General features: G+C 31.6%; 4 protein-coding genes across 5 annotated transcripts; all 4 read left to right on the top strand.

Annotated features, from left to right (window-relative positions):
* Positions 1 to 9062: 9062 nt before the first annotated feature.
* Positions 9063 to 13430, top strand: LOC134684708 (acetylcholine receptor subunit epsilon-like). Its single transcript, XM_063544012.1, has 6 exons — positions 9063 to 9126; positions 9293 to 9438; positions 9928 to 9972; positions 10571 to 10680; positions 11758 to 12278; positions 13033 to 13430. Exons 1-6 carry the CDS (start codon positions 9063 to 9065, stop codon positions 13428 to 13430), a joined length of 1284 nt encoding a protein of 427 aa, XP_063400082.1.
* An 8968-nt stretch (positions 13431 to 22398) lies between these two features.
* LOC134683966 (uncharacterized) lies at positions 22399 to 27601 on the top strand. Of its 2 annotated transcripts, none has more exons than XM_063543272.1 (3): positions 22399 to 22529; positions 26768 to 26931; positions 27307 to 27601. In XM_063543272.1, exons 2-3 carry the CDS (start codon positions 26780 to 26782, stop codon positions 27464 to 27466), a joined length of 312 nt encoding a protein of 103 aa, XP_063399342.1. In that variant the 5' UTR covers positions 22399 to 22529; positions 26768 to 26779; the 3' UTR covers positions 27467 to 27601. The 2 variants fall into 2 exon arrangements, with proteins under 2 accessions (XP_063399342.1, XP_063399341.1); XM_063543271.1 differs by having other exon boundaries at positions 22427 to 22629.
* A 13918-nt stretch (positions 27602 to 41519) lies between these two features.
* On the top strand, positions 41520 to 46258 carry LOC134683965 (uncharacterized). The gene is made up of 5 exons (XM_063543270.1): positions 41520 to 41564; positions 43259 to 43411; positions 44666 to 44825; positions 45430 to 45478; positions 46160 to 46258. Coding segments are annotated over exons 2-5 (348 nt in total). The 5' UTR covers positions 41520 to 41564; positions 43259 to 43273; the 3' UTR covers positions 46161 to 46258.
* A 5280-nt stretch (positions 46259 to 51538) lies between these two features.
* Positions 51539 to 52957, top strand: LOC134684707 (uncharacterized). The gene has a single exon (XM_063544011.1). The coding sequence runs from the start codon at positions 51539 to 51541 to the stop codon at positions 52955 to 52957; it is 1419 nt and encodes a 472-aa protein (XP_063400081.1).
* The last annotated feature ends 19132 nt before the right edge of the window (positions 52958 to 72089 follow it).

Below are 72089 nucleotides of genomic sequence, written 5' to 3'. Positions count from 1 at the left end.
AATCTATATTACTTTTTTCCTTACCTTTAATAGGACGTATCGAAATAGACTAGTCACTAGGTTTATACTTTCATAAGCAACCATTTTAAAGCATAATCTGCGTACTCTTTTGGAGCACCTTAAATCACACTTCTGTTTTTGTTTGAATCATACCAATATGCTTACCCTTCTGGAGTACCTAATACCTGTGTTTTGATGGGTCCCTTAGAGTAGAGTTTTTTGTGTTTTGTTTGGTGATTTTTCGTTTGTTTGATTGCCATTGCACAATCAGTTTTCTTTTCGAGTTCAAATATCACTAACTCTTCGATCTAATCAAATCGTTAAGTATGGTGAGGTTGTAAGACATTCACTTTGTTAAATTCGAAGGATTTACTTTTTCATAGATCTGCTATCAAAACAATTTGAATATATAAAGTACGACAAGGACAACTTAAATTTTTCTAAAACTATTCATGTTTTTATAAGAACACATTGTAACATGGCAAAACTCCGATTATACCATGACAATATTACACTTTTACAGTCATGACATCGTTTTGAATTTGCTACAAAGGAACAGTTTGCTTTCTATTTGTTTCTGTAGTGTTTTGTATAACTTAATATTGTATTTTAAAATTATTTCGCATTCAATTCGGCCAATCTATATCTAAAATATGTTTATTATTCTCGAGACGTCCTTCCATAAGTAGAACGTGGATGCAAATATCAGTCAAAATAGTTTGTTAGACTTTTAAAATTTAAGAAGCATAGTTTGCACAGAGGGAAAAAAATTGCAAATAAAGCAACAAAGCTCCATATATATCCTAAGACACATGTGCAACATATAATATATTTCATGAAAAATGAAAAATAGCTATGATCATTAAAATATTTTACTATTGAATTGAACTAATGACTACATGTTGTATAATATGCAATGTATTTTAACAAAAGATGATAACTGTTTTGTTTATTTTATTTCAGGGTCCTGAATAAATGCCTTTGAAACCAAACAACAAGAACATATTCTTTTAGCAATACAATTTCATTAAGTTATAAACATGCTAGTAATATTACTGATAGAAAAAAAAGCATATCACATAAATAAGGGGAACATCATCCTTTTTAATCAATTTTATAAACGGTTATAAAAATTTAATTGATTTAAAGTCACTCATTTCCCGGAAATGAGAATTATGTATCAAAGCCTTCAACTAGAACGTGTATTCTAATCGACGCGTAAATAAATTCAATGTAAATACAAATGTATTGTAAATATATAATCATCAATAATAAGCATTGTGTATTTAGTTCATCTGCACGAAACTTTGAACAATCAAACATTTCTAAATAACAATCGACTCCACATGACGATCCACGTGAACATATTTGATGTTATAAAACAACAAAACACGCCATGGATTGTTTATACATTTCTAGTCATCAAAGATATCAGACGGGGCAGCATCAACTTGTTCGCTTATTTTTTGTATTTTTTGTGTATACAAGTTTAATATTATAGGATTTTGTTTATAAGCTGTAAGTGTTATGATTCCGACAATATAATATACACTTAATTAAAGGATGAATTTAATCATGTTAAATAAATTGCTAATGTATGTTCATATGAATATGTTTTTTTTTCTCTCAAAAACTTCCGACTAGATGTATTGGATGATTTCGCGAACTAAGTTTTCGAAGGATTTCATTGATACGCGCAATGTAGAATACAACATGCAAATATTGATTTCGAATATCTGGCGAGTGACGGATTACAGTTTATTATTATTATTTTTCATATTTTTTTATATTCTTTTTAACATGTGCAACGGATGAATGATTAAAAGATTTGACTAAAACGCTTTTTAATTTAATTCGGCCAATGCATGTTACATTAAAACGACCTATATCTCAAATATGTACAGTACTCTCAAATTCAAAACTCCAAAAGTTTTTAGAAATGTTGATATAAATATAAGTTACTATAGTTTGATAAAACTTTTGAAATTTTAAGAAAAAAGTAAAGTCACAAAAACAGTGAGCTCCGGGGAAAATTCAAAACGGAAAGTCCCAAATCAAATTGCAAATCAAATGATAAAAACATCAAACGAATGGACAACAACTGTCATGTTCCTGACTTGGTATTTTTAAATGTAAAAAAATGTGGATTGAACCTGCTTGTGTAGCGCTAAACTTCTCACTTGTACGACAAGTATAGTTTGAACAGATAAAAACTATTGCTTTTTGATTTTATAGCTTTTATCACATAAGATCTATAAGTTTTTTTATGAAACTAACATGTCCAACTTATGACTTTTTTACATGAATTATAAAAAAAAAATTGTTTCAAATATATTGCTATGTTTATGTTAGCTATATGACATAGCTGGTTGGATTTCTCAAGAAAGCAAACCCGAACATATCACTGTTAATCATATTTAATCATTCCATACATTTTGCAAGAAGTATAATTGATTCAAAGACAATCATTTCCCAGAAATGATGGCTATTCATCACAGCCTTCAGGTAAAATGTGTATTTTAATCAGAATAAATAAATCTAATGTATATTCAAAAGCATTGTGAACATATGATTATTAATATTTAGCAATTTGCATATAAAATAGATCAATCCAAAATATTTTAGATAATAGCATACTTCACATGGTAATACACGTGAATATATTAAATGTAACAAAACAAAACATACACAAACAATAGTGAGCAAATATAGAAGATGGAGCAGCATCAACTGTTTTGTTTATTGATCATTTGTCTATACAAAACACTTACAAAATGCAATTAATAAATATACTTTTAGTCTATAATTCAAAGTTATAATATACAATGTGGGTTTTTTAGCCTTTTTGTTTATATACCTCTATATACATGTACTTCCGACATGTCCGACAAGCCATATTGTGATTTTGTTTTGAGTCTTCAATTTAGCATGTTTTCAATCATCATACAGATCAAAACAAGAAATCGAAAAGTTGACAGAAAAAAATGTGCAAAATGGTTCATTGCCAAGTGAACTTTCCGTAAAAATTAAAATTTTTAATTAAATAGGAAGATGTGGTATGGGTGCAAATGATACAACTCTCCATGCAAGTAACAATTCATAAAAGTAAACCATTAGAGGTTAAGGTACGGCCTTCAACACGGAGCCTAGGCTCATAATGAACAACAAGCTATCAAGAACCCCAAAAATTACTATTGTAAACCCATTTAAACGGGAAAACCATAAGTCTAATCTATATAAAAATGAAAAACGAGAAACACCTATGTACTACATTAACAGACGACAACCACTATACATCAGATTCCTGACTTAGAAAAGGATTGAAGTGCAATCATTTGAAGCAGGATTATACGTTTAAATGGTACCAAACCTTCTCCCCTTTCTAAAACAGTAGTATAACATCACAACATAGAAAGACTGTTCCGATTGGCAGTTATCTATTTCTTCTTTATTACACTAAAGAAATATTCCAAATAATCGCCGATTGCTTTTTTTACTTTTATTGAAAGAAATGGGGAAAAAACCAAAGAATTACAAACGCGGGTTAAAAAAAACAGGTCATACCGACACTCATTGTCAATCTTTAAATACTAGAAAGATACACTGCAGCAATATTTTTTAACTACTTTTTTCCAATTTTTTTCTTTTTTATTATGCACAACGGATGATAAATTGAAAAAGATTTATGAATACTCTATCTCATTCAATTTTGTCAATTTATGTTAACATACGTAAGATTTTTATCTTGAATATTTTCATAATTCTCGAGAATCCCATTTGAAAATTTTACAAGCATAATTTGAACAGACGAAACAATTCCAATTAAAAACGATTAAAGCATAAAAGCTCTATATATTTCTAGACACCAACATGACCAACTTGTGCAACATGCAGTATGTTTCATGAAATAAAAAAATATCTGTGACCATTCAGATATAGTACTATTGAATTGAGCTGATAACTTCCTGTTTTATCTCTGATTTATTTGATCAAAAAATTATTTCCGTTTTGATTATCATTTTTCAGGGTCCTACATGATCACCTTTCTTGCTTTTTATAACAGAATTAAAAAAATGTCTATCAACTATAAAACTTGTTTAAATAGTTATCAAAGGTACCAGCATTATAATTTAGTACGCCAGACGCGCGTTTTGTCTACATAAGACTCATCAGTGACGCTCATATCCAAATAGTTATAAACCAGACAAATACAAAGTTGAAGAGCATTGAGGATCCAAAATTCCAAAAACTTGTGCCAAATACGGCTAAGGTAATCCATGCCTCGGATAAGAAAATACTTAGTTTTTCGAAAAAATCAAAGTTTTGTAAACAGGAAATTTATAAAAATTATCACATAATTGATTATTATGTCAACACCGAAGTGCTGACTACTTGGCTGGTGAAACCCTCGGGGACGAAACGTCCACCAGCAGAGGCATAGACCCAGTGGTGTAAATAGTTATCAAAGATACCAGGATTATAACTTAGTTCGCCAGACGCGCGTTTCGTCTACATAAGACTCATCAGTGACGCTCATATCGAAATATGATATAACATAGCTTGTGATATTACTGATATAATAAAATATAAAGCACAAACATATCACTTAAATAAAGTCACATTCATCCTTTTTAATCAACTCCATTAATGGTGCTAGTGATTGCATTGATTAAGAGTCATTCATTTCCCGTAAATGATGGTTATTTATCAAAGCCTTCAACTAGAATGAGTATTTCAATCAGTGTTAATAAATCTAAGTGAATTGTAAATATATTATCAATGCTTATTCAGTTCATTTGCATATAACATCTAACAATCAAACATTTTAAAAATAACAACCGATACCACATGGTAATCCACGTGAACATATTATATGTTATGAAAGTTGGCAAATATATCAGACAAGACAGCATTTACTTCACTTGCTAATTCGCCCTTTGTTCAAACAAGTGGAATTTTGAAGGATTTTTTTTAAATGTGTTATCATTCGGACAATATAACGTGAACTCGATAAGCAGATGGTGTATAGTGTAATTTTATTTATAATACATCTTGTTTATGTTTTACCTTATCTAAGTTACTTAAAAAAATCACCAAAAAACCTTGTTTTTCTCTTACATAAGGTCAAAAATTATAACGTGTATAATCAATGCTCACTTACAGGACATATCCAAGATTTGATCTTTCTTCTTATGAATCTTTTTTTTTATATACGATATAGTATTACTCGATATTAAAGCTGATTTGGATGAGGAAAACCCAAATGTATGCCAATAATCTATAAGTAACTACTAAATAATGTCTACGTGTTGTTTGGTGTATACAATGTATACAAGTATGATATTTATAAGTGCAATGAGTCAAATGTTACTTTATTGTAAGCTGAAAAAAGGAAACGGTCAGTGCAATTGGTAGGTAAAGTATGAAGTACAGCTATTTGTAAGATCCAGGCAGGGGTGATTCATGTATGTCTTAGAACTGTTTTATTCTGTAATATAATAGGCAGCTAAGATTTTAAAAAGAATTGCAAGCTCATGTTTCTAATTTTGTTGAACAGTTGCTATGGAAACATGCAGTCATTTATTTTTGAAGAATATATGATGAAATCAGAAATGAAAATTTTAAAATGTCTAATTTTTGGTTCCAACAATTTTATGATAATGACAATTTCAAGAAGAAAAAAAATTTAACATACAATTTAGCATTATTAGAAGTTTATATTTTGATGTTGAGGTTGTGATTTTTCTTTATATAAGGCTAAATGGTATTTGTAAAGGTGCTAAAAGCTGTATTTTGAAATTTTCTGAAAAAAGCTTTAATATCATATTTTAACTCAAGAAAAATTGACATTGGACAGACAAGTTCAATATAAACTATGATTGCATCTTAAAGTTCATATATTGAATATTAAAAAAGGGAAAACAAATCTTTTTTTTTTTTTTTGTTACCATGGCAACACAAATTGGTAAAATTCATAAAAATGACAAATCACATTAATTGTTCATTATCACGATTTTTGCTAATTTTTTTTTATATTACATGTAATGTGATTTAACAGACAATAAAACTTATAATTTATCTGAAAAAGATAAAAAAAAAGATATATACTAGCTTTATTTTAAGTGGCTGAAAACCCATACCAACCACTAAAAAGCCATAACAACAGGTCTGAAATTGCTGAATTTATTCAGAAACAGCATCAAATAAATAGTTTTCTAGGTATTGGATACATATAAAATATGGAGTTTGAATTATATACTCAGCAGTAGGATAGTTAACACTAGATATCTCTTTGGTAACCATGGGAACAAATAAGTTCATATTTGATACAACCATTATGTGCACGTTTCCTAAAAAATTTATATTCCTGGATTTTTCTCAATATCTCAAAATTCAAATTGCATGTTGGTCTAGAATCGTAAAAGTAAATGGTACGTCTAAACACTACTTAGTACTCCTTAATACACATTTAAAAATTAGCATCAATTGGTCAAATGATTGTTTCAAATTGAGTTTTCTTGCGCTGCGTTCCCGGAAGTCAGATTAGAGAATTTTGAAAACCAAGGCAAACAATTAGTACGATGTTTTTGCACCTTCATCTCGAGTTTCATTCTGAGCAAGGATATATTGCAATTATCATTATTGTTATTATATGGTTGTTTTTTTATTTTGTTATAAAAGACGTGAGTTGGTCTGTATCTTATTAATCCATTTCTTTCAAAGAACAAACACACAGAAAAATTCAAATCTCCATCCGTTCTCATTTTTCGCGATATACAGTAAGATGCCAACATAGTAAGGCGACAGTAGTTTACTGATATTACAAAAAGAAATGAAAATCGATTTAGGAAAAATATTGAAGAGGCACTAAAGTTATTAGAGGAACTTTCAAACACATAGATCGAACATTAACTGACAACCCAACGACACATGACACAAAAGAGGACGAAATATTCTAAAGGAACAGTCAAACTCATAAATCGAAAATAATCTGACAACGCCATGGCTTAAAATGAAAAATACAAACAGACAAACAATAGCACACATGACAAAACATAGAAAACTAACGAATAAACATCACGAACCCCACCAAAAAACTAAGCTGGTCTAAGGTGCTTCGGAGGGGTAAGCAGATCCTGCTCCAAATGTGGCACCCGTCATGTTGCTTATGTGATAACAAATCCGGTATAAAATCTAATTCGGTTTGTCACATTCATAACAGGAAAGGGTATTGTAGTAACGACGTAAGGAACATATTCGATATCATTTGTGAAACGGCTAATTCATAACGGTTAACCAACTCGTGATGGCGTCCATAAAATTTACGAAGGGATGATTTCAACTTCACCATTTGGAACTCTTGTTTTAATAGCGTCCTAATGAGCAGCAATCCTCTATCAAAAAAATCTTGATAGGAAATGCAAGCACGGGGATATCGTATCAATTGGGATATATATACTCCGTATGTAGCTGCTGCTGGAATGTTGCTACTTATAGATGGAAAGATCACAATTAGACAGCTGAAATCATTTTATTTGTTGTAAAGTTGTGTTTTCAACTGACCTGCATTGTCAATTTCTAGATGTAAGTCAAGATATGAGACCGACTTAACTGTATCTGTAGTATCCTTTATTTCTAGATCGATGGGATAATTTATATATCATGTGTGTGCTTGGACTTTAGCATGCTTAACTATAGCATTATAGAATAGCTTAATCTACGTGGCTTGGCTTGCCTGCTATAATAACAGTAGCAAATATTAGTGGCCTTGCCTTGCTATGTTGTGCTGATTACAAAACCGTTTATACGAAAACTTTTTAGCTTTTAAAGATTTTAGTCTGAAATTTTTAGTCTATATTAACATTTAAAACAGTTCATAGTTTTGTGATAGAAGTTTTAAAATAACATTCTATGTGGAATACTTTTAAAATGGATTATATTGTGCCGTGTTTTATAAGCCTCACATTTTATATTAATATTTGTGCCCGTGAAATATAAGCCAACTATTTTAAATCCGTTTTGATGTGCTCCTCATTAGCAGGAGGAAGATACAAAAAAGGAGAAGAAGAAGATAGATGCGTTCCACAAATCACCAACTATTTAGTGACAGAACATCATTTATGTAGCGGAAAGTAGAGTTAATAGATATCGCTAAATTCTTATCTTTCTGCCTAAGAAGTTCCTATATGAAGTCAGCCTCATAATAATAAAAAAACAAGTCGGCAAGTAGAGGGCAAAATTTTTTCCCATTGGAATGCCGACAGTTGAAAAACACGTCCTCCGAACGTAACAAATATGTTGTCAATCAAGAAATCAAACATCTTGATAATATCAGTTTCTGAGATTTGTTTAATTGAATCAGAGTGATTCATTACAAAGTAGGATTTATCCCTCCCTAAGACAAAATACTTGTATCACACTAGACACAACATAGAAATCAAAAAACAAAGCAACACGGACCCCAACAAAAAATGGAGTTGATAGCATTTGACTTGTGCATTGCCATGATATAATCTTATTCAACATTTTTAATCAAACTTTGTCAAACATTTTCAAAGTTATTGTAATATAATTGTGTCTATCAGAATCAATTAACACAATCTATCAACGTTCATTTGCATTTCTTTCTTCGCGGTTTTTTCCCAGCAATATCGCGTATCAAATGTCGATGTATACAGAGATGCTTTGTGGTTAAGGTTATTCTAAACCCAAAAGCTATTAGCACATTATAGTTCGGGAGTGCTATGTAATGACTGCTTAGATTGAACCTTAAAGTTAGGTCTATTGAAACTAAACTGATAATGTTCAATATAATAATTTGATTATTATCAAAATACAGGATAAACAAAGCTAATGTAAAGACAAATACATTGTAAATGTGCTATCATCGATGCTATTTCATGACGTATTTAATCGATCTTTATTTAATGGCGTTATACAACATTTTAAAAATAATAATAAACTCCGCATGGTAATCCACGTGACTGCGTGATGGTTACAAAACGACAAGAGTATTAAATCATCAGTTTCTTCATTTCTTATTATTTGAAATAACTGATAGAATGGCATTTATTTCTATTATATTTTACTTTGTGTTCTTATCATTCATTGATAATATTGCATTATGTAAGTATAGTTTACTTTACTTGGTCTGTATCTTTTATAATATTTTAACATGAATGTCACCTTCAAACGAATTTTAAACAATTCTCCCTGTTTGATCGCAACAGTTTCTGTACGTCTTAAAGGCATTTTGAACAAATTTAAAGCTTAAGTTACTGTTATTTTGCAGCTTCCGAAAACGTAAATCACGAATTGCTTCTGCGGAGTATTCTGTTTAATGAGTCAACATATAGTTCTCAAGTAATTCCACGACGAAACCTTACAGAAACTGTTCAGATAAACTTGAAGTGGACCTTTGTAAGACTAGAAGGACTGGTATGTTTAAAAAAAGTAGTTAATAAAATTCAAACAAATTATTTAGATAAAAAGAAACGGTGTGCTCTTAAATATCAAATACTATGCAAATATATTTTATTTGAATAACTATTGAAATTACTACTTTCTTCAACATTACATTATTCGTGCTAATAAATGTCAGCCTCATGATCATAACGGTATGCAGTTTTCGTATAAATAATAAGTATAATAATAATTGACTTGAAATGTTAATGTTAATAATAGGTATAATAATGAAAGGCACGAATTGTTACTAGGGTTTACAATAAGTATACATTTAGTTATGAATTTCACAAAATATTAAAAGATAAAAATGTGAGGGTGTTTCATATTTCGTAACTTGTAGAACATATATATATGCAATATAATATTTTTGTTCTTTAATTCAATTCTAATCTTTATCTATCCTGCTACTGTACATGCTTTGAAACACAGTTTTTTCTAAATTTGGTTTCTTTTATTTCTCAGTCAGAAAAAGACGCAAAACTTACACAGTCCATACTAGCTGATTTGGTAAGATTTTATCAAATATAACTCAAGGATGACAATCATATATACATTTCTGGTCACCATATTTTCTGTGATGGTGAAAAACAGCAATCATTAATAAAATTTCAAGACAAAATGCGACTGTCTCAATTATTTTTTTAAAACTTAGACGCATTCTTGGTAATCATATAGTATGTGTAAAACTGTATCGATTAACACTTCTGATATGATATACAATAAATTAATAAAAAAGACTTTCAAAAGTAAATAGTAAGCATCCATCGATAGATAAGTAGACAGCATTTAAAAACAATGTTAAGTATACGATTGCGTTTTTCCAGTGATGTCCAATGAGGTAATAATGGACAAAGAAGTTACCAAGAGAAATCTCATAAGACTAAATGGATCATGGCTGCAAACGACAACGAACAAACAAAGACAACAAAAATACAACATATTAAAACTATACAGAATGATATTTGCTAACTTACTCAAAATCCAGGGATAAAAAGTAAACAATACAAAATTATCGAAAGTAAGTATGACATAGACTACTGGAAGCTTTATTATTGGTTGAAACATTCAGTTTACTTACTATTGAATAACATGTTTTTACTTTCAGACATGGAAAGACGAGTATTTAGTCTGGGATCCATCTGAATACGGAGGAAAATCGTATATCACTGCCTCAGGACAAGAGGTGTGGACACCTGATTTCAGAATATTTAATAAGTAAGATTTGTGTTTGTTCTAACAATAAACATATATCATATACATGTATTCAAAAATATGTGCGTAAATACTTACATGTCTTATTGAATAAAGGCAACAGAAATTTAACACTGTCCAATAGCCTTAATTCGACTGAGATTAATCAGATGCGGTGTAACAAACTAAAACTGAGGGAAACATTTAACAAAAGAGGAATATACACTGGAACAACAAAAACACAAAACTACAACTAAGGCAAACGCCAACATAGACACGGACTGCAGATTTCAACAACTATATTCCAGACTTGAAACAGGACATTTTAAGACAAAATAATAGGTTAAACCGGGTTTAAATGTTAGCAAAACCTTCCGTTAATATGGCGATAACAAACATTTCGTTTAAAACACAACGATACGTGACAGGAATACAGCCCAAACAAACCCAAAACCAATAAAAAGAGACAAATAAAAAATGAATAATATTATAATAGTACATAGCAAATGAACATGAAAACCGCAGAATAACAACGCCCATCCTTTCATGAATTTACGAATGCCAATCAAGACACAACAAACGAAATATAAACTTCGCGTCACACGAATCAATCCATGAAAAAAATAAAGTGTCGTAATTTTTATATATGTTTATATATTCTAACAGTCAGGTTATTTTCTAAAGGTTAAAACAAGTATGTTGGGTGGCCCTTCACCTATTCAAATCGAAGGCTTTATTTTTCCTTTATGTAAGAGGTCAAATCAAGAATGCCTGTCATACATTTACCATCTCTTAGAAGACCTTATCATATAATGAATAATATTATTTTTACTCTACAAATGAACATGCTTCCTACATTCGTTTATTCAGGAGTATGTTCTTTCTTGTTTAAAAAGAAAATTAGATGATAAGTAAGATATGTATATGCACTTCAAAATGAACCTATCAATTGTTCTTTTTATTCATGTTTTCGTTCTAACTTTGATGGATACAATATTGTATTATACATTGTTTTACCTGTGTATTTATTCGATTACCACAATTTGCAGTCATTTTTATAAAAATGAACTCTGCATTAATAAATCTCAATTTCAATTTCAGACTTGAATCAAGTTTTTTGTCTGATGGAATGCAAGCTGAAAGAGTACTTGTTAAGTTCGATGGAACAATTATGGCACAGCCCTCTGGAGACCTAAGTACAATATGTAATGCAAACATCGAATTATTTCCAGCAGATTGCCAGAAATGTAGTATAGTCCTTGGAACGACCGCTGTCAATCTGCGACAGATGCTTGTTTGGGATCAAGATGAATCAATAAGCGGATATAAAGAACGTGAAGATGATCATGCGTTTTGGAAAATTTTGAAAGTAGAAAAAAAACCTGTGTTTTCGTCAACTATTATCTTTTATATTCATATGCAACGGTTGCCTTCCCATTATATCTACAACATAGTTTTTCCTGCCTGTGCCTTATCCATACTTGCCGTCTTAGCGTTCTTTATTCCAATAGATGCAGGTGAACGTATTAGCTTTGGAATAACGATATTCCTATCATTTATGGTTTTGATGCTTCAAGTAAGCAGTGTTTTACCAGAAAACTCCAAAAGTATTTCAGCTATTGGTATGTTTATCTAATAATAAATTATGGTTGCTTACTTTCTATGTTATCATTATAAGTTACTAATTAACATAAAAGGGCAATACAAAGTCTGTATGCGATAATACAAGTGTTTAATAAATAATGGTGTGAAAAGAACTTTTTTGTAATTTCAATTAAACTGCATATTTTGAAATTTCGTAGTAACGGTGATTTCTGTAATTAGCACCGATGAAGTTCCAATATTAACGTTTTCTGTTTCATTTTGTGTATAAGACTTATCATGTAGACGCTTTTGCTTAAAATACATAAAAAAAAAAAATCTTTTTTTTTGCGTAGGTAGTAGTTTTCTTGATTTTCTCTTTTACGCGACAACCTGAACATTTTAAATTCTCAAAAGAAGACAAAGACTCAATTGACTGCATTACACTTGAAGGCAAATACCAAAAGTAATGTTATAAACTGAGGAAATCTTGCATAGACCAATTTTGGCTAATAAAACTGATTATTTATGTCCCTTAAACCGTTGAAATGGGACAGTAATTGCGACATTCTAATCCTAAAAAAAAAAAAAAAAACAGAAAAACAATAGTAAACAAAACGGAAAACTAAAGAAAACAAAAGCATTGAGACATATCAATGTACGATCCAATGCCAGTATGAGAAAGGCATTTATTCTGATTTTATTCTTATAACTCACTGCCTCACCAAGACATGTATACATAATTCAATAGTTCACAACAGCATCATTGATCAAAATTGTCTCTATCGATTTCAGGAAAATACTTTTTACAGTTAATGTGCAGCAGTCTTGTAGCAGTATTTAGTTCTGTTGTTCTAAGTTATTACGACAGAAAACCGGAAATAGAAACATGCAAATGTCGCAGGAATTCTGTTCATCCCATAATGGAAGATAGTATTAGTAAAGATGACCATGTTATTGCCTTCAACGACAATCACATAGAATGTAACGACGACAAAAATAGGATATTTGTGATTTCGAGGAACACTGTTACATGGTGGAAGATTATAGGATATAAAAAGTTTATAAATTATCTAAGACCTGTAAAGTTATTTGATTTAGTGACTTTGCTTGCCTGTTTAATAGCTAGTATTCATGCACATATTGAATTGTATAACATAATGACTGATACAAAATGTTCTAGTGGGACATAAGATTGAAAGAATACAATGTTTTATTCAAATTGATTATTCGTTTAAATCGTTCGCTTGTATTTTGTTTTTTGTAGTTAAGATTATAACACGTAATTGACTGCTATGTCCTTAATTTTAATATGTGTACCAATTATGTCTGTTCGTTTTGTTCACATATCGTTGTCATTCATTTGAGAAATATTCTAGCAATAAAGCTAGATTTAAACCACCAGAACAGAGTCATGTAAGAGAGTCAAAGCAATACAAAAGACATGTATATGACTTACTTGACTTAATCCACTTCGTCCCATGAGAACATAGGGCGACAACAGGGGTTTCCATCTGTTCCTGTCCTTGTCTAGTTTCTACCATCTAAGGTGGTTTTTGGTCTCTTTTACGATGGCTCTAGTGCGTCTAATATAACGCCTGTCTAGTTACATTTTTGTTTTTTTTGCGTGAAGTTTTTAAAATTCATTTCCACCTGCGTGTTGTGATCGTTCTTTCTATTTGTTCTTGTCTTGTCCTTTTTCGTTATTCATTGTTTCTAAAAGTGTATGGCCAATTGATTTTAATGATGTTTTCAGACACTTGTTCATGAAAACCTGTAATGTTCTTTTAGACGCAACTGTTAGTCCCTAAGTTTCTGGCCCTTAGATAAGAACAGACATGCATTACTTTTGTGTTGAAGATCTTGTTTTTGGTGTTTGTGCGGGGTTCTTTGCTCCTTCAGGCTTGTTTAAGGATAGCAAAATCTTCTTGTGCTTTTCTTGTTTAAGATTGGATGTCTTCATCTATTTATAGTGATGTTGATTTTTAGTAATGTCACTTCCAAGATATGTAAATTCTCTGACATCTTCAGCATCTCTCACTTTGGTTTTGTTAAGTTGTTTTGTGTCATAAATTTGTTTTGTTTGCATTTATGTACTGTCTTACTTGTTTTGCGTGTTGTTTCAAGCTTGTTAGTGTCGTTTATGAACCTTCATGGCGATTGGATAGCTGGCAATTATCGTCTGAAATATCAATGTCTTCGAGGCATGACTGCAGTGGCCATTTGAAACTCAGAGGAGTATTGTTTCATTTCCGACTCATCTAACCATGGGATATATGACAAAGCCAATGATATTGATCAACCTATAGTTTTTGTGTTATTTTTCATTTTGACATAGAGCGATGTTTTTTTAATTGTTTGCATCACTTTCAGAAAGTCAAGTTGCCTCAAAATGAATAAATGTCCGATTTCGGCAATCAGTTTTACTTCTACAATTTCTACAAATGACAATGTTTTTTTTAAAGTAGAGAAAACATGACATCTTCTTCTTCGTGATATTTAGAATTGAATTAAACGGTTCTGACTTGTTGAATATTGATACATTTCCAAAAGCTACACGAACGCATCTACGTTACATGGAGTTCATGGCCAGGATATGTCTATACACAAGTAAATCCATTGGGTTAAACCAAAGACAAACTTGTATCCTTGAACAATTCCTACATCATTCATAATTCGCAAACAAATATACAATAACAATAGACAATGACTATAAACTGATCAACAACGTCATCTCGGTTTGAATGTTGGTATCTTTTGTTTAGATTTAATGGAATTGATATTAAGATAAACAGGGAGATTTAAAGTAAATAATCCATTGAATCGTTTTTGGATTAGCATACCAGTTCCATTAAGGTTGATTGTATGAAACGATCAATTGATATTCTGAAGGACATTTTAGTGCATATAATAACTAATAATTACAGTGCCAGGTATTAGATAGCATAGTAAAGTCATTACCATTATTCCTCCTTTATCAAAAAGTATTTTTGAAAATTTGGGTGAATTCTTAAATATTCATTAACACAAGATTCACGCATGTGCCTATACCGTTCACATGTTAACTGAGAGCTAGTTTGCTGAGAAGTTCTTAAGTATGCACATACAAGTCATGGTACCTTTGATAACCAATAAAAAGTATTGTAGGTCTCTCTTGAACTTTGAGACGTTTAAAAGAGGGACGAAAGATACCAAAGGGACAGTCAAACTCGTAAATCTAAAACAAACTGACAACGCCATGGCTAAAAATGAAAAAGACAAACAGAAAAACAATAGTACACATGACACAACATAAAAAACTAAAGAATAAACAACACGAACCCCACCAAAAACTAGGGGTGATCTCAGGTGCTATCATAACATAGCTATGTGTGTTTTGAAAGAACAGCCACAAAAACAAAAACAGTAACAATCAACATCATTGAATGAAACAACAACCCGAAAGAGGTTGTATAATTTTCCAGGTAAAGATTTGTCTTTGATGATGATTTTTGCACTTAACAATTTCAACATAGCTCATATCATATAACAGTAAACAGCCAAATACTGCAAAAATTGGAAAACTTTTCAGAATTGGAATTTTCTCTAATTTTCAGGGTAGACACATTTTGACGTGCTTATCCTGTTACGTAACTGTCACGTTTTACCCAGTTTCCTTTGTTTTAAAAATAACAGTCAACAACTCAAAATGGGTAAAAAGTTATGGCACAACTTTTTGGAATTTTGGGTCGTCAATGCTCTTCAACTTTGTATTTGTTTGGCTTTTTAACTATTTTGATCTGAGCGTCACTGATGAGTCTTATGTAGACGAAACGCGCGTCTGGCGTATAAAATTATAATCCTGGTACTTTTGATAACTATTTACACCACTGGGTCGATGCCACTGCTGGTGGACGTTTCGTCCCCGAGGGTATCACCAGCCCAGTAGTCAGCACTTCGGTGTTGACATGAATATCAATTATATGGTCATATTATAAATTTTCTGTTGATAAAACTTTGAACTTTTCGAAAAAGTAAACATTTTCTTACCCCAGGAGTAGATGACCTTAGCGGTATTTGGCACAACTTTTTGGAATTTCGGGTCGTCAATGCTCTTCAACTTTGTATTTGTTTGGCTTTTTTTTTAACTATTTTGATCTGAGCGTCACTGATGAGTCTTATGTAGACGAAACGCACGTCTGGCGTATAAAATTATAATCCTGGTACTTTTGATAACTATATACTTCTAGGGTAAAATCTTCTAATAGGATCTTCATTTTTTTTTCAAAGTTTCTTCCTTTTTCGGATGGATTAAGCTGGTCATTTTGGCCATTTTATGCAATTGACAGTTTCGAAACTAGCTCTGATAACCAAAAACTGACAAAAAAAAAAGAATACCCTACATTTAAAGGGGATATAACTCCTGACTTAATCGTATATTAATACATTACACTAAGGCTAATTCACACCCCTAATGTTCTTGAAGTGAATATGGCTATGCTCAGGTCAATTCACTACGTTGAAAAAAAAGCAGATTTGTATCATGGAGCCATTCTTAAACCATTCATTTTTCGGATAATGGACAATAAGATTAGGAATGAAATTGGGGAAAATATCAAAGTGACAACAAACCGATAAAAGGTTTAAAAACAAACAGTCGAAGACCACCAATGGGTCTTTAACACAGAGAGAGTATCCCGCACCCCGAGGACAATGACTGTATATCGATCAACAATGTCATCCCGAGTTTAATGTTTGTAGTCTTTTGTTTAGATTTATGTAAAACCATCAACATACAAATATTTGAAATAATAAAGTAAATAACACATCGAAATGTTTTAGATTAGCATACCATTCCATTTATTACTTTAATTTATATTCTATAAAAGGACATTTAGGTACATGTACACTAACACGTAAATGTAAAGTACCAGGTATTATATATCTCATAGTCAATGCATTATCATTATCATCATTATAGTTACATATTTTGTTTGGAGAGTAAAAAGAATCACTAGACATAATTAAATGTTCGGGGTTTTTTTTCCAATCCGTATAGGGTCCGTATTCACCCCGGTAACGCGTCTATCATACAGATTGTTAATTTACGTCTAGTTTTCAACTTTTTAATAATAACAAGTATTAGCCTTTCAAAAAAGGCTAGCCGTCTCTTAGCTGATGAAAATGTAAGTGTTATCGCTTTGCAGATTAATTCATTTAGCACTGGCGTCAACGTGACAACTGCAATTACGATCATTCTAATATGGCGGACACAAAAATAGGGATATTTAAGAAGGCTGTTTTCTCCACTTTAATAGCTTATTTTCAGATTTGTTTTTTTAACAAGAAAAATCTATATAAGCATTGCCATTGAATGTGTTTTTCATAAATTATAGAAAAACAACCAGAAGAACGGAAATCGAGATTCAAAAACCTTAGGTCAAATGTTTTATAGAGATTTATAATCAGGACAATATTTTCCAAATGAAATAAAATGAAATAAGATTTTACAATATTGTGATGTTATATGCTATTAGTTACATATTGTGTTAGGTAGCTAATACGGTATATACATGGGGTCAGTAAATTCTGTTTGGGGTGAGAGTTTCGCACCCCATATGGAATTTACTGACCCCATAATTATATACCAAATTACGTCACTAGCACACTATGTAGTGGATTTATCTTACCGACTATCTTATAGTGACAAATTTAGACTAGTGACAAAATGAGCAAGTCATCAATACTGTTAGCATAAGAAACTAATTCCATTGATCCTACAAAAACAGATATCAACAAACACAACTTAGGTTTAAATGTGTTCAAGTTATGAATTTATTTCAATCTTATTCATCAATTTCTTCGTCTGTTGAAACCTTTAAGATTTTTTTTTCAGTACCGTTGTGTTCTTATAAAGGGACGTAACACCACTACTAATCGTATATGAAATAAGCCCCCCTCCCCCCTCCTTCGTACCTAATATGGAATATAAAGGGACGTAACACCAATTATACTAACCGTGTATGAAATAAGCCCCGCCTCCCTACTAACCTAAAATGAAATATACACGGTCACCACGCCGACGATTTTAACCATTCATATTCCTAGAAATGTGTAGGAGGTAAGATTATATGATTAATTCAGTATGAACACTGTTGTAGTCAGGCATGGTTGCATTATCATAAGGAATAGAGAAAGATAAGTTATAACCCTTCTCAGTAATTAGTTAGCATTACATGCATACATTGTATCTTCGTCAGTTATATGCACTCGTTTTGTTACTACATGAAATGATCATTGCGATAGCGGGTTGATTATCGTCCAGTTGCAAATATTTCTTGCATGTTCAGTACTATTGTTTCTAATAGAACAAGTTTTTATTTGTTACACACTTTATCGTTTCAATTAAAATAGATGGACGAAAGATACCAGAGGGACAGACAAACTCATCAATCGAAAATAAACTGACAACGCCATGGCTAAAAAAACAAACAGACAAACAATCATTATAGTACTCATAACACAACAAACAAAACTAAAGAATAAGCAACGCGAACCCCACCAAAAACTAGGGGTGATATCAGGTGCTCCGGAAGGATAAGCAGATCCTGCTCCACATGTTTAACATGTAACGCTTTTTGTATCAATTCACTTACAATTTTATTAGGTCGGACACATTTGATATAATTACATGGACTTGGCAATTTTAATGTACTTTTTGGTTGTAAAGCTCTTCAACTGATTTGGGTTTTATACACCCTTGGGTTTCACTTATTCGGTGTTGACCGTTTCTGATAAAAGAAAATCCAGAAAAGCGCCTCGAACGCATTGGATTTTTTTAATTGTTTTTCTCCTTTTTTTCCACATTATGACATATACATGTACATAAGACTCATTTGAAGCTTTTCCAATACTGACACGAAACATGACAGAATATGTTTTAAATGAATAAATATGGGATAAAAAATTACATTAGATTAAGAGTTTAAGGTTCAAAGGGAGGTAATCCATTTCAAATGTAAACTTCTAACATGTTCAAAATGAATAAACGTTGTTTACTGAAAAATTAGAAAATATGTTAGTTACTGTGATTCGTTGTTTTCTCCACATATTAGTTTTTTTTTCGAACAGTGTAATACATATATTATTTTTAATAAAAAAGTTTACAAATACCAAAAGTTCGTAAAGTATTGAATCTGGAAGGATCATGTTTATTATTGGTTTTCCTTAATTTATGCGTTTGATCTGACCTTTGAAGACTCTGATCCTGAGTTATAGAAATGGATTTTATAAATTGTGATATTGAAATAAAGTCTAAAAATGGTTATATATGATACATTTTTAAATGTTATTGAGATTCTGAAAAAAGAATTATACATGTTGTATGGATAAATGCAGATTTTCATTGTATTTTATTGAAATCATATAGCTGTAACGTGATATCAACTATTTTGATATACTATACATTCAATTGTAGAATAACATGATTCATATATAGGAAGTAAATATATGACAGCCGATATATTACTATTTGATCCTTCATGGGGTATTGGTGTCAATTTAATAGGTTTAAATTTGGTAAAAATCAATAATATGATTTATAATTTATTTACTTTCAAAAAAGTTTTAATATCAGGTTGGTATGTAATATCACATTTGGAATAACTGCACATTATAAAAAAAACACATTGTCTGTAAAAAGATTTTTTTAAAACACCTGCCATGAACATATCGGAGAACTCTACTAGAACAGTTTGTCTGTCTCTGGACGCCCGTGGACATGGACGAACAGTTACTGTGGAAGCAGTGATACCCGCGAGTAGTTTGTGGAATATTGACAAGACAGGAGATACGGTATCATTGCAATGGGGAACTATTGATTAGATAAAGGGTGTGAATGCAAGATATTGTGGATCACCGTACGGCATTCAGCAATCAGCAAAACCCATAGCATAAAGTAAGCTTTAACGACCATGACAGGAAAAAACCAAAGGTTTTATTAGATAATATACGACATAAAAAAAATATGACAAACAGCAACCAACGAAAACCACTGTAGCATATAGGCTCCTGACGTGGACAAGACACACATATAATGTGACAGGGTAAAGCATGTGTCCGTTTGCTAATCCTCCTTTAACCTTAGACATTAGTGATACAACAAATCATAAGAAAAAACAAAAAACATATTAATAAGTTCAAATAAGCTTGTGTAACCTACATGTATAATTATTGTTTTTCTTCTAATGTATTCTCATTCTGAATATGCATGAAATATTTTCCACTGGACGTTTTGCAAACAATAAGTAATAATTGTTGTATCTTTTAATTTTATGTAAATAATATACTAGTATTACATGTTGATCAGTGGTTGTCGTGTTTATGTAGTTTATAAGTGTTTCTCGTTCTTCGTTTTTATATAGATTCGATCGTTGGTTTTCCCTTTTGAATTGTTTTACACTAGTAATGTTATGGTCCTTTATAGCATGCTGCTGGGTGTGAGCAAAGGCTCCGTTGTGAAGGCCGTACCTTGACCTATAATGGTTTACTTTTATGAATTGTTGCTTGGGTGGAGAGTTGTCTCATTGGCACTTATATCTATAAACAATTGAAAATGATCAAGGAAAAAAACGATATTTGATCATTTAACATATTAAAATTGCTCATACAGACGTGTAAACTGTGTTATTCAACACACTCGAGAACCAGAAAATATGTCGGATTAAGTAGGGTGTCATATACACCAGGTTCTTTTTTTTTGCAATGATAGGCATATTTTGGACCATGAAATATTGTCGGTTAAAAAAGGAATTGGAATACTCAGGTGTCGGATTAGTTTATCTAATCCATTAAAAAAATGAATGTACAATTACAGACGCATCCGGCGACAAATAGTATTCATAACCCAATAAAGAGACATATGCTGTCCTTGGCAATATTAAACATTACACATTACTTTACCAAATCTCCATGCATCAATACATGTACAGTTTGCAGTCCATGTGATATATCACCAAAAAATCTCTCCAGTAAACATCGAATAATATTCATTTATTTTTTGTCATTCTCACTTTTGAGGCGAGCCCTTTGAAAAAGTAAAGAGTTAGGTGTTTTTTTAAATGTCACTAAAGTTACATTAACACTTAAGTAAAATTGACCAAGGTAAGATTTTTTACCTCAATGCATAGTTGTCATAAAATGCTTGCACAACCCGTTGGATTTTTCGATTTTCAATACTCTCTTACATTTGATTGAATCCCCCTGTTTAGATTCGAGCGCTAGTTATGAGGATATACATGTATAAACGAAACTCCATTGATTGATTGATTGCTGTTTGCTTAACGTCCAGTGGCCAATATGTCATGCATGTTCAGGACTATGAACGAAACTCGAGTCTGTCATACTAAATCATAATCCTGATTTATTTGGTGATTTTACTGTTCTCGTTTGTTGAATATATTTTTTAACAAACTTTTTAAGTATAATTTAGAAGAAAAAAAAGAAATATAACATTATACAATTATTTATGATGGCGTTACATGAGCTGATTCAATATGCTTTTGGTTTTAAAAGGTGTAAAATAAATGCTCTTTGTATAATGGTATTAATTGTACGTATTGCTAGCTGTTTAGTGCTCGCCAAAGGAATGTTTACGCCAGACTCCTGAGTCGGTAAATCAACAACACACGAAACCTTGTATTTACGCAAGCCTACATTATCAGTTTGATAACAATAGACACAAATGGTTATTAATATTGAAACATTATATCCAGTTTAAAAGTAAAATAGATTTAATTCGTGTCAATTTTTCAATTCTTTAAGCAAATAATGCTCATCAGCACATTGACATCTAAAATAATAGTGTCATTAATTAATTGAATTCATAGGTTAGAAAGTCATTTAATTAATTAGTATCATATCAATATGACAATATGATTAACGTTTTTTTTTTCAATTATTTTTAAAATGACTTTTAATCTAAAAGGCAACAAGTCGGATCAGGTTTAATTTTTTCAATTAAATCTTTTGAATAAAATTGACAAAGTGTCAATATATTCGATTCAATTCAACGTTTTATCAAAAATAATTTAATTTTTTGTTATAAATTGTTCGGTTAATTACTTCTGCATTTAAACATGACATTCTAAATATAGCTAGCGGAACGATCCAATATATTATTCTTTAAAAGATATATGAATTATAAGTGTTGATCCTTTATTTGAGTAGATATTGAAAGGTGATTTAATATACTACAATACACAAAGAATTTAAATCAGTTTTTGTTTGGACAGGATTAAAGTTCCGTGATATAGGTAAAATTGTATATGTATAGAAGAAGGTTGTTTGTCATTTAAAGGAATTTGTGTTATTAAGTTTTAGCAACATAAGACGTAAACAAGGAATTTGAATCAGGCAAGTTTTATTTTTATTTCATGAACGTTTTATGTGATATAGTAGTTAATATACAAAATACTTATTTATCAATTGATGTATATTTAATAATGTAAGCTATATCCTTAAGTTTATAGTTTATTTCTTCAAATATCTTTAATCGTTTTAAATGCTACATATAACTCCATACATGTATCTTATCAGTGGCGGATCCAGGGGGGATCCGGGGGTGGACCCCCTTTTTTTGGACGCTCAATGCATTTGAATGCATGGGAACATATAGTTGGAACCCCCTTCGTACTGGGTTAGGAATCCCCCTTTGTCCTTGGTTACGAATCCCTATTTGTCCTGTGTTAGGAATCCCCCTTTTTAAAATGGCTGGATCTGCCCCTGTCTTATTGTGTTTAAAGTAGAAAATGACATATATGATTGAATAATACTAGTATAATACAAATGCATATTCCATGACTAGTGTGAAGGGTACATATAGGATAGGACAATAAAGAATCAATGGGTTTAATATATAAGTCAATATAAATGAAAATATTCGAAGTAAGCGTCAACAAGACAGCAACCAAGTGACCTTAAAAAAAGCATTCTCGAGATCGAGATATTATCTCCGCATACGACAACTTCACATTGGTTTGTCCATATAAAATTATAAATAATCTCGAGTCTAGAAGATTGTTAATGACTTAAATGAACGGACTTACTGCTTTTTTTCAAGAGTGTGGTAGGACCAATATAGACTATTCATATTCATCTGTTCCCCCTCCCCCGTTCAATGGGATGGTCGGGCGACGCATACATGTTTAACTCCGACACATCCTTTTTTTGCCCGACCAAACGGTCAATATCGTTTAATTCAGTGGTTGTCGTTTGACAATGATGTGTTGCTGTTCGCCATTTTTGTTTTTTGTTTATTGTTTTGTACAAAATCAGACCATGCATTCATGTAAGGACTTTCTATTGCTTCCTTTGAGTTATGGTATTTGCTCATTTTCAAAGGCTGTACTGTCACTTAAAGTTGCCTAATTCCTGCGTCATATTTGGAATGTTGTCTCTTTGGTCAATATATCACATTATATTTTCTTTATTTTGAGGGAAAGAGTATTTTTACCCTAATTTTTCAACTTGATATATATTTTTTTTATTTTCCCTTAAAATGCCAGTATACTCAATTTAAAATCCGTCAGATGTTGTTTTCTTACATTCCTTTTTGAAGTATTGCAGCTGATTTACGAATGACGTTTCTTAACATAATTTTTATTATAAAATTAGGCCGATCTTATTTTCTGAATTCTTATTTTTCTCTTTCTCCATTACGAACATGCAACCGTGCATCTATTTTCTAATCTTATGAGAATAAATATCCAACTATACATATTCTAAGATAAGCCTTTTATTCATTTTAGCATATTGTAGGCATCGTGTGTAATAGAAGATCTAACTAAAATTGACATAAAAGAAGAACAAAAACCTAAATTTGAATTTGATACCACAGGTTCGATTTGTTCAATGAAATTTAATTTCAACCATGACTGTGGTATAAATTATTGATAAGAAGAAAAAAACGAACATGATATTTGGGTTACTAACAGGAATACTTATATTTCATAAAATGAATGCCAATAAAATAAAATTAATAAATGATGTTTTAGTGAATAGGTTTTTCTTGGAACACAATTTAGTTAACATAAGAACATAAACCATATTGTTGTAGAAACTTTTTTTTGTGTTAAATACTAACTACAGAAAAATCCAGTCTGTGGGGTTAATGTACAATTTCCGTTTGCCTCAATGTAACATATGTTTAGCCCCAAAAATACAGGAAGACGCCAAAAAAATGCATCTTCCTTTGTATAAAAACAATAAATATATAAATATCACTCGGTGTAGTCCTAAAAAATGAAATATTCTGTATCTACACTAGCTATATAGTATACTAGCTTAAATTGTTCCGTGTCCCCACATTTCACATATCTAAAAGTAGATACTGTAAATTCCCATATCATGTCAAAATATTGAACTGATATCTCAACACGTCATTATACACTAATGTATAAAATGAAACTTAAAAATTCACAAAACAAAAGTCAGGTTTTGAAGTTAATAACTTTAACCGATGCATGGCCTACTTGTATACAGAGACCAAAAAATATTTTAAATCGTATACAATTTGTGTTTAATCAGCTAGAAAATAGCTATAATTTATCTTATAAAATCTAATAAAGGCGTTCCTTTTCCTCTTTATTAGTTTTCTCATGTGTATTAATGTACATAATATGAAATCCGACTTGCATACGTAAGGGTTGTTTGGTCTAACCTGTATTATGTACAATGATAGTAAAAATGTGTATAGAGTATATATATACATGTAGTCATAGTATTTGAACGAAAGCCAACGTAGCTTACGTTTGCCGTCAAACAATAATAAGGGTGCATGTACCAGAATATATACTACATGTGTGTGTGCTATACATGTATGTTTTAATAGAAAGATATTCTTAAAAATAGGAGGAAGACCCGCAAACCTATAAAGTTTTACACAATTTGTATCTGTATTCCTTTTTAGCTCACCTGGACCAAAGGGCCAAGTGAGCTATTCTCATCACTTGGCGTCCGGTGTCTGGCGTCGTCATCCGTCGTCGTCGTCGTCATCCGTCGTCGTCGTCGTCATCCGTCGTCGTCGTCGTCGTCGTCGTCGTCCGTCGTCGTTTTAACTTTTACAAAAATCTTCTCCTCTGAAACTACTGGGCCAAATTAAACCAAACTTGGCCACAATCATCATTTGGGTATCTAGTTTAAAAAATGTGTGGCGTACCCGCCAAACCAACCAAGATGGCCGTCATGGCTAAAAATAGAACATAGGGGTAAAATGCAGTTTTTGGCTTATAACTCAAAAACCAAAGCATTTAAAGCAAATCTGACATGGGGTAAAATGTTTAACAGGTCAAGATCTATCTGCCCTTAATCTTTCAGATGAATTAGAGAACCCGCTGTTGGGTTGCTTCCCCTGAATTGGTAATTTTAAGGAAATTTCGCTGTTTTTGGTTATTATCTTGAATTATATTATAGATAGAGATAAACTGTAAACAGCAATAATGTTCAGCAAAGTAAGATTTACAAATAGAATCATATTCAAAACAGTGTGGTCCTGGCCATTGATTGACGACCTAAATTATCCCATTGACTGTGACAGATTAGGTGAACGTTTGTCTGTAACGACGATTGCTCACTTCTTACTTATTATAGAATGTAAACTGTGGGGTCAACAAAGGTTCTTAACGCCTTTAATAATAAAATAATCCGAAAAATTATTCAGGTATAACCTTTATGTTTTGATTTATATTATTGATATAAATCAACACATCGTATTATTCCGGATTCGTTTTTCGAATTGCTTTATTAAGGTGTTGAAAACCTTTGGTGACCCCACAGATTCGGTGTCTTTAAAAAGTACATAGTGAGCAGTGATTGTTACCGACAAACGTTCACCTAATCTGTCCCAGTCAATGGGATAATTTAGGTCGTCAATCAATGGCCAGGACCACACTGTTTCGAATATGATTCTAAATCAACATGACCGAAACTGTCAATTGACCCGACCCCTAAGGAGTTATTGTCCTTTTAAGTCAATTTTTAACAATTTTCATAAAATTTGTAAATTTTTACTAACATTGTCCACTGAAACTACTGGGCCAAGTTCATTATAGATAGAGATAATTGTAAGCAGCAAGAATGTTCAGTAAAGTAAGATGTACAAACACATCACCATCACCAAAACACAATTTTGTCATGAATCCATTTGCGTCCTTTGTTTAATATTCACATAGACCAAGGTGAGCGACACAGGCTCTTTAGAGCCTCTAGTTATTTATAGTGTATTATGTTGGGCTCTTTTTAGGCAAGCAATTTTTGTGATTAGTTTAGGGCTTATTTTAGGTAAGCAGTTCTATGTTAGGTATAGTAAGATCTCATTTTAAGTAAGCATGTCACCTTCGTGTAAGAGGAATAATCAAACAATATGCATTTGGAAACAGTCATTGAGTATAGTAAGACACACATTTTGGTTTTATCTATAATTATTAAATGGCTACATATGGAACTTTTCAAATATAATTGAATATAAATGTATTTTTATATTTTATGATCATAGGGTGTTTTTGCAATGAAGCTGACCGAAAGAATGGCGACTTTTCTAGATGAAAAAGACGAATTACTAAGTCCTCAGGAAATTGAAGAAGAAAAGAAATGGGAAACGGAATTTCAAAAACGACGAAAAGAATTAGAAAAAGAAAAACTTAAACTAGAAGAGAGAAAGTAAGCAGGTTTTTATAAGTTAATCTATACTACTGTGCATACATACAAAAGTACACACACTACACTTCTTCCTATGTATTACAAAGGGATCTTAAAAAAAGATTAAACTGCAATGAAACAGAAACCCATCAATACACAATATATCAAACCTGGAATTATGTGGTTCAGCAGGCCCGGGGTATTACAGTCTTTAGTCTATAGTTTAAAAAATTACATAACCGTTTCACAATCCGATACTTAAAACTCTGTCTAGTAAAGCATTGCGTTTCTAATAACTAGGACTCTTTGAATTGTGGTTTTACAAATAGAAGATGTAATTGCAAGTAATTTGTCACTCTCTATATACACGTATGTTGTTTCATTGAATATTTTCAGACGACAATCTTGTTCTCGCCTTGAGGAATTGAATAATAGATGGCGAAATATAGAACAAAGAAGAACCTCACGGAGTAATATTCGACGAACAGCGACAACTCTATCATCTGATGAAACCACAGCTCCTACACTTCCGGAAAGGGGTAGTACCGTTCTTTAAGACCACCAATATTACTATTTTTTCAAAGCCACACATATGTGTTCAATTTGTTATTCGATATGATGATTGTGTTTAAATACTTAAAAGCTATCTGTGATCAACTATGTGTTTATTAAATAAAAGATATACTATGTTGATATTTTTCTTACTCACCTGAAACTTCTATATAAGATTGAACCTTACACGACATAATACCGGCGTCACACATTGGCGTGTAGACCGCGACGTGCACCAAACGTACAGAGAAAATTGGCAAAGTCGGTATACGTTAGTTGCAAGCCAGAGGAACGTTAATTATGTTATCGTTTATCGCACGCTGCATAAGCTTGGAGTACGTTGAAATACAAAGGTATACGCTTTGTGAACGCTACAACTCGTGATTTTTTTTTATGCAGCATAAAAATGTCATCAAGCTCATGCGTGTGTCTAGCGTATACATGTACCTGTAATCTACACGCACATTATACATACGCCACAAGTGCGTTTAACGCGCTACAGAAAAGTTTGAGAAACCTTTAAGGCACTTTGCATACGCCTCAAGATAATAACGTCCAAGGCACGACCGGAACGCCTTTCAAATACGTTCACATTTTGTTTCCTTCGTTGAGTGCATTTCATCTACGTTAGACAAATGCCAGTCATACGCCAACATACGTTTCTTGAACGCGCGATACACGCTTAGGTAAAAATGCTTTTCGTACGCCAAATACACGCTTAAAGCTCGTTGTGCACACCTTACAGATATGATTGACAGGTTGAATGCATCCAAGCGTATTGGCAGCGTACATGATTTTTTACACACCCGACTTACGTCGGAGCTATACGCTGATGTGTTATGTCGGCGTCCCGCATTGGCGCATAGACCGCATAAGTTTGAAGTACGTCGAAATACAAAGGTACACGCTTGGTGAACGCTACAATTCGAGGAAATTTTTATGCATCTTCAAAATTTTCATCCAGCTCAAGCGTGTGTCTTTCGTATACCTGTACGCTACACTCACGTCATACATATGCTACAAACAGGTTGAAAACGCAAAAGGTAAGTTTGAGACACGTTTAGGGCACGTTGTATACGCTTCAAGATCGTTTGACTTTAGCTAAACGTATACGGATGTGTTTGTAACAAGCACAATGTCATCATAATAGAACGTACAAGATACGCCCGGGACGCATCTCAAATACGTTGAAGATATTGTTTTCTTTCGTAGCGTGCATTCCGTCTACGTTAGACAAACGCCAGACATTCGCCAACATACTTTATTTGACCGCCCGATAAACGCTTAGGTAATCTTCTCGTACACCCAATACACTCTTAAAGCTGGTTGTGCACACGATACAGATATGATTGACAGGTTGAATATATTCAAAATTACTAGCGTATTGGCAGCGTACATGGGTTTTTTTAACACGCCCGGCGTACGTCGGAGCTATACGATGATGTGTTATAATGGCGTCACGCATTGACGTATAGACTGGCGTGCACCAACCGAGTAATATGCTGATGTGTGACGCCGGTATTACGTCGACCTTTAGGGTGCTTATGTTTGTGTTAGTCGTATGTTTTATTTTGTACGCCGACGGTATCCTCTGGTTTGTGTATTCATTTTGAAGATTTAATAATACTAACTGTGCAATTGGTTTATATAGGTTTGCTCCTTTCCTATAACATGTATAAACAGTATGAAGTATATATATGTCATGTTTAATATCAGGAAGAGTTGTCTCGCTTTTAACCACAATATGCTTTTAGTTTTATCTTTATTTAATTTACTACAAGTATTATCGTTTATAAAATATAAATATACAAAGTTGATTTCCGTTGCTTTATGGATTTTCATTTTTGTCAGATAATTTCCTCAAATAACCAGGTCCAATTTAAAAGGTAAATTAAATTCAAATAAACCAGAAACAGATTTATACTCTAATGGCCATCATTTCAAAAAAGTAAATTAAATTCAAATAAACCAGAAACAGATTTATACTCTAATGGCCATCATTTCACTATATTTATGTTTAGAAAGGAATATACTCAAAAATATATGCAAGTTTGTCCATATTGTCTAGGATTATCATTTAAAGGATTTTTCTAAAAAATAATGAAGAACAGATTCAAAATTGAGAATAGAAATTGAGAACGTGTTAAGGGGTCAATAACCCGACCATAAAGCAGACAACAGCCGAAGGCCACCTGTCCTTTTCTCCCTTTTTAATTTGTCAAGGGAAATTTCAGCAGTTGTTAAACGTAATGTTAAATATTTGGAAAGCTACATTTGATTTTGTATTTGTATGAATTTAAAAAGAGACTGCATTGTAAAAAAAAAAATAAAAAAAATATCAGTTAGCACAATGTTTATAATTTTGTGTGTCTAACGCGCTTTTGTCTTGAAACTACTCAAAATAAAAATGGTAATATGCCAAACAAACTACAAAGCAGAAGAGCATTGAGGACCCGTAATTCGGAAAGGTTTTGTCAAGTACAGCCAAGGTGAACTACTATAATTACACTCTAGTGAAAACATTTCTTTTGGGATACACATCCGAACACACCAGAACATAACATATGTAGAGGAATATCATAGGCGCAACATCTGGATTTTATTGTACGATCTAGTTTTGAGACGCTGTATGTTTTTAGTATTGGTTTATTGTACTGCGCTGAAGGACGTCCATTTTCATTTTTCATTATTCACAATTGAATAATGAATAGTGAAATAGTTCACAATTCACTTTTCAGTGTAAAGTGATGAATAATGTATAATGAAATAGTTCATAATTCACTATTCAGTGTAAAGTGATGAATAATGAATAATGAAATAGTTTACTGATGTTTCAGTTATCATTTTCATGTTTTCTAACAAATATTCAAATGCATATCAAGAGGGGGGGGGGGGGTCAAGACATCCTTTAAAATGTTAAACTTTATCTATTAAGTTAGTTTTACAGGCTAAGATACTAGGTTTCCCTAGAACTAATTTTAACAAAAATTCTATGGTTCAGTGTATGGAGACCTGAATATAAAAACATGTATATAAAACGTGAAATAATCTACGTTCTTTATATTCACTTCACAGCTAACTAACATGACAGCTCCAGACTCTAATTATACTGATTGAAAGATTATGTATTCATCATATGAATATCAGGCACAATCCTTCCCGTGACGGGTTTAGTATCATACCATCATAACATATATAAAAAGAACATAACCCGTGCCATGCAAACAACTGTTTTTTAAGTAAATGTGTTTAGTTCCGATGCAAAGACACTATAGACACTATAAGTGAATCAATATTAAGTTGCATTGATTAACGGCAAATTATGCAATCTTATATGACCTGACAACAGTATCATAACTATATCCCTTCTTAATAAGTCTATTTAAAGGTTTTTTTAGCTTCTGAAGTGAGTACTGACATATTTGTGCTTTATAAAGAATATTTCCATAAAATAGCGGGTGTAAAATATCTGAACGGATAAGACGTCTGTATGTTGAGCTATATTTACGAATGATGTCCTTATACCGATGATAAAATTTAGTAAATGTTTTGACTAGTTTGTGATACCAAAAATCCTGGCCTGGTGTCGTAATTTTTCAGTAATACATAAATTTTTCTCGCTATCGTTGTATGGAACACAAACTCTGTATTTAAAATGCACATCTTCAATATATGTACAAACATGCACCAAAAAACAAGACTTAGGATTCAAACTTAAGGAGAGGTTTATGCGGCATAACTAAAAACCCATAATGGGACGAACGGACAGACACACAAAAGGACAGACAGACGGACGGAAGGATGGACAGGATTAAGACAATATGCCTCCAACTTTCAGTTGCGGGGTCATAAAAATAACGTCAACTCAATTCCTACAGAGAAAACTAAAACCATTTAACGATGTTTATGGGGGAAGCAATGTACACCGATGTAGAATTCATTTTGATTTACTCGGGTTACTCTAGTGTAGAGTATTTTGAAAACGTCATCAATTTAACCTTTTGACCCGAGTCGGGTTCTACCTATTTCGATGGCGGGTTTAGTCAAGTCTAGTAAGAAAATAAGTTGGAAAAACAAGTGAAGTAAGTAAAAACTGAAAACAACAGATCTTCAAATTTAAGCTACAGTACTACTAACATTGGGTAACACATGGTGAAAATGAAAAGTTTATAAAACCAAAATACATAACAAGCACCTCAGTTATTGATACAATACAAAATGAAAATGGATGATAAATAAATGAAAATAGGATCTGCTTACCCCTTTAGGTTCGTGTTGCTAAGTCTTTAGTTTTCCATGTTGTGGTATGCGTATTATTATACGTCTGCATGTCTTTTTCTTATTTAGCTTTGGCGTTGGTTGTTATTTTCCAATCTATAAGGTTGCCTGTCCCTTTGTTTTTTTCGCGACTCTTGTTTGACAAGTCTGATTTTAAAAAGAGGTTCAACCTATGCTTGCGTTAGATAAAAACTGCAATTTGTATACATCTACATGCAAAACAACTTTCTGGCAGAGGGGTATAAACACAGCACAAATTACATTTTTTAAATTACCAAAAAGTGAAAGGTTATTTTTTAACAAAACATTGTAAAATAAAGGCAACACCCAAATATAATAAAACAGTGGCCATTTTTCTGACTTGGAACAGGACATTTTAAAAAGAAAATGTTGAGTTGGACCTGTTTTTGTTGCAAAAAACGTTTTGGAATTTTGGATCCACAATGTTCTTCAACTTTGTACTTGTTTGGCTTTTAAAATATTTTTGATATGAGTGTCACTGATGAGTCTTATGTAGACGAAACGCGCGTCTGGCGTACTAAATTATAATCCTGGTACCTTTGTATAACTATTTACACCACTGGGTCGATGCCACTGCTGGTGGACGTTTCGTCCCCGAGGGTATCACCATCCCAGTAGTCAACACTTCGGTGTTGATATGAATATCAATAATGTGGTCATTTTTATAAATTTCCTGTTTACCAAACTTTGGAATTTTTGAAAAACTAAGGATTTTCTTATTCCAGGCATAGATTACCTTAGCCGTATTTCGCACAACTTTGTGGAATTTTGGTTCCTCAATGCTCTTCAACTTTGTACTTGTTTGGCTTTTTAAATATTTTGATATGAGCGTCACTGATGAGTCTTATGTAGACGAAACGCGCGTCTGACGTACTAAATTATAATCCTGGTACCTTTGATAACGATTGACTAAAAGGTGGACAACGGATATTCTTAAACCCTGCTGACTGCGATTAAAAATTGCAAAATAAACGGATCACTACATGAAACAAACGAGATCTTCATTATTAATCTGATACCAAACAGAAAACAATACATTTGCGAGAAAGATGTTATACAGAAGGTGGGAAATGTAGTACTATATAAACAATATATACTATATATTAAATAGTATACATAAATGATATACATATCAACTATATTGTGAATCTAACCTGATGAGAATAGTCTATCTTTCAAGACAATCATGTTATCATATATATATAGATATCAATATATTTGTTGTGTACAAGTTATTATTTTGTACAAATCGTAATTTGTACAAAAAAATTGTACAAATTATAATTTTTATTTTGACTCTGTACAAATTACAATTTGTGCAAAACATGCCTGTACAAATTACAATTTGTACATTTCTTGACCAAAAGTCACTTAGAACTTGTACAATAATTTATAATATAGATTTCAACATTATTGTTTAAATAGTTAATGTGATTTTTTTTTATTCAGAAACTTTGTAAAAACCGTGAAGTTTGTAAAAAGGAATATTTCGGATCGTGAAAGATCGTGTACAGCATTTTTGTGTTCAGGAAAAGGATCTTGAAAGATCTATTGCCGCTTATTTGTTATTTCAAAAAGTCCCAGAAAAGCATCAAATCATTCTTTTATCAAGTGATGATTTATAATTGAGATCGGTATATCAAAGATTGAATTTACATAATTTCTTCCGCTTCACTTTTGTTTATGAATCGCAAGGTGGATAGTTCAATGCCAGCGGATCTGATTATTTGATTTTAATACTCCAATGAATAGTTTTCATATAACTATAAAAGTCCGTTGTCCATTCTGCATAACTTTTATGTTATTTTTAAAGTTAAGATGGTATCATCTGATTTCCATTAAGTTGTATGCATAGTCATATTCTATAAAACAAAGATCATTGCTGATTTTTTGATTTTTTTTATCAAAGGTGTAATGTTTTGTCATTCAATAGCAATTCTTTAATGTGTATCAATGCTTTTTTCACTAAAATCCATATTAATTCATAAATTATTGTACAAGTTATTAGTGAATTTTTGTCAATTTCTGCACAAATTGTAATTTGTACAAGCACTTTTGGAACAAATAACAATTTGTACCAAGTCAAAATACAAATTATAATTTGTACAATATTTTTGTATAAATTGTAATTTGTATAAAATGATAACTATTACACAACATATACAAGTCTAAATTGAAAACTACGTCCAAACCTATGCTTGCATTGGATAAAAACTGCAATTTTTATACATGTGCATATAAAACAAATTTTGTAGTAGAAGGGTCTAAATACAACACACACAACATTTTCCAAAAGACCAAAACAGTGCAAAAGGATATTCAAACAAAGCGCATTTGACTATTTATCTAACGTGCTGTGAATCTGACATTATTTAATTACCTTAACTATCATATACATCTAAAAATTTATTGCCTTTTGCATGACGATTGATGCTACTGTATAAGAACATTCAGTTTCTAAAATGTTGCTGTAACTGGTTTTTTTCTGTTGGTGCTCTTTTCATGTAGAATATGTCTCTATACATGAAATTTGGACAAAGGACGGTCAAATTACTTGGAAACTGACGATATAATGAATGACAATTACTAACGTTCATATCATTTTATAACCATACCTGTTTTATATTTTATAATTTTTAATTTGCAGTTAACCAATTTCATGATATATATTACATATTTTTTCATCAATGAACATAACGATTTGCTAAACACAACTGCTTACTCTTTGAAAAAGGAGTCGTAAAAGCAGTGTTTAAAATATCTGTACACTAGTTTGGTCCAAAGGATAACACAATAATTTATTTCGGCAGTATCCATACATATTTTTTGGCCTTGGTACTATTAGGAGATTTCAAATACATCTTGCAAGTAACAATATTTTAACTAATAAAAATACCCCATTGAGTCAATTACCCCGCATAAAGCAGCCGTGCAGTATTCAAACTTTTAACATTCTGAACAAACTGTACCTTATAGTACATGTAGCAGATTATAAAAGTACAAATGAAATGACTTTCACGGACAATGAATTGAACTTATTCATGGAAAAACATATAAAAATATATACAACTTAGATTGTATAATCGATCACATGTTCTGTAACACATTTGTGAATAATAACGTTGATAATTTTGCAAAGTTTGTTAAAAAGTACAAAATGTCTAGGATTTTCTTTTTTCTTTTTGATAATTGTATATGTTGTAGTTTTACTAAGAAAAATGTTACTTTTTGACGACTTAACTTAGTTTGTTTATTCCTTTAAGCTTTACTATTACCACAATAAACAAGATTATTCTAGATCTACCTATGATTTGGATATTTTTCCTACAACGCGTTCTTTCAACGTGAACTTTATATTTCAATTTTACATCCCCTGGTCTAGAAAAGGCTGAAAATCTTTTTTATCCACAAATAGCCACACTATATAACCATTTAATTAGGAAATATAGGTCTGCATATATTTAATGTAAAAAGTAATTGAATATAAAGGCTCAACCCATGGTTAAATGAAATAATAATAATTCCATGTTTATTTCTATTTCTTACCAAAGCGAGATAAACATGATAAACGTGGAAAATCTAATGTTACCTTTTGAACGACATTATTTTATCAACTACAGACTTAAGAGTGTAGGTAACGTACTAAATATATGTGTTACATCGACCTATATGAAAGATTAATTTCAGCTTATGCACCAAACACTCATAAAGAGTAATGAGAACCTGATACGAACATACTGACATAAAACATGCAAAAGTCATTAAACATATAAAACACTTTTTTTTAATAATATATCATGGTAGATTTTGGCAGTATAAAATTGCATATCATCATTATCAAACATAAACATAAGTTTTCATCATCAGGCCTACTAATACAACTATTCTCAAAGTGACTAGCACGATTAAAAAGGCTATCACGTACATCTTCATATATTGGACATTGCAATTAAACATGTTTTTCATTTTTAATATCATTACAATTAAATCGAGACTTTTTTTCTAAATATGAATACACGTTATCTGTCTCTTTTAAGTTTCCACGTCGCCGGTAAACTTGATTTGCAGCCATCAAATCACCAGCTTATGCCATCGGAGCTTAAAATACAATACCGTTATCTTCTAAATGATCGATATAAAGATAATCTTTTTTGTATTCCTCTGAAAAGATGAGGTACTGCAGTAGAGTCATATACGTCTCAGCAGCTAAACTTAATAATGATGTGAACTTGTCATTTGTCTAACAGGAAGTAATAGTAATTTCATTAAAAAAAAATTTGGTCCCGTTACGAAGTTGTCGGTGCCATATAGTTTTACCTTTGTCCGTAATTTCGAAATTCTGTAATTCCGAAATTCTGTCATTCCGTCATTTTGCAACAAACCATTAGTTTAAACATATTTTATCGTTCAAAAAAGAGGCAATTGGATTAGACACAAGCTTTTCAACAAACCATTATACGGAGTTTTTTTTCTAAACGCCTTCATATATTGGGTTAACCATGATGAGTAACAGATCAAGTTCAAGTTTCGTTCCGCTCCGCTAATTTTTGCCGCAATATCGAGTTTTGAAATTTGATAAACTGTTGAAAATCACAGCTTTACGGACTTTTTTTATAAACTCTTTCAGATATTGGGCGGGATTTTCGCATGTGAGTTTACCTAGATGAGTTACAGACCAACTTTAGGTTGTTCCGTTCGGCTAATTTAGTTTAACCCTTGTCCGCAATTAAGAAATACTGTAATTCCGAAATTCTGTCATTCCGTCATTCCGTCATTCCGCAACAAACCATTATAGGGATTTTTTTCTATACGCCTACATATATTGGGCTGATTTTTGGTATGTGAGCTAACCACGACGAGTTACAGAGCAATTTTAAGTTTTGTTCTGCTTCGTTTACTTTTTGCCGAAATTATGGATTTTGGAATTTGATAAATTGTTGAAAATCACAATTATACGGACTTTTTTTCTAAACTCTTTCAGATATTGGGCTGATTTTTTGAATGTAGTTAACCAAGATGAGTTTTTTACGTGGATAATTTTCAATGAACTGTTACAAAATTCATAACAATATGTAGTGGTCAGTAATGTGTTTTATTAAACAACATACTCATCTAACCAAAACTTAATAAAACAATTTTGTTTGTGAGTATTTTCTCAAATGAAATATAAAACTAGCAGATTTTAATTATTAGTGGTTTTCAACCATGTTGGTAAACTTCTACTTCGGCTGATTTTGCATGTTTTTTTTAAAGTAGGTAGTCTATTATTGTTTTGACTGCAGTGTATCGCGCATCAGTGTCCATCTGCACAAAGAAACAATGTATGAATACTAAGAAGGTACACCAAATATCAGTTACCACTGGTACTTTGACTGCCATTAAGGCAAAGACCCCGCATAAACTGTCAAGGTTTGAACATGTCTAGGTCACGTGCACCGTTGACAAAAGTACTTGGAAACTAAAATAAAATGTCAATGAATTCATTAGAAATTTGTCACGGAAGTTACAAAGAAAAAATATTTACAGCTTGGATGTTTTACATAATTATATAAACACAGTAGATTTTTTTCATGTTCTGTAACACGCTTGCTGATAATGAGGTTAAATATAAATTGTTTTTGTCTACATCATTTGATGAAAAAGTACAATTTTTAGTGTTTGTTATATTGATGTATATGAAACAGTAATAAAAGTGGAAATGGTCGTTTTAATTTTTGCCAGTGATATCTTATAAAAATTGATAGTCTGCAGCTGACTTACTTAATAATATTATGTTTTCAATTTTTATTCTAAATCAAACTAAAAAAAAAACATTTTCCCTGGGAATCTACAACATTTATGGTGCAATATATTCTAAAAATAAACGCGCAAATTGTACAATGATCTGACTTTTTATTTTATAAAAATTTCATAAATAGAAATACCTGTTGAATATATGTATAGTGTCCAAGAGCTATAAACATGTAATCTTTTATACGGGAATGATGCATTTCTCATGTTTCTGTTAAAAAATATTCAGACTTTTAGTTTACTCTTATTCATGAAAAAAAATATGCTGTAATTCTGAAAAAAAGAATTCTATTTGTATCTATGTGTTTTGGTTTAGGTTCTTTGTTGTTGTACAGGTACATTATTTTCTGCTAAAACAATCTGTTCGGTTTTACATTTTATGTAGGACAGGGAAATTCATATTGTTTGTGAATCATTAATTTTCTCAGCAACAAAGAATCATTTTTTTTGTATATTTTACATAAGTGGCTATTAAATTGCAAGATCGTTTTTAACTATTTCTTTGGATAACGTTACCAATTCCCATAACATGATTTTCTTATTAATGCTTTGAAAATGCTCCGAGTGCAAACGATGCATGACAAAATTTAAATGTGTGATTTGACGTTGTTTTCTGTAAATTTCATTAGAATGAAGATAACAATTGTAATGTATTTAAAGCTCCGAAAGCATCAACTGGTGATTTCATGATCGGAAATACAGGCTACTGGTTGAGCTAAATTAAACTTAATTTGCTATCCCCAAATCACCCATTAACCACGTTGGTCAACCTCTGTATCTTCGTTATTCTACTTAAGCTGATTGTACATGTGTTCTCATAAAAGGTATCCTATTATTGTATAAAAGTAAAATACCTTCAAATGTAAATGAATTAATCTGATTTCTGTAATTGAAAAACATTTAAAAATACATACAGCTAAGATTGTGTAATCGAATACAAAATTTATTAAAAAGTACATTTTGTTGTTTTTACAACGATGTTTGAGTAATGATAAGGGAAATGCCCAACATGATGCAGCATGAAATCTGGTTTTTTTTTTAGAAATTTCAAATACATCTTGCAAGTAACAATACTTTAACAAATAAAAGATACCCCCATTGAGTCAATTACCCCTCATAAAGCAGCCGTTCAAAATTCGAACTTTTAAAATTCTGAAAAACTATATATTATAGGACATGTAGTAGATAATAAAAGTACAAGTGAATTGAATTTAGTGATGGAAAAAATATAAAAATATATACAACTTCGATTGTGTAGTCGATCACATGTTCTGTAACACATTTGTGAATAATAACGTTGATAATTTTGCAAAATTTGTTAAAAAGTACAAAATGTCGTGGGTTTTCTTTTCTTTATTGAATAATGTATATGTTCTAGTTATACTAAGAAAAATATTATCTTTTTGATTTCAATGCTTTTCGAATACATGTACAAAATTTGTTAAAAAGTACATTTTGTTGTTTTTATAATGATGTTTTAGTAATGACAAGGGAAATGCCCACCATGATGCAGAATTAAATCCAGTTTTCACAGTTATTTAAAAAAAAAATCTGTCAGTCATCGCAGAAACCTGTTTGTTTTCGTTTGAATTAATATGTTTAATTCTACATATATTCCCCTGATCTAGAAAAAGGGTTGGTTGCCAGGAAAGGTTCCTTTCATCTTCATATTTATTTATTCCACAAATAGCCACAATATATTCATTTAGTCAACAAATAGCCACAATATATTCATTTAGTCCACAAATAGCCACACTATATTCATGTAATAAGAAAAGAAAATATGACTGACTTCAAATATTTAATGTTGAAGTTGCAGGCATAGTTCTTTTTATCAGGAGATTTTTAACCATATCTTGCCTTTTATCAGTTGAAATGTATACCTTGTTGTGATTGACTCTGCATATGATCCCCTATTCTAGAACAGTGTTTCTTTCAGGAATTAGTAAGCTTCTTCATATAGATATGTGCTTTATATAGAAGTTCAATAATACTTCATGCATTTTGATTTTTTGTTTGAATGGTTTGATAATGTATGGGGGGAAAAATGAAAAAAATAATGTCTGATTAATTTACCAAAGAGAGTTAAACATGGGTAACCTAGTGATACAATTTGAACTACATTTTATTATAAATGGCAGACTTCAGAGTGTATCACATACAATTACTGCATTACTTGTTTTATGTTTATAGTACAGAAGAACGGCCCATTGCGCATTGCCTAGTAGGGTTATCATCAATTTATAATGTTTATATTTTGTGATTAACAACTTATCAGTCAAAGCTATAGTATAAAATCACCTTGTTTTATATTTTATTATATATATGTAACGGATTAACAATTATAAAGTATATCAGTTCCAACTACTATGATGGCCTGCTTTGAAATGAGATGGTGTGGGATTTTTTTTTCATGAAAAAGTATCTTATATATATATTTATAACTGTATATACAACTCGTCTAAACATCAACCCAACAATGTTAGATCTGTAAATTTGCTTTCGCAAATTTTTGGTTCTTCCCTCGCCAGGATTCGAACTCATGCTACTGTGAAATCGCCTGCACTGCAGCCGTCCCGCTAGACCACACGACCACCTGGGCTCTCAATAAAAGAGCTTTCGGTGGGCATGTGTTACCTTTCCACGTCAGTTTTTATCTAGCGGCGTACTACAGTACATGATTTATAAGGCATGAAGATGTTATTGTTACAGATCAGCTAAATTATATATAGTAAAGGAGCCTACAAATTAATGTAAGATACAGTCACAGAATATAATTATATTCATAAGTACGTCTGAGTCAGTGACAACCCTACAACCCTACAACAGATGTATCCATCGGATCGCCATCAATGATGGTGATACATGGCTGTGTACATAATGTATATACAACTCGTCTAAACATCAACCCAACAATGTTTTTTTGGTTCTTCCCTCGCCGGGATTCGAACTCATGCTACTGTGATATCGTGACACCAAATCGTATATATATCTCTTCATGCCTTATATATCATGTACTGTAGTACGACGTTATATTGAAACTGACGTGAAAAGGTAACACCCGGCCACCGAAAGCTTTATTTTTATGAAGCCCAGTTGGTCGTGTGGTCTAGCGAGACCGCTACAGTGCAGGCGATTCGGTGTCACGATATCTCAGTAGCATGTGTTCGAATCCTGGCGTGGAAAGAACAAAAAAAAGCGAAATCCAATTTACAGATCTCACATTGTTGGGTTGATGTTTAGTCCAAATGTGTAATGTATGTTTACCAGTATTCATTAAGGGATGTATTTATAACAAACGATAAAGAAATTTTGTTTGCGCTTGTTAATATCCGCGTAGTTATCACTGTCTATATCTATAAAGATCGGTTACAAAGTCAAAACGAAAGTTACGAAATCTAGGCGATAGCAATATATCATAATGCCCTCAAGGTCATCGCGACGTAAAACTTAATATTTCAGATAATCGTTTATTTAAATAATTTCGTTTATTAAGGTTTGACGAGTTTTCTCGACTTGTAAGTTATTGTTCGATTTAACAGTACCGTAAACAATTTTACCAAAGTAGCCCGAGTTTATAAAACGACGTGGACCTGGAGGGTTCTACTCGTTCTACTCTTATACTCTTAACTTTTCTTTAAAAGTACTTTGAATATACCCACCCCTGTTTAACTGAATTATTGTCAGCTTACTCTATTTATGTGTATGTTTTGGGATACGTTTCTGACACGTGTGACATAAATGCAATTTATGTAATGTTTGAATATATATTTAGAAATACATGTAATTAAAAACATTTAGCATTTTTTTTAAACAAAAGTGCAACACGCGGTATTTTTGGACAAGAAATCAATTAATTCTTACACTTTTAAAAATCAAATGAAGTAAAAAAAAAATACATTAAAGAGAAATCAATACTGTTGACGCGGTAACAACACTATGTTATACAGTATAAAAGTGGTGTATTTCTGGTGTATGCCAGTGTGTCTCAACCAACATATACAGAAATCTTGGTAAGAATTTAGTTAAGGATGCATGATTTCTTATAGTAGTTATTATAAGCTATGAACTAGCTGTTAGTAACTGCAAGTACTATCAGATATGTACTTCCATTTGTATTCATCTGATGAGTTAAGCCTTTTTTCAACTGATTTGTATAGTTCGTTCTTATGTTGGTCTGTTATACACCTCTGTCACAGATTAGGAGGTTGAGATGTTTAACTCCGCCACATTCTTTATGTATGTGCTTATACCACGTCAGGAGCCTGTAATTCTGTGGTTGCTGTCGTTGGTTGATGTCTTACATATTTTGTTTTGGTAAATGAATTATACCATTATTTTTTTTTTTAATTGTTTAAGATGTTTCATTTCAGGGCCTTTCATTTAATCTGATTACCTGATTTGTTTTAGATTTCCCTTTTAGATATTTCGCTTCTCCACTTAAGATTTGTTATTTGTTCACATAATTTATACTTACAGAGTAATTATGCTTTCATTGATCTAAGATAACCTCCATTGATAAATGTTTTGGAGGGATTATTTATGTAGGATCCTTTAATTAGTTATTCTTCAATTATTTTTTCTCTTTCCTTTCTTTTTTTTTTATTCCTTTCTTTTTTATATCCTTTTCTATTCTGTTTATATATATATATATTTAGACCTTCTTTCTGTGATATTTCTAGCTCTTTATTCTGTACACTTTGCCCATAAGCCTTTATTCTTAAAATACCACAAAGACCATCATCGGGAAGGAAAAGACTTAAGAACTCTTAAATATGTAGATTGTTATCAAGTTTCTAGAAATACACTATATAGCTAGTATACGAATGAATGTGGTTGAAATTTCTCTCCCACGTCCTACGCACGTCGAGAATATACCTGAAATTATTTATAGCAAAGCGTTTGGAAACTACAAGAGTACAATAAATCAAAAATGAGAACAAAACAAAGTTGAATGACACACAATTGTATTACATGTATTCAATTTCAATGATGATATGGTTCATATTTTTAACTACGCAATATTTGTTACCTCTTCTGAATTTCTGATGGAACTATGTCAATGTATTTGATAACAGTTCCCATTCAATGTCATCTTGCCTTGATATTAGTGTAAAACTTATATACCATATACCCTTTACTGGTAAGTAAATATATTATTTCTCCTATATTGTTTTATGAATAAATTTGGTTTTTTTACTGTCTTCTGATTGGTTAAAATTATTAGTTTTATTTTCAATGTTGTCAATTTTGATGGCGACACGCCCACTCTGACGTTGTGTATTCATACGCCAGCATGTGTGTACGTTGTTATTGTTAATATAAACAATATGAAAAGTTCTTTAAGCCTTATTTTTGATAAAAATTTATTTATAATGAATGGCAATAATATATTTTGATTTTATTGAACCATAAAACTAATTTTTGACTCTTCACATTTAACACAATCCGCTTCGCGGATTATTCAATGTGAAGAGTCAAAAAATAGTTTTATGGTTCAATAAATTCAAAAAAGATAATAGCCATTCATTAAATAATAACCAAAAAAGGCTATATTTTGTTAACTGAAATATAGAATTATAAGTATATTAAATGTTTTTTTTACCTTTGTTATATTATTCATATTATTATACATATAAATAACATTATCAAATACTAGTTCTTTAATTTTGCTGTGTAACTAATATCACTATTTGTTCTATTTCAGTGAAAAGTACGCAGTATGAACCAGACGAAATTCGTAATAGGATTTATCGGTCTCTTGATGCTTATCAATATGTGTTCAGCCCGCTGGCGAGTTCATATTACAATCGGGATTCGTATTAAGAGGCACAGAAAGCGACGTTCTACTGAGGAACTGGTATTTATATTTTACAGGCACCTACACTAATGTTTTACTTGAGAGAATTCGCTTCCCAGTTTCGAAATGATTATTTTTTCAAAACACTAGATTATATTTGGGGGTCCCGGATTAATTAAGGAATCAAAAGAGCAAAACAAATATATAGGTCAATGTGGTTGTTTTCGAGATATTGAAATGTGTGGGAGGGGGGATACGATCTCTTTAAGTTTCATAGCTTAATCATTGACCAGTTTAAGTTCTAAACAACTATTAAAAGATAATTAAAATCATATAAGACGTTTACAGATGTCTTATCATTATACATGTAAAAGATTTATAAAAAGAAAAATTGGGGTCAATGGATATTTTTTAAGGTGTTCAAATTGATAAAACCAGAGGATTCTGAAAATCTAACAAAAAATCCCAAAATATGACAATCAAGCGAACTTTCTTAGTTCAGTTTAATTAATCAGGATCATCATTAAATTATGTTGTAAAGATATAACAAAACATGTATACATTGTTTTTTAAATGTATTAATTTGTGGAATCTCGGAATGCTGAAAGCGAGACGGTTGCAGTGGACTGAAGTTTATTAGAGACAATTTTTATTTGATTTGACTTTTTGTTTAAGACCAGTTGTCAATATAATATGCATATATTAAGACTGGGTTTATAAGAGACTGGGTCTATTAGAGACTGGGACTATATTTATCCAACACACAAATACTGACGCTCCTCGTTTATTCTATTGACTAATGCTGTTGAAAGGTAATTCACACCTTGTTTAACTTATTCAATCATGGTTATAGTTATTTCATTTGATTATATTCCGACTGAATTTAACTTATTCTGTGAAAAGTAAAATCACAAAAATACTGAACTCAGAGGAAAATCAATTTGGAAAGTCCATAATCACATGGCAAAATCAAAAAACAAAACGCATCAAAAACGAATGGACAAGAACTGTCATATTCCTGACTTGGTACAGGCATTTTCAAATGTAGAAAATGGTGGATTAAACCTGGTTCTATAGCGCTAACCCTCTCACTTTAATAACAGTCTCATCAAATTCCGTTACATTTACATGATGCGTTAAATAAACAGTCACAATCAATAAAATAGTCAAAATATGGGAACATCAGTCATCATCGTATAACAATTTTATTGAAAATCAACGACGAATGCTTTACATGTTATACTTCCAATAACAATTATATTTAGATTGCAAGAAAATGAGATTTTTACTTTAATTCTTTTTTCTCCCTTTTAGAATAAGGGAAAAGATTACTCCTTTAATGTGCCGTGTAATCTTATTAATTACGATATTGACAACAACGATGTGATAAGTATCGAAGAATTTGCCGAGGCACTACGACACCACGTAGAAAACACTGGTGTAAGAGAGTTGTTTGTTGTTATTGATAAAAACGGTAAGCTGAACTTAACGTATGAAAAGTATTTCTGATTGTTTCCTTCTGAACATTTCTCCGATTTATACCTGCAACGGATGAAAACAAACTGAAAAGAAATGCATCACACATAAACATATTTTAAGATACATTTTTCCTTAGGGTTTTCATTTACAAGGTCTTTGTTGCGATCATACCACCTCTACTTATTTCAAATAGAGTACAGTACATAAACAAATCAGTAAAAGTTATAATAATGGATCAACAAAACAAAACATAGCCCCAATTGAGATATAAGAGAAAATGGGTGTGTCGGAAATACAACTGGAAGGTATTTAAAATGCTTAATCTAGGCCTTTGAGTTTTTACCAGAATTTAGATTTCATTAGACGGCATCAAATAGACTTGAAGACATTGAAACCATTATGTTAAGATACTTATGTGACGGATTGATCTGTTCATCTGTTTTATTTGTTTATCGCTGCTTGTCACGGTCACACTTTCTTGATGGGCTTGTGTTGTATATAACAAATTTTAGTTTTATTAATGAAATACATTCAAAAATACATTCTTTGATTACTATCCTTATTCTAATCCAATATACATCTGTTTTCGAAACAAATAGGAGATGGAATTCTCGATGGTAAAGAAATTGATGCGGCTAAGGAATGTTGGTAAGTATTTTATATATCTTATATTTGTTTAAGAATTATAACTGCTACTATAAAGACAATTATAAATGCCCTCATTACTAAGTTGAAAGATTTGTGATAAAGAAAGTGCATTTACTCTTGCTAGTGCACAGGGTTTTTTTTATTTTAAAAAAAAGAAGAAAAAGGATTATTAAATATTTATATTTAAGCTAAGGTTAAAATTCAGCACCACAAAAAATAACAATATAGTTCTTATATAGTATACAGTTTTGAAAAGCTAATAGAACTTATTGGTGCATTGCACTATTCCATATAGATGGGTATAAACAATTCATCAAAAAATTGGGTACGAATGACTCGTGTTTCATCAACAAAATCTCTAAGTATATCTATAAGTAACGCTCGTAAGAAAGCCAAAAATATGTAAGGAAGTAATAAAACTTACGTATGTGACATAAATCTTTGAATCATGAATATTAACTGCTTCATTGTACATGTTAAAACAAACGTCACATGTAAATATACCGTACTAGCTATTGTCACAAAATAAGTAAATAATCAAAAGAGTATTGATTAACTGTGTGCAATCTGTTGGTTTTGTTTCTTCTGGTCTTAGAAGTTTTTTGTTGTTTGTTTATTATTATGTATATTTATTGGGTAATCCATTGATTGATAATTTATATATTTTTGTTTTTATTTCAGAAGAATTATTATGATGAAGACTAGAACCTACGAAGATTTTCCGTTGCTCTATTTTCTTCTGACAATTTTAATTCTATTAAAGCAGTGCAAAAGTTTAAATTGTTCTTTTTTAGTGTCACGTAAGGTAAAAATGGTAACAATGTTCTAGTACTTAATTTTGTTAAACGCAGGTTCATTAGTCAGTTTAAAGTCGTGCATATGTTAGATAGTCTGAGATCATGTGATTTAGACTAGTGAAAAAAAAACGGTTCTCTTTTAAAAAATACAAATTAATAAAACAAAGATTTTAAACTTTTATCAGTCAATACAACTGACATAAATGGAAAAACGTAACGGAAACCAATTAACGTCATCCAAAAGAAAAATGAAAAAGATTGTCAGCAGAAGAAAATGTAACAAACTAGCAATCAGCTGAGATTTCAACAAAGGCGATTAATATTAATTTAGAAACATCTTTTTTTTTAAAGGGACGTCGTATGTCAATTCGCTTGTTATTTTGACTTTGCCTATCGCTGGATTGTTCCGCCCTTAGTTCAGTATAACACTTTGTTTATCGATCATTGGCTTATGTTTTAATTTGAATTTTCCCATTCTCAATGTTTATGGGTATAATTTTGAGTGGTCATTAATCAAACCAGTTCTCTTAGGTTATAATCCCAGCGTGTCTGAACTATTTGCTTTGTTAAATTATATAACAGCTTGAACTTACAACACGACTTAACATTTATTCCCTGATTTTCAAATCAATTCTTATGATCTCAACAGCAACCACTGCAAGGTTATACATCACAGGAGCTTAATAGTTCACATGATAGTTATCTGGGGCAAATTGTACCATGACGAATCTCACAATCATCTGGCATATAAAAAAGAAGATGTGGTATGATTGCCAATGAGACACCTGTCCACTAGAGACCAAAATGACACAGACATTAACAATTATAGGTCACCGTACGGCCTTCAACAATGAGCAAAGCCCATTACGAATAGTCATCTATAAAAGTCTGATTTGAATAATGATAAGATATTAAATGGCAAGCATTTACAACAGTTGTCTTTGTTCTCTGTACTGTAAACCGAATGGGATAAACTTAATCTATAAGCCTAATTAAGATATGATGTTGATTTAACATAATAGGAACGTATTAAACATGTTAAATGCCGTACATTTATTTTTGGCATTTTTTTATATGAATATCTTGGTTTTTTTCAGGGACGTCGTATGCAAATTCGCTTGTTATTTTGACTTTGTCTATCGCTGGATTGTTCCGCCCTTTGTTTATGCTTCATTCAGAAATGCATGTGTTTATATCTCGCTGATTTTGGCATGCGATAAGTTATTTGAATTTACCATCATTCGAATATAAAATGTTAATCTTGAAAAAAAATCATAAAATGTCCTGTACAAAAACAGGAATATGACAACTGTTAACTAATAGTTTGTTTCTGTGTATGTCAGCTTTTTTTTCACTTCAGTGTTTCTGTTGATTCGGTGTTTTTTTGGTTATAGTTAATGTATTTCCATCAGTTTAAGTTTGAAACCCGGATTTGTTTTCTCTAAATCGATATATATCTTTTGAAGAGAGGCACAGATAATAAAGATACTAACCAATCATAGTGCCCAAAATTGGAGCTTTACAATCAAATGAATTACTAAATAGAGCACAGAAAATTATTAGAATGATTAAAGTACATTTACTGAAAAAAAAACATGAAAACACATTTATATTTACTACTGCTGACTTTTTTTGGGGTCAAGAAAAGCAACATTAATATACCGGTATTCAATAGTCATTAATCGATTGAGTAAAAAACAAATCAAAACCGAGGGAAACATAAAAACTGTAAGAGGAAAACAAAAGAAACGACAGATATACTAAAGTGAAACCAAAAACAAACGGCAATGCAACACACATGTAATCGAAAACCGAAGTGAAACGAAAACAAACACCAACACACGCATAAACGCACTGTCTGATAACAACTGCCATATCCCTCCCTTGGTACAGGAGATTTTAAGAAAAGAATTAAGGTTTGAATCGAGATTAATGGCATAAAAACACCCCTTTTATGACAATGTTAACAAATATCGATAAACACTGCGCGACAGAAGTACAGCACAAATACAACGCAAGAAAATTTTAACAGAGAAATGAACACACATTATCTAGTGCAAAATAACATTACTTGTCGCTTGTTTCAAATTATTGTTTTCAACGGATACTCCTATACATATTTTTATTAAAAGAAAACTTAATAATATGAAAAGATGTTGTGGTTACATATATATATGTAAAAGTAAAAAAAAACATTAATGATATCTATGCACACGTACCTAAGAATTGTGCTAAAGCTTACATACTATTATTATATTAGTATAATAGTCCCAGGTATACTGAATTTTATCATATACTTAGACGTAATAACATATTATGAGTTTTACCGTTTGATGACAGCATTAAATTAAAGTATATTCCATATTTTTTCGACTTGGTGCTTAGCGGGCTGATATGAAAAAAATATCACATGCTTCGATTGTTATTACATGCCTTTCCGTAACGTTATTACATGGCATTCCGGTAATACTCGGCAAATTCCGGAAAATAAACCTCAATGCTACGTTTTCAGTGAAAAACATTACAAAGTAGTGTACAAAACAATTATTTGAATACTGGAAAGTATATTGTGTAAAATAATACAAATAAGAATAAAAATTAAAAAAAATATTAAATAAATGCATTTCAAGTTTAAGTTTATCTGAAACATAATTCAGGAAGTTACTTTTCCAAACAATGTTCATTATGTATAATGTTGAATTATTTTTCTGTCGATTCGTCCATATTCAAATGTGTGTTTTTCTTTGTTGAAGCATATGATAGAAACATTTCATATTTAATGTATCAAATTTTGGGTCCGACGTCCGTGGACTTTTTACTCTTTGAACTTCTTTTCTAGAACCACGTAAAAGGATCAATATCTAAATCTGTTATTTTTGTCTACTGTTGAAACATATGATAAAAAAATCATAACACGTCATTTTTCATATCGCATGTTTAACAGCCCTCGGTCAATATCAGCCCTCGAGCCATGCGGCTCTTGAGCTGATATCGAACCGAGGGCTGATAATACATGCGATAAGAACTATTCCATGTAATAATCTGATAGTAGCACTACGATATAATAGTTATTATGGTGCGGTTGAATTTCCTGTCATTCACTCATCTTCCACGCACGAACTTGTATCAGAACAAAAATATATCTCTGTAAATAAATCTCAGTTTTAGGTATAGAGATAGGATCTGTTTCTGTGACATGTGTTTTTGACCATCCACAAAAACCTGCGGTCATCCGATGTTCAGTACTTCAGTACGTTGATGGTTGGTTACAAAAAAAGCCATATTTTGCCAACGTGTTTATGTATAAACAAAAACAGTTTACTTTGATTAAAAGAACAATTTTCATGGATAAATATGATCAGAGTACATGAAAATCTTCAACTTTGCCCTCACAGATTTATTTGGTGCTTATGTAAGATATTAAAACATATCATATGGGTTCATTTTATATGACCTATACCAGTTGTTAAGATTGATGAACCTGATCATTTCTGGTGACTCTTTTATTTTGAAATATTCACGGCTTATAAATATCTTTTATATGTTTTTATATATGAATTGTATATGTGTTAGACCCTCCCCCGTTGTTAAATGAACCTGTCTAAATACATACATAGTATACAATGTTTTGAAAAATGTTTACAATCAGAACGTTGAATAAAAACGTAAAGACGGCATAGTATTTTCGGACTACAGATACTTATTCTGGCATTAAGAAATATTTTGCAGTTACCCGACACCTTTTTTGATAGTCTGTAGAATAAAAAGACAAAATATTTGACTTGATGCCTAAATTCTTCACCGTAAATAGATGCACTCTCAGACAAGATTGACATGGGAGATCATGGATCGGTTTTCGGTATTGATGCTAATTGATTGTATTGTTTGATTAATTGCATCTGAGTGTTGTTGATTAATATTCATTAGCTTTAAACTTATGGATACTGAAATGCTAGTATACAAATAAACCGGAGAAGAAAATACAAAAGGCAACAAAACCACAATAAATTAAAATAGACAGGCAAAATAAGACAAACGATGTAATGTTAAAATATAATGCTAGTAGCTTCCTTTCTTAAATGTAAAGACGTTCTGTACAGATTAAATGCAGAAAGCTGTTTCATACAACTAATTTATATAAGGAGGAAGTATAATGAGAGAGTAGTGGTTTCCATTTCAATGCCTACTGCGGGAAAACACGTCCATATTTGGTTGTTTATAAGATTATTCTATTAATGATTTGAAGATGATGTCGAGGAGACCGCGGGACCGGCAACGTATCGGAAGTCATATTGTATCTAAGGTCGACGTCACACGGCGACGTCTCCTTATCTTCTCTTAGTAACTAGTAAACGTCAAACTACAAAGCTGTTGTGTATTTTATCAGAGTTATAGTATAAGATATCGTCCCCACATTTATGGTGCCGTGACTAATGGAGCTACCAAAGCTGAAATCAAGAAGAATGGGCAATCGTAGTGCCGTTACCAGACTTTTACGAAAATTTGCCGACGCAAAAGAAAGTTCTGAATTCGACCGAGAGGAGCTGTTAGCCACATACGAAAATCTACAACAGAAGAAGAAGTTACTCGACACACTGAATGAACAAATTGAGAACGCATTGGAAACAGAGGATATAGAGACGGAAATCGTAGACACAGATGAGTATACTACAAATTTTGTTACTAAACTGAGACATTTTAAGATATTCATAGATAAGACATTACAACCCATTTCCAATCAACCATCACATTCGTCTTATCAAGTTTTAAATGTAGACAGTCCACCGTTCATCCCTACTCGTTCACCTGAAATAGTACAGACAAGTTATGTCGCCCCGTCATTGCCACAGTCAAATGATGCCGATCGAATTTTAACAGAGACAAGCCAATTTGCCACATCAATTCCTACGTCAAGCTATGCTGTCCCGTCCGCTATATCCAGCAATCACCGTTTGCCAAAATTAACTTTACCTACATTTAATGGCAATATATTAGAATGGCCAAGCTTTTGGGATTCGTACGAATCAGCAGTTCATTACAACCCGACATTAACAGATGTTCAAAAGTTTAATTATTAGAAAACGAAGCCGCTCAGACAATTGCCGGATTTTCTCTAACTAACACTAACTATGCCGAAGCCGTTAATGTTCTGATAGAGAGATTTGGACAGACTCATAAAATAACACAAGCACATCTACAAACACTGCTTGATATAACGCCACCCCGAAATGATCTCATAAGCTTGAGATTTTTTTACGACAAAATGGAGAGTTTAGTTAGAGGACTTGAATCGCTTGGACAGACACAGGACTCATACGGTAATTTATTAATCCCGATTATAATCAACAAACTACCCGGAGAAATCAGAAAGCATCTCGCTCGGGAGCATGGTACGACAAATTGGTTATTACGAGATCTTCGAAAAAGTATACATAAAGAGATACAAATCATGGAAGCCGGACAAGTTACACAGACAGAAAGTGATATTTCGTATACTACCCTTTTCGTCGGTGATAACACACAAAGAAAACACAACGCAAGTACTAGAAATATTAATCAGCATTTAACAGAAAAGCCGTGCATTTTCTGCAAAGACATTCATTCGCCTGCCAACTGCCAGAAAGTACGCGATTTAGATGAACGCATCGCTATTGTTAAACGTAACAATTTATGCTTCAACTGCCTCGGTACACATCACATAAAGGAATGCAAATCGAAAAGCTCATGTCGTAACTGTGGTAAACGACATCACACTAGCTTATGTAATGAATTTGAACACACCGCGAAACCCGATCAGAGAAGTGAAAACCGTTTCACTGACACGAAAGATTCCGCTCACAGTTGTACGAACGAAAGTATGACATCTACACCAACTGTAGTTAATATTGTGAAGGATACCGAGATACAAGAAGACTCAACAATATTACACTCGTCAGCACAAACTCACTCAAAAGTATTGTTGAAAACTGCCATGGCCCCCGTTTGGTCAGATCATCATTGCACAGATACGAATATTTTGTTTGATGAAGGCGCTCAAAGATCTTTTGTAACGGAGAGTCTTGCGCATAAATTGAATCTACAGAGAGAAGGAGCCGAAAAGATTCAACTCTCATCATTTGGAGAAACCAACACTAATGCTAGGCGACTCGATAAAACCACAGTTTATGTTGAAACTGAAACTGGACATAAAATCTCAGTACATGCATTGATCGTTCCCATGATAGCTTCGCCGATACAGAACCACATTCGTTTCATTGACAGGAACAGTAACTATTTACAAGATCTAAAGCTCGCACATCCAGTTATGCAAGAGGAAACCTTCGAAATTTCACTATTAATTGGAGCCGATTTTTATTGGGAAATAGTTGAAGATAAAGTTGTACGCGGAAACGGACCCACCACTGTCAAATCAAAATTAGGGTACTTACTTTCTGGACCGTTAAATTCAGAAAAATCACAGCTATCAACAGTGTCAAGTATTTCCAATGTACTTATTTCACATCAAACAGAGGAACACAACTTAGAAGCGTTTAGGAAGATTGAAGATCGAGAAGTAGAATTTCAACAAGTACACAACGAAAAAGAGAACTATATAAGAAGATTATGCAAAATTACCATGGAAACACGACAACGATTAAATAGAACATTTAATATTTTTATGGACTTTTGGAGTAAAGTATGAGCTAGCATATTTGTTTAGAAATGTGTTACGGAATTATAATGGACTGTAATGCGATTTTGTTTTATGAACTACGTTAGTTCAACTGTGAAAGAACTGTGATTCATTTTTTCATTTGAGAGACTTTAATCTTAATGTAATTATGTTGTATTTCAATTTTCTTTTCTACGTAAAGTAATTTTTTTGGAGGCCCCAAGAATGTCGAGGAGACCGCGGGACCGGCAACGTATCGGAAGTCATATTGTATCTAAGGTCGACGTCACACGGCGACGTCTCCTTATCTTCTATTAGTAACTAGTAAACGTCAAACTACAAAGCTGTTGTGTATTTTATCAGAGTTATATTATAAAATATCGTCCCCACAGATGAATAATTTCTTTGTAAAATTTATGTTTGTTGACCGAAAAAAACAAACGAAGTAAATACTAAATCTATAAGTTTCGAGGAACTGTTTTGGTTATATTCTGCAATATTGAAATAAAAAAAGGTTAATGTTATAAATTGATTTGTTTTTTTAAATATAGGTTGTTGACATATGCAAATTATTATGGACAAAAGATCTAGATACGTTGTAGAATGTTATTCGAAACCTGTTAATACATACATTTTAGTATATCTATTAAGATTGTTTTACATTGAACGCCTTAAAAAATGTTCCTGATGTTAAGTGGCAATCAATGTTTACATATACGGTTTTTGTTATAAATCAATAATGAAATTGTTGAAGCCCTATTAATCAGTATCATGGAAATAAGTATTTCAATAAAACTATATTTCAAATTTGCATCACATGAATATTACAAATACAAAAGAGTAAATAGACATGTGTTGATATAATTATCATTATAATCATCCTTATTATTGGTCTTTTGAATTCTTTAAGTAAAAGAGTACATAATGATTACTATAATTTTTCTAGGGCATATGAACTCATTCTAAGAATATTTTTATCTCTTTTTCTTCCGTTAAATAAAAACATCTGATATATATGTAAAAAAACAGATTCCGCACCAAATATAACAACAACAAAATCAAAAAGTATATAACATAGTTACGATTTTTTCAATTAAAAAAAATCGGTTTGCAGTTATTTAGAAATAAATGATGTTGAAATTGTTAAGTGGCGGACTTTTATGGATGCGCCAATACCTATTATCTTGATTCCTCACTTTTTATTATTTTTGTCAATTAAATCATTTATTCATTTAGTCTTCATATCCTCCTCAAACGTTGTTTGTCTTACATGGATATAGACATCTGTTGTCAATAAGAGTTCAATTCAGCACAATTAGTAATAATCAATTCATTATTTAATGTTCCCTTTAGTTTTATTTGAAATTGACTTTTCATTACATAGACTGTTTTTGATAATTTGATTTGCATCCGATTTACAGTCATCGAAGACCTTTGTTCATGGGTTATTAAATGACAGAAGCCATGATCTTACTTCTGCCAAAAAATATGTTCTTAATGTTTTGCTCTGTTATAAAATTGTATTGTATAACATGTCTTGATTCTTTCATTTTTTTCAGAAAGAAAGACTATGTGTTCTGTACAGTTCTGTCGTATTAATGATATTCATTTAGTACGGACATTCTTCAAAAGATATACGCCTGTTCTGTATAAAATGTGTTATTTACATTTTTAAAAGTTTTGCGAGGTAAGCGATGTTGAGACTGAAGCACAAAACTGAATAGTAATAAAGGTGTCATGATTCGGCCTGCATCACAATATAGAACTCCCCAGTTTTAACAACAAACAATAATTAGCGCTAATTTGGAAGTGCATTCAGTCATGATACTCCAGTAACATCTAAAATCACGTCTACAATTTTCTCAAATTTATTTTCAAATTAGGTTACAATATAACAGGAGTAAATTAGACAGCGGGTAGACTTTTTCATAGTTTTCTAATGCATACTGGACAAGAACAATTATTATAATAAAAAGATATACTTCAGGTTTTAAACATTAAAACTAGGTACTAAACTCGAAGTATCATAAAGACGCTATAATGACCACCTAAGCTTGCCTTCATGTAGCTACTTCAAAATTTAATGTAGCTTTATTTTATGTATGATATATCACAATGCAATTATTTAAAGTGTCAAGTAAACATTTATGAAATATTCGCCTCTGTCCGTTAATTTAGAGCAAACATCCACTGATCTTTTGTTATTTAGAAAAGTGTGTACGCTTCTTCATTTGAACATCCGTTAAATATAAGATTTCAACACACAAAAACAACTTTACACCAGTTTGTGCTTGAACCAAGGCAAACTTACATCACAATGCGTTAGCCGTTGTTGTTTGTCCATATAAAAAAGAATTATGTGGCATGATTGCAAATAAGACAACCCTCCAATAGAGACCAAATGATTCAGAAATTAAAAGTTATCGGTCGTCAACAATGAGCGAAGGCCATATCGCATAGTCAGCTATAAAGGTCCTGAAATCACAAATGGACGGATGAAAACTATATACCCCCACTTTTTATAGAAAAACAATTACAACAACAAACTACGACCAATGAATTACAGGCTCCTGGTGTCGGACAGGCACATACATACAAAATTAAATTTGTTTTTATGTATTTGTTCGAAATAGTCGAGTGTCTGAGGACGGTGTGGTCTTTTGTACTTTCCGTTATGATTTTGTTTTGTTATTCCTATTGTTTTTTTATGTTTTACTTTATTCGATGTTTATCTTATACATATTTATTTATAGTGGATTGGTAAACAAGTTTTGCAATTTATATTAATCCCTTTCCACTTTGCGGGTGCGAGTGCTGCCTTGTAGCGGCATTAGCCTACTCTTTTTCGAAATCTACAAGGGTGTTTTTAACGTGCAAGAGATATGGCTCTCTCTTAACACGGGTCAGCCATTTATGGTCCCTTCCGACGGACTATCATCGTTTCGTCAAGACCATACTCGCAAATGGTGTCAAGGGAGAGCCGAAAATTGAGTTCCTGAAATTTTCATCCCAGACGGGAATCGAACCAGGAACCTTTGTGCTACTACACCACGGCTCTCTTTATTCGATGTAAGTCATAAACCTGCAAAAAAAAATTTTATGAACTTGAAAATCAGTTTTTATAATCAAGCTAGATCACATTTGACATTTTTACAACATTCAGAGAATTGTGTATTGATTACTGATTGTCGATGGTTAACTTTTACAAATTGTGACTTTTACAAATTGTGAGTTGTCTGATTGGCACTCATACAACATCTTCGTATATGTATGTGTTCAACTTTTACAAACTCTGGGTGATTAAGAGCTTGCCAATATTATGTTATAGACATTTCACTGTAATTAAAACACAAACCTGACAATAAAAAAAACCTGTTTGTCTCCAGTATAAGAAATTTACCAGTTTGTGCTAATGAACACAACTAGCCTAGCACACACTTAACTATTCTGAATAAACAAGTTTTTAATTGTTTTATTTGTCATTTTGGGGTCATTTATGGCTGACTATGCTGTAAGGGCTTTGCTAATTTTTGAAGGCCTACGGCCACTGTAGTACTTTATTTCACTATCATTTTGAACTCTCGAGGGTGTTTTTTCATTGACAATAACAAAAAAGCAATTTAAAAGATGATGCTATTTTTGTTCTTTATTTTGGTTATAGGAACTAAAAAGGCGACTACGAGAGGAGCACAATAGGTTCCTATATCAAGAATAGCTGTTGACAAATGTTCTGAATAAGGGACTTCTTTAAACGATTTGAATATTTATGATATCTATGAAGATACTGGTGTAGGTGGATTATTATAATATACAGACAAAAATACTACACTATAAATATATCGATGATGGGGGATTGAGGGATTGTTTCATGTGTTTGTAGTGTTAAAGATTATAGAAAATTACTTAAAATTTCAAATAATTAAAATATAGGTCAATGATAAATATATTATACAAACAAAATTTAAAATGTTATGTTCGAAAATAAAAACCTTTTAAACATATATACTTGGATTGTGTTACGGGGAGTTCCAACAAAAATATGTGCCAGATGTTTAGTGGCACGCAATATTATTATGTACAAATTTTTTGTGATTAATTTATGATGGATATTTTATACTTTTGAAGCCCATGCATCGGTCTTAGATATTTAGTTTATCAATACAACTGTATACTTCAATGCAATATTTCCACAATCAATATTTTAAGAACGAGATCTAACCACAGGCGTTTTTTAAATACTTTAATCATCATTATAATCATTATGGAAGTTTCTTTCCCAAATAGTATATAAGGGAAGTATTGTACATAATGATTGATATAATCTCACGTCCTATGGAAAACTTCATTCTACCAAAAAAATACAACACGCATCTTTTGAATTTTATAATTATTTTTTTGTATTTAAAAAAAAAAGGAATAGGTGGGCTGTAAAGTTTATTTGTCGCAGGTCTTTCTTTGAGCAATCCTGACACCACGAGGTGATTTCTACGACAAGAAAAACCTTAAAATATACATTAGCTGACTTATATACCGTCAAAAAATAAATGTTTTAATAACGATTTGCCAAATTTATTATAAATTGTATCGACCACACTAAAGTGGGATAGTCCTTTCTATAGAACCAGGTTTAATCCACCATTTTCTACATTTGAAAATGCCTGTACCAAGTCAGGAATATGACAGTTCTTGTCTATTCGTTTTTGATGCGTTTTGTTATTTGATTTTGCCATGTGATTATGGACTTTCCGTATTGATTTTCCTCTGAGTTCAGTACTTTTGTGATTTTTCTTTCTAATGCGTTCTGGTTTTAACACGTCCTAAGGCTAATTTAGAATGTGAAATTAAACTCACTAATTAATCTACAGTAAAAACCTGTATAAACCGGCCGGCTACGGGATTCTGAAAAATGGCCGGTTTGGACAGTTAGCCGGTTTATTCAGGTTTCTGTGTTGACCGGAAGTTAATGACTTGTGACGTCCGACATTTTATATGTAAAAGTTCTCTCTGATTGTAAATTATATCTGATGAATTAAAATACTTTCACTTCGTTTTTCGTTGTTTGCATTTGCATCATAATGCTCGCGTTGTTTGGATTATAAGACGACAGTTTCGATTTACTCCCATGATCAATAATTTGAAATGTTGGAATGGCCGATTAAAAAGCCAGAATATTATCAAACGTAATTTCATCACTTTTCGTACAGTGTACAATATCCATTGATTGTTGTTATTCGGGTGCTTTTCATTATCAAGGTCATTTGTTTAGGGGTTTACAACAGGGGACCCAGGATTTCGAAATCACGATGTGAATGTCTTACTCCGTGCGGTTTTAATTTGTCTAATCAAGTTAAAACGTAAGTTCAATCCGAGATATATTCGGTGTGTCTTTTCGTTTAATTGACACGTTTAAAATGTTTTAATAAATAATACAGCTCACTACTGTACGATTGTAGGTTCACAGTTTGACACCAGACTAATTGAGTATCAAATATGTTTTGATTGCATATCGATCATTGAAATCAATTAGACAAACCGGTTTTGACAGGTATTACTTAATGTAATTAAGAGTATTGGGACTTCATAATTAGACCGGAATTCGGAATACACAGGGTCTGGTTTACAAAGGGTATTTTAACAAAGACTTTGAATGGAAAAGTATGGGACTTTCATTTTCGGCCGGAATGGACTGGAAACCGGTTTATTCTGGGTCCGGTTTAATCAGGTTCGACTGTAGATATAAAAACCTTAAAAACTATTATCCATACACAATATACATATTACTGTATGAAGAAAGACTCAATTAATTGTTACCATCCGATAACGGTGTATGGCAAATACAAGACACATTGGAAGTAATATATTGTACCAACTTAGTTAATGGAAAAGTTGGAGGGGCATGTTTGTTTCTATTTGTAATCACATATCTATCGCGGAAGGGCTGTCGAAAATTGGTTATTTTTTTCAACAATTTTAATTGAATAGAAAGAAATATTCAGAAAGTTTGTCTTTTGAATAGCAATTCATTTTTTAACAGATAATCAGGATATAATTATATACCCTCCACACCCGACCCTTTTGTAAGTAACGAGAATTATAGTAAATAAAATATAAGAATATCTCATAAGTTGATCATTTGATAGAGTAAAATGTATACATACATTTAAAAAAAGTTAATAACTGACATTAAAACGAATAAATAAACATGCAGGTCACAGTAGGACTTCTATTCAATGTGTATCGTCCTGAACAGGCATTAAATAGTTGCCACTGAACGTTAAAGCAAGTGACCAAAAAATAGATCAACCTTTCAGTGTGACTCAATAAGATTTTTAAAATGTTGCGCAAGAATATATTAAATCTGGCCGTTTATGAAAGTCTGCATAAAAATTCATTTTACATAAAATTATATGATAATGTTTCTGTATTGTAGCGATAAATTAACAAAACTTCACCTTATTTGTTTCTAAAATTAAAATGCTGACAATGACGATTTCTGTTAAACCTATCATCGATTGAACTTTAAAAAATAAATTCCTTTATCATGTTTATCGGCAACTAAATACTATCAGACAAGTATAATTTTGAAGTAAATCATAGATTGCATTTTTATCAAGGAAAATAATGACCTCACACAGGTCATAATCTTATGCCTTGGGGCATATTACATTGACATATGGTATCGCCCGGGTTGATATTGAAAAAGAATGACTTATGGTTCAGAAAGAAAAGAACTCCATATAGATATATAAGATAATATGCTTTATATTTGGAGGAGTTGTCATTTATTCTTCCAAAGATTCACACGTGTATTTTTTTCAAATTCATTTCTCGGTAAATACAACTGTTTAATTATTCACGTAATGTATTGTTAATCCTCTTCAATTTTTTTTTAACTTTTTTTATCTGAGCGTCACTGATGAGTCTGGCGTATCTAAATCATAAACCTTTGATATTTATTATGCTAAATAAAAAGCCGCCAAAACATCTGCATCTTTGTCAATAGATCTGAGCTGTTATGTGTTTTTATTTTAGGGTGAACCTGTGTACGGAAATTGATATCCTTATTTTTAAATGAAATAACCTACGGTGTATTTATTACATCTGCCAACCTCAATTATGGCATTAGTATACAAATGATTGCAAACATGAAACTCAAAAACCGTAATTAAACACCTTGCAAGTTTCAGATATGTTGAAAAAAAATTTATTGGAAGACTATCAAATTTAGTTTATGCGAGGTCCACACTATATCTTTATTAAGAAGCTTGCCATCAAGACGACAGCACTTGAAAAATATTTTCCGTCCAATCATATGATACACATTATATTCAGATCCACCACAGGCAACACACTATAATAATACGTTTTCAGCAGACAAAATATATCCCACAATATCTTTCTAACTAGCAAATAATGCTGACGATACTTAAATTATCGAATAAAAAAAATACTGAAACCTCAAATTAAATTCAAACAGGGAGAAGCCCATAAAAATTGGCAAAACTAAATTTTAGACTTTATGAATCAGGACACTGCAGAATTTATAGACCACATATGAATCATTTTAATAAATCACATCAGAACGACATGGAGCGACAGTATTAAAAGAAGAAAATTGGTAAAGAAAACAAGAGGAAAGTGAATATGACAAAGAATCAGTGTTGAAAAAGCCAGATGTAAGCACACCAAAATAGACTACTAAAGTCTGGTTTATTTTTTTTACAAAACAAAATGCAGAAAAATCTTGTTACTCATAACAATAAAATTCGAGCAATGTTAGCTCTTGTATCATGTTTATCGAACCATATTATATGCGAGTGAAATAATCAGCAAACACAATTAGGTGAGATGAAATTATTAAGATATAACTGTTACATTTGACCTTCAGTTACCAAAAGTAAATGACTTTGTATCCTGGAACGTACTCGCTAGAAAAAGAGACAGTGGATATGAATCATGAAATTGGAAGGATAAACAACAAGCTAACCAATGCCATAATTGTCAAGCAACAATGTATGCAGTTTTGCTAAAACGACATACACACTCAACATAACCCCATCTGGTCAGGGTTTTCAGTTTGGCAGACGGACTACTGAACCAGTTATCCTCTACAACGGCTCATACCTGTCTGGGTCGTATCAGTTTTACTAATTATTTCTCCACATACTGTACATTCATTTCCAGTATGATTTGTTTGTGTTGATGTAGAGTCCAAATGTCAAATCAACCTGGGCAAGTTCATAAATAGTGCACGACAAATGAACAACAAATTCTTCTCATAAAATCATATATACTGTCTAAACGTATTTTGTTTGGAAAGACTAGAAGAATTGCAAATCGAGTTAATCTATTGTTTGACGGTGTCATAGTATTAAGCGTATCTGGTCATGTTTTGTATTTCGATGACTTTAGTGATATTATGACAAGGTTTTGTAGTTCAACCACATGTTGTTTTGGTGATATAAACGATTCGAACGCTAGTTTGCATTGAACACATTTAGTTCTTATCACCTAGAACAAAGAAAAAATATTTTTGAATTTTAAAGAATTTTTACATGTTTTACACAGAAAAATATCGAAAACTCATAATCATTATCAGAAGAATGGGAAATAATCTTCCTAGTTTGACTTTATTTCTATATTTAAAATCAAACACAAATGTTAATATTACAAAATTTTAATAAAACACACAGTGAACACATCGTTTTATAGGTAAGTTCAAGCAATTTTGGTTCGTGCGTTTTTTATTGTAAAACTCTGTATTCCATAAAATCAAAGAAGGCTGGTAAAAAAGAGATGAGGAATAAGTTGGATGCTGAGAAAGATTAGGAATTATTGAAACAACGGCTAGTACTCACCAGAATGAATAGTGATAAAACACTTTTTAACGGAAAATTACTTTGAAGAGCTCTTGATAATTGATTTGAGACTGCTTTAAAATTTTGTAGGACTAAAATGACGTCAATAATGGTCAATCAATATTTGTTTTCCAAAACATTTAAAATTCAATGTGGTTCAAATCAGCAGGGGGAAAAGTTGGTGACCCTAGTGAGAAAACAAAAAGATCGGGATGAACGTTTAATGCACGGATGTTATCATATTCGAATTTTTGACAGTTGAATTATTGAATGAAAAAATAAACTCGATCACTTAAATATGAATTTATATAGATTAAAAAAGAGATGAATCAGTAAGAAATAGAACCAGATTATACATGTAACGTTTGAAAATATAGGAAAACACACTCTTTGTTACATCTTTGAGATATACATATTTAAGAAGTCAATAATTTATCGATCCTTTGTCTCAACAGATAACCCTATGTTTGCTTAGATATCCTTTTTGGATAATTTTACCTCTGAACATTTATAATTTTTATAGTCACATGGTTTATTCTTACCGTGTAATCCATTTTACATTGATCTAAGATAAATGTTTTGGAGAGTTATTAATTCGGGATCCTTTAATTCTTTACCCCTTTATTAGTTATTTTGTTTCTGTTCATTTAAATTTCACCTTTTATATATTGTAACACCGCATATTTTGCATTTTTTTTCTCTGTTTTGTTTGAGATTTGTGTAGTCCTTTTTTTTGTAATTTTCACCCATACATGTGATTCTCAATTCTTTTCAAATCACCAAAATCTTCCAGGAGAAGGGAAAAAAATAAATTAACCTTCAAAGTAGAAAATGAATATCAATAATCTAGAGTTAGACTAGCATGGTTATTAATATAGTGGTAAATTTGTTTTCAAAACTACATATGTCGAGAATATTTAACCCTTCCTCGGATAACTTTTGTAAAATGGATACGAGAATACAAGTGTAGATAAAGAAAGGCAACAGTAGTATACCGCTGTTCAAAACTCATAAATCCATGGACAAAAAACAAAATCGGGGTAACAAACCAAAACCGAGCGAAACGCATTAAATATAAGAGGAGAACAACGACACAACACACACAGAAACTGACCAATCATCAGACAAAACACCACGAGAATAACAATTATAACATGAAAACCAAATACATGAATTTGGGATAGACAAGTACCGTGCCACGTCTTATCTCAATATCTCAAAAATAAGAGAAAACACAAACGACTCAACGTTAAAATGCAACACACAGAGAAACGAACAATAATATAACAATGACCATCTTCCTGACTTGGTACAGGACATTTTTAAAGGGGAATAAAAGTGGTGGGTTAAACCTGGTTTTATGGCATGCCAAACTTCGCACTTTAATGGCAAAGTTAAATATAATATTGAAATGACAACATAACATTACAGGACTAGACAAATATGAATACAAAACAAAGTTGAATGACACGCTAGTTTTGGGTCATATATTTAATTTCAAAGATAATATGGTTTAAATTTCTAACCACGCAAGTACGTGTAACGTCTACTGAAACTATGTCAATGTATTTGATCACAGTTCTCATTCTGTTTCAACTTACCTAGACATTGGTGTAGTATTTATATAGTATTATATTCATAATTTGTAAGTAAAAATATTATTTTACTTACATCAGGTACATGACTCACTACTACATTGAATTCGAATAACCAAAACAACCTAGGTTTAGTAATAAAAACTAGATTATAAGTTTTAAAATAAAATGACTTTATGTCATTTTTTGTATATTTTAAATGATATTATTCTAGATATAAATATTTTTAAGCTTCTCAGTTTCAAAGTAATAAACTTTTACACTAGTTTATATTGATAGGGAATTAATAGAGGTATCCAAAGAGCCAAAAAAATATATAGGTCACCGTGCTTGTTGTTGAGATATGAGTCTTTGAAATTTTGGCGGGAACATATTCTCTCTTGACTTTTAGTAGCTTTATCATTGAAGTTGAAGTTCTCAAAAACTGTTAAAAAGTAATTAAAATTTTATAAGACTTTTACAGATTGCTCATCATTAAACATGGAAAATATTTTAAAAAGAAAAATTGGGGGTCACCGGTAAAGTTTTTTCATGGCATTAAAATGGATAAAACCAAAGGATTTCGAAAATCTGACAAATAATCCAAAACATGATAAGCCAGCTTCCTTAAATTATTCGTCCAGTTTGCTGTTATTCCCATCTCACTATTTGTTCTATTTCAGTAAAAAGCACGCAATAAGAACCAGACAAAATTCGTAATAGGATTTATCGGACTCTTGCTGCTTTTCAATATTTGCACAGCCCGTTGGCGAGTTCGTATTAGACTGAAGATTCGGGTTAGCAAGGACAAAAAGCGACGTTCTATTGAGGTACTGATATTTGTTTTTTACAGGCACCTACAATGACGTTTTGCTTAATTCAATCTCATTAATCGTGATCATCATCAAATTCTGTCATAAAGTTGTTAAAAAGCACTTTTGGAAATTTGGGATCCTAAATGCTCTTCAACTTTGTACTTGTTTGGCTTTATGAATATTTTGATATGAGCGTCACTGATAAGTCTTATGTAGACAAAACGCGCGTCTGGTAAACTAAATCATAATCCTGGTGCCTTTGATAACCAATTATACACTGTTTTAAGATGTATTCGTGGAATCTCGGAATGTATAAAGCGAGACGGTCAAAATCAATTGAAGTGCATTAGAAACAATTTAAATTTGATTTGACTTTTTCACTTAGACCAGTTGCCAATATAACATGCATATATTTAGGCGGAGTGTACGAGACTGGGTCTATATTGATCCAGCACACAAAGACTGCCGGTCTTAAATCATGCTTGTGACCAATGTTGTTAAATGGTAATTTACACTTGTTTGGTTACACGTATCCAATCATTGTTAGAGTTATTCAATTTGATAATTTTTTGACTAAATTTAAATTGTAAAAATATTTGATTAAAATACTGTGAGATTTAATTGAATATCAACGACGAATGCTTGACTTGTTCATGCTGCAAATAATAATTTTAATTGGACGAAAATAAAAGTTTTAATGAACATCTTGTTTTTACTTTTAGAGTAAGGGAACAGAATATTCCTTTGATGTTCCATGTAATCTTATTAATTACGACTTGGACAACAATGATGTGATAAGTATCGAAGAGTTTGCAGAGGCACTTAAACAACACGAAGAAAACACTGGTTTAAGAGAGTTGTTTGTTGTTATCGATAAAAACGGTGAGTTGTTGTAAATGTATGAGAACGTATATCTGATTGTTGTCTTCTAATCACATATACGACTATTCATGCGAAAGCGTATAATCCAAATGTAAAACGAAGCACACGTTTAAGGAATGCCAGTAGTATTTTTTCTGTCTATGAAGAAATAACATAGACAAATTGGTGCACACTGAATAACGCCTCGTAGCGGGTTATTTAACAGTGTGCACCAAATGTTTTATAAATGTTATTTCGAATAGACAGAAAAAATATTACAGTCATTTCTATATTTTAATTCTAAATTCCCTTTTAACCGAGGAAAACCATGAAAATACGTTGATGACGTCACGGTCACATGACCTAATTATGTTTTTGGGCTGATAACAAAATAACGTAAGCCAATCAGAAGACGCGTTACATACAAAATTAAATTATTGAAAATATACATTATACATGAACTTATTTTCATATATATTTTTCCGAAAGTTTTTAAAGTGTGAGGTACCCATACGATCATACCATAGCTCACGACATATTTCAAATAGAGTGCATTACATAAAAATCAGTAAAAGTTATCATAATCAAACAATTAATATATTCATAGCTACAATTGGGAAAAAGAGAAAATAAGTGTGTCTAAAATACAACTATAATGTATTGAAACTGCTGATCCTGGTCCCTTAAGTTTTTACTAGAATTTAGATATCATTAGACGGCATAAAATAGACTTGAAGACATTAAAACCAGTATGTCAAGATACCTTTTGTGACAGATTAATCTGTTCACCTTTTTTATTTGTTTATCGCTGCTTGTCAAACTTTTTTGACGGGCTTTTAGTGTGTATAACAAATTTAAATGTAGTGAAATATCTTCAAAAATACATTCTGCTATTACTATCATGATTGTAATCCAATATAAATATATTTTCGAAAAATAGGAGACGGAGTTCTCGATCCTAAAGAACTGAATGCGGCTAAGGAGTGTTGGTAGGCATTTTATACATGTTATATTTGTTTTAAGAATTATAACTTTTACTATAACGACATTTTTGAATGCCGTCTTCACTAAGTTGAAAGGTTTGAGATAAAGAACGTTTGTTTACTCTTTTTACACGTTTTTTTAATTTAAAAAAAAGAAGACAAAAGTGTTACTTAATATTTATATTTCAGGGAAGGTTAAAATTCAACACCCCAAAATATTAATAATATAATCCTTATACAGTATACAGTTTTCAAAAGTTTATAGACCTTATCTGTGCATGGCACTATTCCATATAGATGGGTATAAATATTTCATCAAAGATACATCATTCAAATTTGTGTACGAATGACTCGTGTTTCGTCAAAAAATATCTATAAGTAACTTTCGAAAAAAAGCCAATAAAATGTAAGAAGTGATGAAACTAACGTATGTGACATAGATCTTTTAATCAAGGTGTCACGTAAGGGATAAATGGTAACAATGTTCTAGTACCTAATTTTGTTAAACGCAGATTTATTAGTCAGTTTTAAGTGGTGCATACGTGAGATAGTCTGAAATCATGTGATTTGGTCTGGTGAAAAAAGCCGGCTCTCTTTTAAAAATACAAATTAATAAAACAAAGATTTTAAACTTTTATCAGTCAATACATCTGACATAAATAGAAAAATGTAACGGAAACCAATTAACGTCATCCAAAAGAACAATGAAGAAGATTGTCAGCAGGAGAAAATGTAACAAACTAGCAAACAACTGAGATTTCAACAAAGGCGATAAGTATTATTTTAGAAACATCTTGTGTTTTTTAGTGGGACGTCGTATGTCAATTAGCTTGTTATTTTGACTTTGTTTATCGCTGGATTGTTCCGCCCTTTGTTTAGTATAAAACTTTCTTTATCGCTCATTGGCTAAAGTTTTCATTTGAATTTTTCCAATATTTATGGATATCTTATAATTTTTAGTGGTCATTAATCAGATAACTATCTGGAGCAAATTTTACCATGACGATTCTCACAATCATCTGGCATATGAAAAAGAAGATGTGGTATGGTTGCCAATGAGACACCTGTCCACTAGAGACAAAAATTACACAGACATTAACAATTATAGGTCACCGTACAGCCTTCAAAAATGAGCAAAGCCCATACGCATAGTCTGATTTGAATAATGGTAAGATATTCAGTGGCAAGCATTTACAACAGTTGTCTTTGTTCTCTGTACTGTTTACCGAATGGTATAAACTTAATCTATAAGCTTAATTAAGATATGATGTTGATTGAACATAATAGGAACGTATCAAATGCCGTACATTTATTTTTGGAACTTGTTTAGGTGAATATTTTATAGCTAGCTTAACTTCTTACTTGTATCCTGTCGCATCAAATTCCATGATATTGACAACGATGCGTAAATAACACAAAAATACATAATAGGTAAAAATGTTTAAAATGTTTATTGATTGGTTGATTGCATGATATTTTTGAACGTTAAGTGTTAAATATTGCTAGCGTATATTTAATCAGCGAGCCATAAATTACAATGTATGCTTTGAAATTTATGTTTCATTCAGAAATGCATGTGTTTATATCTCGCTGATTTTGGCATGCGATAAGTTGTTTTGATTTACCATCATTCGAATATCAAATGTTCAACTTGAAAAAAAATAATCATAAAATGTCGTGTACAAAAATTATCAACTTGAAAAAAATTAATCATAAAATGTCTTGTACAAAATCAGGAATATGACAATTGTTAACTAATAGTTTGTTTCTGTATAGGTAGCATTGTCAGCCTTTTTGTTTCACTTCAGTGTCTCTGTTGATTCGGTGTTTTCTTGTTATAGTTGATGTATTTCCATCGGGTTAAATTTGTAACCCGGATTTGTTTTCTCTAAATCGATATATGACTTTTGAAGAGAGGTACAGATAACTTAGATAATTTTATTAACCAATCATAGTGCTCCAATATTTGAGTTATACAATCAAATGAATTACAAAATAGAGCACAGAAAATGATTAGAATGATAAAAGTACATTTAATAAAAAAAAGACATGAATACACATTTATATTTACTACTGCTGCCTTTTTTTGTCAAGAAAAGCAACATTTATATACCGGTATTCAATATTCATTAATTGATTGAGAAATAAACAAATCAAGATAACAAACCAAAACCGAGGGAAACATATAAACTGTAAGAGGAAAACAAAATAAACGACAGATATACAGAAGTGAAACCAGAAACAAACGGCAATGTAAAATATATGTAATCGAAATCCGAAGTGAAACGAAAACAAACACCAACACAGGCATAAATGCACTGTCTGATAACAACTTCCATATCCCTCCCTTGGTACAGGAGATTTTAAGAAAAGAATGAAGGTTTGAATCCAGATTCAATAGATATGTATGTAAAAGTAAAAAAAACATTGATGATATATATGTACACGTACCGAAAAAATGTGCTAAAGCTCATGAACTATTATTATATTAGTAAATCAGGTATACTGATCTATATCACTACAATATAATAGTTATTACGATGCGGTTGAATTTCCTGTCATTCATTCATCATCCACGCACGAACTTGTATCAGAAAGAAATGTATCTCTATTAACCTGGGTTTCAGATATAGAGATGTGATCTTTTTCTGTGACCTGTGTTTTGACCATCCACAAGAACTGCGTCATCCGATGTACTTTAATTGTTGGTTACATCTACACGCCATATTTTGCCAACGTGTTTAGATATAAACAAAAACAATTTACTTTGATTAGATAAACAATTTGCATGGACAAATATGATCAGACTACATTAACATCTTCAACTTCGCCACGACAGATTTATTTGGCGCTTATGTAAGATATTCAAACATATCATTTGGGGCCATGTCTAAATGACCTAAAACAGTTATTAAGATTTCAGTCATTCAAAAAAAATGTACATATTTCGGTTATTGTCTGTTTAATTTGTAAGTTTTACATACTTTTTTTAATTTAATATAAGAGTTTACACATTGTGCAAGATAGTACATGCACATATAAGTGTGCCAAAAGTTTCATATTTTTTTTTTATATTCGTTGAAGTATGAACATTCGCCAATTTCCATGCGTTGATTTTTTATAATTAACATATTCATTCAAATTAATTGTAGATAAAACTGTGTTTAAAGGTAAACTAAATATTTTTTTTATTTATTGACATCATAATTGAAAATAAATGACTTTCCATGTTTCAAATAATGAAAACGTTTATTCCACTGTTACTGGAATATCTGTTCATAAATATTTATCCTTCCTGTTACTATTTATTTGTTTACGGAATAAAACTAGTTTCTCTCTCCAAAAACGCCGATTTTTTTATGGTGACGTCGTAGGCGTGGATACTAGACGTAACGACATGGTGAAATTTTTTATGTGAAAAGATTTTGGTCATCAGAATCAAAAGATCACTACGTACTGATGTTTGCGTACCTTTATATAATGTCTTTAATGTTACCAGTTGATAGATAATTTTTAATTGCATATAACTTATGAAATGTTTTTTACCGTAACTTAGGCATGGGCCGGATGTATAAAAACGCTACATCAATTATTAGGGAGCGACTATTTTGAAACCAATTTGGGTGATGTACTAATTATTCCATCCTGATACTGTCCTTCCTGTTACAAAGACAATGGTAACAGGAGGGACAAACATGGTAATAGGATGGACATACGTTGTTAGAAAACTCAAAAAGCCTCTTACATTATCGCAAATAAATTGTTACAGATATTTATTGCCGTAGGGTATATTAATTCATAAAATGTACATTTGTATATATTGCGAAATTTATGGAACAAGTCAAGTGCTACCTTGACTGGTAACAGGATGGACAAAATTATTAATTGTGCAACTATTATTTAGAATTCAGTTGCCGATAGTACTGTACAGCTATTATACAAGCGTGTCATATAGAATATGCATTGTTTATTTTCAAAACTCTTTGAATACTTTACCCTTTGCGATTTGTACTGCAATGTTTTCTTTGGTATATGAACCTAATTTGGTTCAGTTTGTTCCTTACTCTATTATTTTGTTCAGCTTGGTTGTAAAACTATCATCATATTTTGCTAACTTTTGTACTGCTTTCTTGGAGACATGATACTTTCTTGTTACAGGCAAATAGAGATACAGACCTTGTGAGACGACACTGAGCAACACTTATGCCACAAAAGAATGTCTTTTATTAAAAAAGGGGGGGTGCACAATATATAAATATGGGTATATTATACCTCCGGTTGTGGTTTGAACTCCCCTGCCCTATTCATAAATTATAAATGTGAAAATCCCTTCTCCTTATATATATATTTCACAGCTACCACTATCTTACTTAAATGAGATGATATTATTAGATAAAAAGATTAGAAAAGAAATTTTAGTCTACAGTCAGAGCACATCATGAACGTATTAATTGATATAAGAATTTCTACCCATTGATATATTGCCTTCGGCTTAAAGTTGCAGGTCACTGATTTAACATGTCCTCATTGTTATAAACAATAAGTTTTGCTTTTTACGCCTACATCGTCAACCTTCTCTAAGACAGTTCCATTACCATGGGTGGTTGTTCTGGTGATTGGTTAGCCTCCAGTGGAAACTTAAAGGCATATTCCGGAAGAGAATACGATAAATAAATAACAATCAACATGCTGAACTTGATCTTAAAAGCGGTAGTTCACAAAAAGGCATGTCTACTTATGTACACTGATTTTTACGACTCGCGGCAACTAAACATACTTAGCCAAAAAAACAGCAATACCAATTTTTCATTTGTTTTTGTTTTGTTTTGTTTTTTTGACCTAATCAGGGATGTTACATGTATAAATGGTTCGTGCATTATATTTAAATACTTATATCTCTCGTAAGAAATCCCTAGGAGAATCAAACACGAGTTTCTTGTTATGATTTTTGTGACCTTAATCATGTTTTGTCTCTACCTTTTCCTCACTGTTACTGCCTTTGTTCCTTCCTGTTACCCCCAAAAATGTGTAAAATAATTTTGACAATCAGAATAACTGATCTATTGACTAAGTTTCCAGTCTATATCATTGAAAAGGGACACAATAGTAAAACTTTTGCTGCCACTGTCTCCACAATTTGTTTTTAAGAGCGTTTGAAAAATAAGAAATGTGATGATTTTTCTGAACGTTCAGACTATCTGCACATTTTTTTGGGTAAGGGGTAATCTACATAACTGACAAATGTTATTTCAAATAAACACTCCTATGCAAGTGTGAGCCAAACTTTTCATTGGATCTTTTCTTTTCTCTTATCACTGTTTCTATCAGTTAAAAAAAGTAACAGGATGGACTAAATTAAACACCCGCTGTCACACCATTTTGAAAAATAATATTCTCGGGTGTTTGTCAGATAACATATTTTAAAAAGATATTAACAAAGCAATATGCTATTGTTTTTTTTTAATTAACTGGCATTCATCTTAACTTTTTTTTGAAAGTTCAGATTCTGAATGTGTAGTTTATTTTGAAATGAATGATTTATGAACCTGATCATTTCTGGTGACTCTTTTATTTTGAAATATTCACGGATTATAAAGATTGACTTAAAGTTTTCCTTATACTAAGTAAATGTTTATAAACAAGATATTGATAAGATAAACATAATGAACAAAACGTCGAAACTTTAATCTTTCTGGGCTTCTGCCTAACAGAGGCATTGTCGTACGATAAACTATAGATATTGATAGGCGGTTGTTTTTATCAGACTGATTCCTTAACAATATGAAATGCTAGTATTAGGGACTCTGTGGGATTGCGACGTCAAAGACGTTATATCTGCCACTGTACAAAATATGTAAAAATGAACTTTCTAAAAACTGCCGAATCAATGTTTTTAGAGGCAGAAAAGTTAGATAAAAGTAGATATCTCTGAAGCAAAGATTGTCTTTTGTTTTAAACTGTAATATATGTGCACGAAATAATTAGTTTTTAAAGTTAATTTACGATTACGAAAGCGTGTTGATCGCAACGTTTGGTAATGGCGGTCGTGTTTTTAGCAGCACTAAGCATAT

The sequence above is a fragment of the Mytilus trossulus genome, chromosome 9, assembly GCF_036588685.1.
Source record: "Mytilus trossulus isolate FHL-02 chromosome 9, PNRI_Mtr1.1.1.hap1, whole genome shotgun sequence".
NCBI classification, from domain to species: Eukaryota; Metazoa; Mollusca; class Bivalvia; order Mytilida; family Mytilidae; genus Mytilus; species Mytilus trossulus.
Note: the sequence above shows the minus strand (reverse complement) of the source record. Positions and strands in the feature narration are given on the sequence as shown.

What these genes read in the sequence shown, in the direction of transcription:
- LOC134684708 (XM_063544012.1), top strand. Translation starts at nt 9,063, where the DNA reads ATGGCATTTATTTCTATTATATTTTACTTTGTGTTCTTATCATTCATT. An exon ending in TTGTAAGACTAGAAGGACTG is followed by an intron (nt 9,439 to 9,927) that starts GTATGTTTAAAA and finishes TTTATTTCTCAG; the next exon opens with TCAGAAAAAGACGCAAAACT. An exon ending in GATTTCAGAATATTTAATAA is followed by an intron (nt 10,681 to 11,757) that starts GTAAGATTTGTG and finishes TTTCAATTTCAG; the next exon opens with ACTTGAATCAAGTTTTTTGT.
- LOC134683966 (XM_063543272.1), top strand. Translation starts at nt 26,780, where the DNA reads ATGAAGCTGACCGAAAGAATGGCGACTTTTCTAGATGAAAAAGACGAA. An exon ending in CTTAAACTAGAAGAGAGAAA is followed by an intron (nt 26,932 to 27,306) that starts GTAAGCAGGTTT and finishes GAATATTTTCAG; the next exon opens with ACGACAATCTTGTTCTCGCC.
- LOC134683965 (XM_063543270.1), top strand. Translation starts at nt 43,274, where the DNA reads ATGAACCAGACGAAATTCGTAATAGGATTTATCGGTCTCTTGATGCTT. An exon ending in GACGTTCTACTGAGGAACTG is followed by an intron (nt 43,412 to 44,665) that starts GTATTTATATTT and finishes TCTCCCTTTTAG; the next exon opens with AATAAGGGAAAAGATTACTC. An exon ending in TGTTGTTATTGATAAAAACG is followed by an intron (nt 44,826 to 45,429) that starts GTAAGCTGAACT and finishes CGAAACAAATAG; the next exon opens with GAGATGGAATTCTCGATGGT.
- LOC134684707 (XM_063544011.1), top strand. Translation starts at nt 51,539, where the DNA reads ATGGAGAGTTTAGTTAGAGGACTTGAATCGCTTGGACAGACACAGGAC.